The sequence below is a fragment of the Quercus lobata genome, chromosome 5 (genome assembly GCF_001633185.2).
Source record: "Quercus lobata isolate SW786 chromosome 5, ValleyOak3.0 Primary Assembly, whole genome shotgun sequence".
Lineage (NCBI taxonomy): Eukaryota > Viridiplantae > Streptophyta > Magnoliopsida > Fagales > Fagaceae > Quercus > Quercus lobata.
In genome coordinates this window covers 83,789,322-83,861,410 of record NC_044908.1, presented here as the reverse complement: position 1 = coordinate 83,861,410, position 72,089 = coordinate 83,789,322, and the positions used below count along the sequence as shown (strand labels likewise).

General features: G+C 34.5%; 4 protein-coding genes and 1 long non-coding RNA gene across 8 annotated transcripts; 3 read left to right on the top strand and 2 right to left on the bottom strand.

Moving 5' to 3' along the window:
- Positions 1-8,183: 8,183 nt before the first annotated feature.
- LOC115993156 lies at positions 8,184-12,948 on the top strand. The gene is made up of 4 exons (XR_004092788.1): positions 8,184-8,332; positions 10,188-10,249; positions 11,544-12,134; positions 12,466-12,948. It is a non-coding gene; the product is annotated as an uncharacterized LOC115993156 (long non-coding RNA).
- Positions 12,949-22,841: 9,893 nt separating this feature from the next.
- On the bottom strand, positions 22,842-24,291 carry LOC115988420 (B-box zinc finger protein 32-like). The gene has a single exon (XM_031111994.1). The coding sequence runs from the start codon at positions 23,977-23,979 to the stop codon at positions 23,143-23,145; it is 837 nt and encodes a 278-aa protein (XP_030967854.1). The 5' UTR covers positions 23,980-24,291; the 3' UTR covers positions 22,842-23,142.
- A 14,705-nt stretch (positions 24,292-38,996) lies between these two features.
- Positions 38,997-44,750, top strand: LOC115988536 (probable plastid-lipid-associated protein 10, chloroplastic). The gene is made up of 6 exons (XM_031112108.1): positions 38,997-40,438; positions 40,590-40,724; positions 41,074-41,169; positions 43,215-43,301; positions 43,592-43,629; positions 44,449-44,750. Exons 2-6 carry the CDS (start codon positions 40,611-40,613, stop codon positions 44,450-44,452), a joined length of 339 nt encoding a protein of 112 aa, XP_030967968.1. The 5' UTR covers positions 38,997-40,438; positions 40,590-40,610; the 3' UTR covers positions 44,453-44,750.
- A 950-nt stretch (positions 44,751-45,700) lies between these two features.
- LOC115988535 (cell division cycle 20.2, cofactor of APC complex-like) lies at positions 45,701-48,968 on the top strand. 2 transcript variants are annotated; one of them, XM_031112106.1, is made up of 6 exons: positions 45,701-45,858; positions 45,980-46,068; positions 46,664-46,939; positions 47,246-47,518; positions 47,620-48,198; positions 48,464-48,968. In XM_031112106.1, exons 2-6 carry the CDS (start codon positions 45,985-45,987, stop codon positions 48,602-48,604), a joined length of 1,353 nt encoding a protein of 450 aa, XP_030967966.1. In that variant the 5' UTR covers positions 45,701-45,858; positions 45,980-45,984; the 3' UTR covers positions 48,605-48,968. The 2 variants fall into 2 exon arrangements, with proteins under 2 accessions (XP_030967966.1, XP_030967965.1); XM_031112105.1 differs by having other exon boundaries at positions 45,701-46,068.
- A 15,529-nt stretch (positions 48,969-64,497) lies between these two features.
- LOC115992063 (KH domain-containing protein HEN4) lies at positions 64,498-71,334 on the bottom strand. 3 transcript variants are annotated; one of them, XM_031116105.1, is made up of 7 exons: positions 70,548-71,332; positions 68,194-68,625; positions 66,901-67,152; positions 65,683-66,075; positions 65,508-65,581; positions 64,938-65,049; positions 64,498-64,830 (listed from the first exon to the last, which is right to left on the bottom strand). In XM_031116105.1, the coding sequence occupies exons 1-7, from the start codon at positions 71,175-71,177 to the stop codon at positions 64,687-64,689; spliced, it is 2,037 nt and encodes a 678-aa protein (XP_030971965.1). In that variant the 5' UTR covers positions 71,178-71,332; the 3' UTR covers positions 64,498-64,686. The 3 variants fall into 3 exon arrangements, with proteins under 3 accessions (XP_030971965.1, XP_030971967.1, XP_030971966.1); XM_031116107.1 differs by lacking the exon at positions 70,548-71,332 and adding an exon at positions 68,809-69,121; XM_031116106.1 differs by lacking the exons at positions 64,498-64,830; positions 64,938-65,049 and adding an exon at positions 65,060-65,144 and having other exon boundaries at positions 70,548-71,334.
- Between the last annotated feature and the right edge of the window lie 755 nt (positions 71,335-72,089).

Here is a 72,089-nt window from a genome sequence, read left to right as displayed (position 1 = left end):
TTATTTTATTTTATTTTTTTTTTAATTTAAACATAACTGGATTAATGTTCCATCAACCTTGCTTCTTCACTTACCCAGTCAAAAACTATATGTCCTATGCTTTTTGTTAAATTTAGTCTAAATAATTGGCAACATAAAATTTCAAAAAAAAGGATGTAACTTCTGTCATTGGCAATACATTTAGTAGTGCAATATTGGTTTAAAATTGATATAATAACTAGTTGTTAATATACCATATCTCCTAAAATGCCTCCAATAAACATAGCTTTAAGTCTCAATATAAAGGTATAAAATTAGGTCATACAGTATCTTAGAATAATATTATTACACAACTCAAAGCAACGTAATTTAAAACAAGATATATATATATATATATATATATATATATATATATATATATAAACTTCCGTATAGCAAGTCTAGCTCTTGCACCAATCTTGAGATCACAACGTTTGAATCTAAAGCCACAGTACGCTGAAATTGTAAAACACTACTCGGTAAATGAAGTGGATAAAGCTAAACATGGAAGATATGTTATTTTTTTTTTTTTTGGAGAAACCCCTACAAAGTGGGGGAAGTGTTTCTAGTAAAACTAATATGATTTATTGTAAAAATATTATGGACATAACATTATTAATTATATCTAAATATATGTGTACGTAGGACCACTAGACATGCTTATCAAATGGACAACGTTGTCAATAATCTAGAATCAAGGAGAATTGTCACTCAAGAATTCAACTTTTAGAATAATATTGAATTTTTAATATAATAATAGTCAGACCTCTTGTGTACATTTTCTTTATTTTTTAATATAATTTCTATCTTTTTCTCAAAAAAAAAAAAGAATAATAGAATTTTTTTTTTTTTAATTTCCTAGCAAGGTGAATTGTATGATACTAAGGGGATTTTTGGAAGTATATATTCAGTGCATACAATTCGCATACTCATGCCAAAAAAAAAAAAATAATAATAATAATTCTTACTTACTAATCAAGTCCTACATATTTTGAAAGCCAACAATAAACTTCTATACTTTGTAGTCATATATAAAATTGTTAATATTTTTATTAATCTAATAATAGATTTGCACGTGTGAAACATGAGACTAGGTAAAGCCCCAAATTAAAGGGTATTATCATACGTATTTTACAATATTATTACACATGTCTTCTTCCCCTTTTTCATAATTTTGGCTTCATATACTTGCTCAACAAGCAAATTAACTTTGGGTTAGTTTATTGTTAATCTAAAATTAGTTAAATATTTTCTAATATACAAACTTAATAATGCTAAGGACATAGGCAATTAGAGTACTGGTATTGGGGTGTAAAAAATCTCTCAATTACTATTTTAGCAACCAACAAACTAAGATCCACCCACAGCCGGGGTGGGTCTCTATTTATTTTTACCATTTGTGAATAATAAATGAGAACCAATTATTCATAAGGAACTAAAACATATAAATATATAAATATATATATATATATTATTTTAATGAGGAGAGAGAGACAAAAAGATAGAGAGATAGAAGAGAAGAGAGAGAAATCAAATTTTTTATATTATCTGTTAGTATAATTTATATTTTTTTAATTAGTTGTATATAAAAATAAAAACTAAAATATTAAATAAGTTATAAATAAAATAAATTTTAAGGTGGTAAAATATACATTTTTTGACATCTCCGAATACTAGTGCTTACCTACTCAAATTCATAATATGCTTCATTCTCAAAAAAAAAAAAAAAAAAAAAAAAAAAAAAAAAAAAAAAATCATAATATGCTTGACTGTCGTCTCGTGAACCTGAATTTCTCTTTCAGCAAAAGCCCTTGGTTGTGCCATGTGTAAGTAACACATGTTGCAACGGTCTCACAAGAATGACCAAAAGGAGAGGACTTGCGTGAAGGCACGACTTGGACCGCCTTTGGTGCCATGTGTTACAAGTTCACCTTGTGCGTTGATCCACGTTGTTGGATTTGGATTGGAGAACAATCCGTACGTAGTTGCTGCCACTCACTATTATTTAATATTTACTACAAAGAATCAACCTTTTAGTTTGGTGGTAAAATGAGTGGCATTTACAATTACAACCAATAATAAGGCATGTGGCTTTAGAAGGTGTTGCCATATTAATGATATAATTCCATGCAAAGCATTACCACAACCTGCCAAAGTTACTCTTTCAGGCAAGCTAAATGCTAGCTGCGTCGTCAATATCATGTCAATCAGTCATCATAGGTGCCACATCAACAGCATTGCTAGCCTGCAACATGTTGCGTGTGTTTTATTAGCAACCCCAATCACACAATGCTTCCATGTGCCACCTCAGCTTCCAACTTTGGGTATCAATATACCACCCCAACATGTCACTCAATACAATCGAGACCGTCAAAATTCAAGCTTTCACCTTTAGTTCGAGGGAGGTGTTAAAACACATTATAACCCAAGTAGTTCGAGTTATTTGTAGGTTTATATACTTGTAGAACAAGTAAATTAACTTTAGCTTGATTAACAGTTAGCCTATGTAGTCTAGGGTTCTTTAGGTTATAAACCCTACATTAAGTTCATTGCAACACAAGAGTTTAATTGATAATATGTAACCTGATAATGGCTTTCTACCATGGACATAGGCCGTCAAACCAAATCACATAAACCTTTGTGTTTAATTGAAAATATGTAACCTGCTAATATCTTTCTACCATAGACATAAGTCGTCAAACCAAGCCACATAAACCTTTATGTTTAGTATCTATTTCATGCCTCCGCTTATCATTCAATCACCCACAACAACCTAAGAACTTTAACAAGAACAGAATAAGTTGGGTAGCAAATATAAAATAAAGCAGAAGAACAAAAGGCAAAAACAGAGAACATGCTCCTAAATAAGGATTAGGGAGGTTTAGAGTGAGACATTGATGGATGGATTAAGCATGTGCTATCTAGAATCTAATGAAATTCAACCTAAACTGTTGGAAAATATATCCACTAGATTTAACCGATACACCTTGTTCTTTAGGAAGTCTGTAAATATTTACTGCACATCTACCCGAACAAAGTTATTTAGTTCTAAATTCTAAACGACAATAGCAATATGTTTTAACAAGAAGCTTTTTCTTTTTAAGAAATCTCAAAAAGGAATCAATAAAATTCACTCTTCAAATTTGGCTCCGATTTCACAAAACCAGGTGAAAAATATGTTAGGCCCTAACCCAAGAGGCTAATTCGTAAACTTAACCTTATATTTGTTTGAGATGCAAGTAATCTAGCTGACTTGTATATATGAAATTGGCTTTCATAGACATATTATTGATGCATATGTGCTCTTGTAGAGAGAGAATAAGACTCTACTTACCAGATATAAAATTGCATATAATTAAACTGTGTCTTAAATACTTCAAGTCCGGCCATCTATAACACTCTAGTAAACAATCAGCGTCAAGAAAAATGCGAACAAATTTTACTTTTTTGCATTTCATAAAGCATTTTGAAGAGGTACAGTATAAAGGTATGTATTTTCTGCAATTCCTGAAATCCTCAATAACACACATATCATAACGAAAGTAGTAGTAGTGTAGTACTAAAAATGAGAATCATTTTTTTCAAATATTTTTTTGGATTTAGAAGAACAGAAGGTTCAAAATCTATGCATCGAAAAATTGTTGCAAAATCTTAAAATGAAAAAAATCATTACAATAAATTAATACCAATTATTTTTGCAATCTATTGGAATGAAAATTTCGAATTAATAGCTTATTGCAACAAAATTATCATTGCAATAATTTGATATTAATTCTTTTATAATCTATTGCAATGAAAAATATGAAACTACAACAAATATATCATTACAATAACCTAGTATTAATTATTTCATAATCTATCGTCATGACAAAATGAAGTAATTATCTATTACAAAGAATATATCATTGCAATAATTTAATCAACTTCTTTTGGGCAATAATTTAATCAACTTCTTTTGGTTAATTATTTGCAATCTATTGTAATAAGATTCATGAAGTAATAGCCTATACTTACAAGAGGAAACTGGCAATTCCGGAAAGTTTACAACATTGCCGGCCAGTGCATCAGCACGTTCTTGTGCTTTTGTCAACTCCTGCCTAGCTGCCTGGACGGCTCTCCAAACTTCCTTCATCTTCTGAAAATCCTTGTCATTTCCCTTCTCCACCATTTCTACTGTTGTTGTGGACTGTGTAGAGTCGAAAACGGTTGTGGGTCTGCGTGTGTTTTGGGATTTGGTTCTTTAGCTAGGTTTTGCTAGGGTTGTAACAAGGCTTTTTATTCTCAATTAAAACGGTGTCATTTTCTATGTTGTCTGTGTTGGGCTAGGCTTGAGAGTTGGGTTGGTTGGTAGGCTTTCTCTTTTCTTTTTCTTTTTGTGAGTTTTTCTCTCTTGGGCTAGACCTCTTTTTTTCTTTTTTCTTTTTTTGGATACATGAGTTTTTTTTTTTTTTTTGGGAGAATCATACATGGGTTAAATTGATGCTACAAATAGGACAACGTGACTGATTGATAAAATTTTAACTTATACCTTTTTTTAGGTTTAAAAATTTATTAAAATCTATAAAATTTAATTTTTGTGAAAATATGGAGTTTTACTTTAGCTGTTGGTGATAGTAACAATCATGGTGAAAGATTTCTCATTTTATTTTTTATTTTTTTATTTTTTTTTGGTTGAGAAATTTCTGATTTTAGTTTATAATAATAATAATAATAATAACTCAACCAAATAATTTCATATAAAATTAGTTTTATGGAGGATGAATTTTGAAGATTTAGATAGATTGATACTATTTGTATGGAAGAACATGAAATCAGAATTAATAATAAGAAGGGCGAATTCATTGCAAATTTTCAATTATCATCATAGTTAACTGACTATCAACCTGGTTAGCCTGTTAGCTCAACCCATTAACCTAAAATCTATTGTGTCTGGCGAGGGCTGATGGGCCAAACTTGAGAGATAAAAAAGTAATACTTAAAACTGCAAACCTAATCACGACTTACGGAAATACTTAAAGTGATTATAACAAATTATGCTTACTATACAATTTGCTAACTTTGATTAGCGAAAATTTCAGTGAAAATTTCACTAAACTTAACAAACACGGTGACCTTAACACATATCATTCTAATTAACATCAAATTTGTAGAAATATGTCACAAACCCATTATAAGTAGCATAATATTATGCAAGAATTACTCTTAAAATTCACAAAAAAATTAGTAAAATTATGGACCATGCAAAAATGGCCAAATATAAAGTTACCCACAAAAGAAAATGGTAAATTTGACATGTATGGGAAAATTATACAAGAGAAAGAGAGTGACCTGGGATGTGAAAGCACCGGTTTTGTCAATTATGTTTGGTTCTCTGTTTCTTCATCTCTTCGAGGGTCGAGAGCTTGTATAGGAATCGTGCTTTTGACCCTTGTCCTTGAGAAGTGAACTAGGTTCTTGAAGAAGAACTTGATTGTACTGGATTTTTCAGGGGTATATTTGTCTTTTCAAGTGTATAAGGTGTGGTATGCCGACTATTTCTTTTGTACAGGTGTCGATCTTTTATTGGTGAAGATGCTAAGTTGAGTTTGTAATACTGAAGTATAGTATTCTTTCTCTAACACGTGAGAGTCTCTGTCCTGAGAAAGATGAAAGAAAGAAATGGAGAGGTTGTGAAAATCAAAGAAAGAAACTGAGAAGTTGAAAAGAGAAAGAGAGTTGTTGGGTTGTGGGAGTGTGAGTGGGTGTGATTTGGACTATTAATGAAGAATCATTGAAACGGTACATGAATTGCATTATATATTGAAGCAATCACCTTGATATTCACTACAAGAAAAAAGACATAATACAAAAAGTATTATTGCAACAACAAAAAATAATAGATGTAATATATATACTATTACATCTCTAGGTTGTTTTTTTATTGTAATAGTAACTTAAATTTATTATATCAATATAAGATTATAGCAATAATTATTATGTTACATTAAAATGTGTTGTTGTAATTTGTTGTAACGAAAATCTAGTGTTGCATAAACCTATTACTTTTTTTTAGTAAAAAAATAACCTATTGCAACAAGATTTTCAAAGTAAATCGTTGCAATATATAAATCATTGCAATATATGGAATTTATTGCAACAAAAATCTAGTGTTGCATAAACCTATTGTCTCAGAGTTTATTAAAACAGCTTGCATTGACTTTTTTGTCGTTGCAATAACACCTATTACAACAACATTAATTGTTATTGCAACGACTTTTTTCATTGTATTAATTTTTTGTTGTTGTTGTTGTTGTTGTTATTGTCTAAAACACTTTCAGTCTTTCTTCCTTTTTCTTCTTTCTTTTGCATTCTAACTCGTACGTAGTAACAAAGGCTAGCACATCCGAATCCGATCATCATGTCTCTGAAGAAGATGATCCGAAAGTTGATGAATGAGCTCAAAGAAGCAGTTGAGGAGGTGAACTTTGCTCAATTGAAGCTAAAGAAGGCGGAGCACAATGCCAAGAGAGTGTTTGAGAAGCTTAAAGACATGAAGGTGCTTCCCATTTCTGACATGGAGGAGGCACAGTTCATCCTCTATCTTCAAACTGAGTTGGGCTTCGCCGAAAAAGGAAAGCTCAGCTCCAAGTTGTCAGTTGAGGCAAGAGGCGAGCTAGTTTGGTTTGCGGCACTCCACCAACTTCCTTTAGTTACAAACTGATCGAGATAGGTAAGGGAGTAGGTAGGGGGCTTGGGATCACTAGACTTGGGTTTACTATGGTTTAAGATTGTAAAAGGTGATCAATTCATGTAACTTTCGTCTTTACAGATTTACTATTTTCTGGAAGGGCTAATATTGTGTGATAGGCACTTTAGATTGCATGAATGAGTTCTTATCTTTTTTTTCTTTTTCTTTTTTTTATCACATTAATGAAGAGTTTATTGGTACTCCATCTTTTTTTTACCTTGAATTGGGATCTTGAAATTAACTAACCTCCATGACAAGTCCCAAGAGTAAGTAGTGAGTCAATGTCTTGTTTGTCAACATAGGTGAGTAGCATGGTTGTGGTAGTTTCACCTTTTCACTTATGTCTTAATTTGAACTTCATAATACAAATTTTATAGTACAATTTTGAGACAGGCATTGATTTAATGTTTTGTTAATTTGTGTGAATGTCATATGAGAGGAAAATTTGTTGTTGACTCGCATCTCCCTTGGTATTTGCCTTTGGAAAAAAAAATCAGTTCTTGCTAATTAGCTTCCGAGGTTTTGGACGTCTATTGCAACGAAAATCTAGTGTTGCATAAACTTATTACTTTTTTTTAATAAAAAAATAAACTATTGCAACGAGATTTTCAAAGTAAATCGTTGCAATATATGGAATTTATTGCAACGAAAATCTAGTGTTGCATAAACCTATTGCCTCGGAGTTTATTACAATGGCTTGCATCGATTTTTTTTTTTTTCATTGCAATAACACCTATTACAACGACATTAATTGTTATTGCAACAACTTTTTTCGTTGTATTAAGTCTTTTTTCTTGTAGTGATTGTCTAAAACACTTTCAGTCTTTCTTCCTTTTTCTTCTTTCTTTTGCATTCTAACTCGTACATAGTAACAAAGGCTAGCACATCCGGATCCGATTGTCATATCTTTGAAGAACATGATCTGGAAGTTGATGAACGAGCTCGGAGAAGCAATTGAGGAGGTGAACTTTGTAACACCCCGACCGAACTTTATAGTTAACCTATGTGTTCAAGTGGTTAATTATTATTTGAATCACTTACTTTCTAAAATTGATATAAGAGTATTTAATAAACATATTATTTTATAATGCCATTGAGTAAGAATTGTAAAGATTATAAATAATTGAATGACTAATTATACTATGAATATATACTAAGTATGTACAAAATTATATTAAGTGGTTAAGTTGTTAGATATATAGTTGTTGGTGTTTAATTAAGTATAAAGGTAAGGACATATGTGCATAGTTGTTTTATTATTTGGGGCTTTCTAGAATATAGAACTATGGGAGGGTGAAAAGTATAAATGCTAAAAATTGTAATGGTGAGTCATACCCTCTTCTTTCCTTAGTAAGACATGTGTCCCACCAAAACTTTATTCCTTATCTTTTCTTGACTACACCAAAAGGTTCAACTCTAATTCTCTTTTCCCATTCCTTTTTCTTTGTTCTTATTTCCTTCCTCTTCCCTTGTTCCCACACGGCAGTACCTTACTTCTCACCGACAGCCCTCCCTCTCTCGTTGAAACCATATATCTTTCTCTAAGAAGGAATCAAACTCTTACTAAAATTTCAGCTTCAGTTGTGGGTAAGTATATATGTTTATTTTCTGTTATGGGTATTTTAATGGTGGTATGGTTTGCTTTAGTTTCATTTCTATGTTCTCTAATATGATTGTTAGAAACTGAAATTTGTGGTTTGTAAAATTAGGAAATCATGGATTCGTAAGTCTATATATATATATATATATATATATATATATAGTTTTAAGAAGCTTTGAAACTGTGTTGGTGATTTGTTGAAGGTAGATTATGATTTTTATTAATTAATGATTGAATATGATTAAGAAAGTAAGATAAAGTTAGGGTGAGTACTTTTGATGTTACTGCTGAGATTTTTGTTGTATTTAATTTTGCTATAAATGGTTAAATGACTGTATATAAATGTTTTCTAACATGTCTTATGAGTGTATAAAAATCCCCATATGAAAATACTATCGTTTGATAATTGTTTGTGAATTTACAAGAAAATGTTGCAAAGTTGTCACTGTGATTGATTCTGTGTTTACGCATGCTAAATTATGTATTAAATTGTATATAGTGAATTAGGATAGTAGAAGTAGTTCTTATGAATTCTAAGACATATATGGTACAAATGAAGTGGTCTCACAGCTGTTGGATCAATATAAAAATAATGGTTTAATTTCTAAGTTGCATGAAATTCTGTCAGGATAGATTTGAGCATGTTGTTTTGTATGATTTTTAATAAATTGTGGCTTTATGCTTTGACTCTGAAATTGATATGGTATTTACTAGACATCAAAGAGGAATGACTCTGTATAATTTCATGAATATTTGATGTGTTTAGATAGCCCATTTGTATTTTACAAATAAGGCATATGCTGTTGAAATGAGCAGTAAACAATAAATGATAACTTTGACTTTGAGGATTTAATTCTAAAGTTAGGCTGAATGTTTTGAGCTATTATTTAATATGCTTATCTTTTGGTTTGTCTGGATCATAGATAGATTTTGTATAACTTGGTTCAAGGTTTTGTACTCAAAGGAGGGGTTCTAAACCATTCGACGGTTGTATTTATGAAGCTGTTTTATTCAACATGATGTATGTTGCCTTATGAGTGTAATATGGTTACATGCAAGGTTGTTAGAATCGGGATCCTACGTAAGATCGTGGGAGATAGGTGGGATCATGGATCGTAAGATCTTACATTATTTAAGGAAAAAACAAAAAATACACATTGGTATGTTAAATAATCACATAAATTATACATTCATTGATATAATTACCATACATCACTACATCCATTTGTAAGCATCATTTAAAGAGGTAAAAAACCTCAAAATGTGACACTTTATTGGGATATTTATTATTTGGGTCCAATTGACACTCTCTCTATATTGGAGTGGAAAAACTTGGTCTATTGAGATTTTATTTTTCATTTGGGTCAAACTGGGCCTTCTGTTAAGTTAAAGAAGATTATAAGAAACCAAGGTTGTTTAGGATCGTCAAAATCGTACGATTCTACTGATCTTGAACAATCGCTAAAATCCTTGAAGGATCCGGATCGTTTTAAGTAAATGGAATCGTAAAATCGTAGGATCGTAAGATCCAGACTAAGATTTTGACAACCATGGTTACATGACCATGCTTAAAGGATTTTATGTTTATGCATGCATTATTACCCTAAGCTCAAAGCATCTTTTGAAATGAAATTGGCTCTTCTAGAGATATAATATTAATATGAGAAGGATGGTATATCTTTAGGTTGGTACATCATTTGTTGATATGTGCATAATATGTTTGTGGGAACCTCATTGAGGTGGGATTAGGATTTCTTTGATTCTAAGAGATAGGCTTTGAGATTAATGTGTAAGTTTATGTTAAAGAATAATGGATAGTAATAAGCTTTGATTTTGGTTTAGGTGTTACCAGTCGCCAAGTCTAAGCTCCTTCGACTGTAGGCTTTTGATTCCTCTTCTTTCAGGTAAGGAATAAGTTATATAAGCATTTGGTAAGTCATGAGGTTATTTTAAAGTATATTATGTATTAAAAAATTTTTTATTAGAAATATGACGTATAATCATGTTTCAGACAAAGATATGTTTGTGAGTTCTCGAAACTTTATGTATATGATTTAAGTATATTGATGCTGTTACTAATTCCATGAACATGATGTTTAAAGAAAATAATGGAAATACTTTTATTATGAAATGTTATGCAAATTATGAATTTCAGTATGATGTATAAGTATGAAATGTTTTCGGGTTATGTCTTCTGGTGATCTAAACTCTGCCAGTAGGGGTTAATTACTGGCTTTCCATGGAAAATATTATCTGATTGGCCATTAAAAGTGGGACTGGCTTTGCTATACCCGCCCTTGTTGGTTACGGCCAACTTGTGGAGGATGCCAACCTACCCACATGGTTGAAGATATGTATTACAGTGTGATCCCGAGAATACCCGGCATTGTGGGGGAATACTGGATGCCTAGCACAGTGATGCTAGAAGCCTCCCAAATAAGTACAAACTTATCAGATATGGACTAACAAATATGTTATGAACAGCTATATTATGTTATTGATCATGAGAGAATGATTTTGTTTAAATGCATTATAAAAAGTTGAAAGCTCTCATGAAAAGAATAAGTTTCTGATGGAAAGAAAAGTTGTTCTTTAAAGATAAAAGTTCTGAAATTCTGTTGTGCTTTAAAGATAAAGAATTTGATGAAAAGGTTTTAGTGTTCTGTAAAGATAAAGTTTCTGATGAAAGTACAAGTTTATATTAAAAAGTTATTAGATATCTGTTCTTTATGAAACGTTAGGTTTTATGATTATGAATGTTATAATATTTTACAAGAAGAAGTTTATGAAGAAAAGTTTTGTTATTCTTTAAGATGTTTCTAGTTTAAGACAAGGTTACCAATTATCTAATTTAAGTTAAAATGATTATTTTGTAATGAAAATATATATGTGTGTGTGTGTGTGTGTGTGTGATTTTAAATAATCAATATTATATTTGGTGACTTTGTAAGAAATGAAAGAAGTTCAATCTGAAAGGTTTTGGTAATATTATTCCGATAAGAAAAATGAGAACAATTATTTACCTATGAAAAGCATATAAGTTATTATTATGAATAGTATAAAATACTATGCATGAAAAAATGTTCTCCAATCTGAATATTCATAGAATGAAATGATTTGATTTACATACATTCTTATTAAATTCTTATATATCTTATTCTTACTGAGCTATGTAGCTCACCCTTTCCACTCTTTCAGTCAACAGGTTTTATTTTGGAGTAGAGGGAGCCTTAGTCGAGTTTTGAAAGGAGCTGGTTTTAGTTTTAAAAGTATAGATCCCAAATTAGCATTTTGATGTTTAGCTTTGTAGTATTGTGTATTTTAGGATCTAATGAAAGTTGTGTGCTTTAAAGTATTAAGAGATGTATTATGTGAAATTTAGAATTTGAGTGACTGGTGGATTATGTTATTCTTTGAGTACAGTTTAGATGCTCTGAATGTCAAGTGAAAAAATTATATCATTTAAGTTAAGAAACAAGAATAAAAAGAAAGAGGGAAGCTTTTGTAAAATTTTAGTTGATTCTTATTAATACCAGGTTTAGGCTTGATATTAACATGCCGGTCATGGTCACAAATCCGGGTATCGGGTTCGAGATGTGACAAACTTTGCTCAGTTGAAGCTGAAGAAGGCGGAACACAATGCCAAGAGAGTGTTTGAGAAGCTCAAAGACATGAAGGTGCTTCCCATTTCTAACATGGAGGAGGCACAGTTCATCCTCTATCTTCAGACTGAGTTGGGCTTTGCCAGAAAAGGAAAGCTCAGCTTCGAGTTGTCAGTTGAGGCAAGAGGTGAGCTAGTAATAATAATAGGTGAAACTGAGAGAAATTCAAATTAGAATTCCAAATTAGAGTTCCAATTTTGCCCAATGTTTCTTAAATTATTTATTCTTAAAGAGTTTTATTTCTTAATTTTAGAATAAAATGTGGGACCACATCATAAATATTTATTCAAGTGAGTTATTAAGTACAAAAACCAAAGAGTTTAGAATAAATGAATCATAAAAAAAAAAAAAAAAAAAAGTGCTTCACAATAATTTAAAAAAACAAAAACAAAAACATGGACAATTTACATTTTATACCTAATAATATCCTTACAAATTTTTTTAAAGAGTTAATGTAGGGTGTCCGAGGATCGAGGAGGGACGAATAAGAGGTAATACTCATAATTTTGCCCGAAGAGCCTATTCAGCTTGAGGACTCCATCGGTCCGAGAATGGAAGGAAAGGAGAGGTACTATTGTATGAGTGTCCTCTCAGAAGGAAGCATTACGGGGAAGGGCCAAATTAGTGGGAAGAAGTTTCCTGCAAAAGTTTACCTACTACCTCCACATTGAATGCATATCAACAACCTTATCAACTGCATTAATAAGGAAATGACACTTGAACTGTAGATTTATTGCTAGGCAACCCCTTCTACCACCTTCAACAGAACTTTGATGGGACAAATGTCATAAAGGAAGCTCTGAAGTATACAGGTGGAGGGCTATGATGCAAAGGAGAGGAGTATATAAGGGAGGGGAACCTCCCAGTTAAAGGGATCTGGACTATTCTTTGAAAAGCATAATTAAGGAGATAAGAACTTAAACAGTGGAGAGAGACCTGAAAGTAGACTTGTATAAATTCTTGTATAAGAACTTATCCTCGGATTGACCCGAGGAAAACATTAATCTTAAACACTCTTTGAATCATTCTTCTTTGTTCGTATTTGTGTCTTTGGACTCAAGGCTAACTTAATTTATTTACACCAAAATCATTTTCCCATTCTTTATACAAATTCTATTGTTTTGGGCTTAATTTAAAGGACAAGGCCTCGCTATTCTCAATGGGCTTGGGCCATCAATTTTCTAGCACCTACAATTAACAAAATATAAAAATGACTATCAATAATATTTAAATTATATATATATATATATATATAGGAATTATATTATGCATCTTATTGTATATCTTTTAGTGTATCCATGCATATGCATGTGGGTACAAACTAGTTTTAGTAAAGAAAAAGTCTTCCAACTTATAAGGGTTCAATAAGCATTCATAATTAACACCGTGCAGTGCCAACTCAATGATATAAGTTATTGATGCGGTCATCTAAGGCCCCAAGTAAAAAAAAAGGCCTCCAAATTTTAACTAATAGTATTAATTAAGCCAAAATATTAACCAATAAATAAAATAATATTTTTTATCAAATGAAAAACAAACAAAAAAGAAAAAGAAATGCTACATTCACAATATTTTTCACAATACTTTTACAATAAATCCTAAATAGCAAGTTGTTACAAGTTGTTATTGATAGCAAAAAAATAATTTTAGTAGTAAGTTCAAATAGAAAGCAAGAAACAACTTAATATCTAAAATTTGTTGTGAAAAATATTGTGAATGTAGCACTTCTCCAAAAAAAAAAAAAAAAAGAAAGAAAGAAAGAAAGCAATACACACAAAAATTCACAACAAATGTAAAAAGTTTTGTCAAATTTTTTGTGTTTATAAATTTTCTATAAAAAAAAAAAAATCTACATGATTCATGTTAATTAATAGTAATTTTGCATATAAAACAAGATAATTAATTTTCGTCTTAGGCCCCCAAATGCATCAAGTCGCCCTACCACCGCGCACCCTTAGTGTGATGGTCACTCTACAAGTATAAAGTTCTTGTGGAGTAGAGGGGGGGAGAAAAGCCGAGGTTCAAGTCTCCAAAAGAAAGTTGCACACACATATACACTTAGATTATACTAAAGTATAATTTCTATCTTGTATAAAAATAAAAATAATAGCATTCGCAATTAAGAGCTGCATGAATTAAGAGAAATGACATTATGAAATGTTAGAGTAGAATTTATATTTGCAACCCGCAATTAACCTTATCGAGAGGCCAAAAGGGTAATTTCATACCCCTAAGGTAGCATCATATTTCTAACTGTTGGATCCTCAATCACTTCTCATAAAACATATCTCGATGTCATAACAATCAAAACGACTAGTCACGTAACTCAATCAAAACATTGGATCGAAAGATGTCGAAGAATCAAGTTTCAATGGTAAAGATTCACCCACATTATGGAGCCTAATCATATGTAATTATGAACAATTGATTTTTATTGGTCCCATTTAGGATCGATTTAAAGTCAATGATATGTCATGGTCCTATTGGTTCAAGGCTAACATTAAAGGGGAGGTTGCAAAGATAAATAAACCTATTGTACAACCATGTATTTATAAAATAAGCAAATCAACTCTAAGATTAGTCTAGGATTACCCAAATTTTTTTTCTGTTTAATCCACATATTAGATTCATTATAATGTACAAAAAAACCATATAACAAAGATATAGTGGTTGAGGGCTCTTTGTTGTAGGCATAGGCCATAGAACCAAATCATGTTGTTTTCGCTTTTCTCTTCTCCTTCAATCACTCAATAACTTCAACACTACTCATTCCAAATTGTACCATGTCAACACTTCTGGTATTGCATAATAAAGAAGTATGTTTTTCTCTTCTGATAATTCGATAGTTGGGGAGGGGAAATTTAAATTTGAAAATCTCCATTAGAAACACCAAGAAATGCAAATTGATCTACGAGGCTCTTGGCATAATGAAGAGTTTTAAGTCACAAATTTCCTAAGATTTTGTTTGATTTGGATGATTTTAGTTGGGGGGTGGAAAATGGGGAGAAGAAATAAGAGAGAAATGATTTTGGAGTGTGTTGGGTTCAAGGGGTGATTTTGGAAGGGGAGAGTTTTTTTTTTTTTTTTTTTTTTTTCCTAGGCCCACTTTTTTGGTAGGTTTAGTTTTCTCCCTAAATTGAGGAGAAAGTGTATTTAGATGAGAAACTACCCATCTGGCTTCACCCCCCCCCCCCTCTCTCTCTCTCTCTCTCTCTCTCTGACAATGGTTTTTAAACATTTAGTTTTTCCCCCCTATTATTATTATTATTATTATTATTTTATGTAATAAGGCCATGAGAGTAAATTTATAGGATAAAATATAATTTTGGCCTAAACTTTACCAAAAAAAAAAATTCCTTCTAACTATTGAAAAAGTTTGTCTTTCATCCTTAAACTATTGAAAATATTTCACTTTTTGTCCATAAACTTTATAATATATCTTTTTTCATATCAATTTTTGTCTCTAAACTATTGGGGAAAAAAATCTATTTACAAAGTTTAATTAAGGATGAAGAAATAACTTTTTAAAGTTTAGGGACAAAAAACAAACTTTTGGAAAAGTTTAGGAAGCATAATAGTATTTTACCCAAATCTATACAAATTCAATTTTCTATCCTCACATTTTTCTTATCAACCAAACAAAAGAACTTTCCTTCCCCACCCCAACTAAACACACATGAAGAAAAACTTAAATCTTTTTTATCCCTCCTGCCCTTTTTCAATCTCCACTATTTTCTATTCCTTCTTTTTCATCCCCCAACCAAACGAAGCCTAAGTTATATATATATATATATATATATATATATATATAGTGGCATAACTGAATGGTGTTTGTAACATTTTTTATTCCAAATTTTACCACTTCAATACTTCTGTTACTTCATAATAAAGAATGAGCTTTTTTTCTTTTGATAAGTTGATAGTTAGGAGAGGGTGATTTGAACTTGAATGTCTCCATTAGAAACAAAAAGAAGTGCAAATTGATCTACAAATTTCTTAGCATAAAGAAGAGGTTTAGGTCACAAATTCCGTAAGTATTAGTTATGTGACACAGTGACATAACTGAATGATTTTTGTAACATTTTTTGTCACTATTATCTATATTAATTAAAGAGCAGAAATAGTTTCTTTGATCAGCCTTTCACATATTTCTTCCCCTTTTGGAGTGGACAATACAAGAGGGCAATTTCAGCTGTACAAGTAAAGAAAATAACAATGGATTATTCTGAAAATCTATATTTCATTTTGTTATGAAAGATAAGACTAGCTCCACTAATTTTGAAGTTGAATATTTTATGTCGTCGGTAGTAAGCAAAACTTTCTTGTCTTTGTTTGAAAATAATATTCCAACCAACCAAAGTTGTGACTGAGGATCAATATTATAAAATCAGTCTCTCAGAACCACTTATCTTAAAAGAGTACAATTATAGAATAGAGTCATTAAGTGGTATTAAAAATATGACTACAATCAATCAATCAATCATGATTATTGATTAAATATAAATACTTCAAAAACTTATGGTTGAGAATGTGCATTGAGCCCAAACACCTAAAATCTCAATGTAGTACATTCCTATCATAAATATTTTTTAAGAGAAACTTATGGTTTAAGATTTAAATGAGACCATAAACCTAGTCACAAAGAATATTATGAATTAAAAAAAAAAAAAAAATTCTACAATCACACTCTGCCTCCATTGGATTCTTTGTAACAACTCTAAACTGCAATTACAGCTAGCTGGTTTTCCTCACCCACCAATACTTACCAAAGCTCTCACATTTATCAATTCAGTATCAGCCTTAGTTATGACTTAGATAATGGAAATTTTCATTCAACTTTGTCTATTCAATAATTCAATCAAAACAAAGAAAGAAAACCTTGTTTATTGAGTATCATGTGCCAAGGTCGATCATTATTTAAATTCCTGGCAAATATACTATGGCAGTGGGACAAAACTTTACATGTGTGCCTCAGGCATGAATTTAAACTCTAAGTGGACCACAAAAGTTAATTAAATTGAATTTGGTAGGTGTGTGTGCACAGAGTAGAGCTTAAAATCAAGCTTGCATATTAAATTTGGCCAAAACCATAGAGGAACACAAAATAACACAAAAATCGGTGGTATTATTGAATGTGTGACAAGTTTTAATATGAGCCATATAAAAAAAATTAAAGCATAAATAGGTTACCTATATTCTTTATTCTTCTTCTATTTTTCCCTGGCTGGGCTATCAATTAACCCCCAATTTAGGTATGAAAACTTTTTGTATTACCATTTTTTTTATGGTTCTCTAGTGGTAGCAATTACCAACCACATGGGTTGCCCAACAAAATTACTCTCAAATTTTTTTTTTTTAAAGACTAAGAAAGAAATTGGCTTTGTCAACAACTGCTTATTCTTAGGATACAAGCTAAATAGACAGCCACTGAACTCAAATTATCTTCTTTATCATTTCATGTATTACTGTGTACCAAAGAACCTTATGCTCATGACATTTTTCAAAAAGTTATATTCATACCCACCACAATTTCAAGATTTCTAGTACCTTTTTATGTGTCACTACTCACTAGCGGTTGTTATGTATCTAGCTTCAAAAAGGAAGACTGTGTTGTTTCAGCCTAGTCATTGTCACCATCCTTGAGGTATAATATAAACATGACAACCACAATTTTGAGTCATATCCATTACAATTTATAATCTTCAATATTTGTTTTAAAACATTTATCATGCATTGGCTCTGTCTTTCACTCTTTCTAAGTAGGTCCTATTTTTTTTTTTAATGGTTCTAAGTAGGACTTGAGAGATATGTTTAATGTGGTCCACTTAAGGTTTTTATTATCATAATTATTTTATTTTATTTTATTTATTTAATATTATAGTTGTTGACAAATAAATATAAATACCCATAGAAACACTTATCTAGTGAAGACTCATTTGAAAATAACTAGCTAGAACAATCATAACTATGAGGTATGTATGCCTCTTTTCTTTTCTTTTTTTTTTTTCTTTTTTTTTTTTTTAACTTCTCTCAAATCCTACATATGAGACCCCATTTCGAAAATCATGGATTTCTTTACATGAGTAATAATAATTCATCATTAAGGAAATTTAGACTAAATAGCATTTCTTCACCATAAGCATAAAATGGAGGGTGAAATACTACAATACCAATAACTAAGTCCCTGTCTCAAATTGATTGGGGTCAATTATGGATCCTCAACAAATTACTCAGAGTTGGTCATATGTATTATCCATCATTCTATTCTATCCGAAATCGTATTCTCAATTACTTCTTTACTTGACATATTCTTTTTTACTATTTCAACTAATGTTAATTTTTGTTTTTCTCTACCTTTTTTTGTTCCTTCAACTTGAATCATATATTCACTTTTTCTCACTGATACATTAATCACTCTCCTCTAAACATGATCATCTTAAGTGACTCCCTCTCATCATTTCATTAATAGGAACCACCCTTATCTTTAAGCAAATTTCCTCTTTAAGAATACTATCTTTTCTTGTATTTTAACCGCTCAACTTTTAGTACTATAAAGCATGTTATAAAAATTTTCCCTAGCTCTTAAGGTGGTTTCTCATTCTTTAGCAGGTGTTTGTGTACAGAGCTCAGTCATCAGATCAAGTGGATCATCACCATGGAAACGTCTATTTGTTTGTTTGTTTGTTTGTTTGTTTTTTTTTTTTTTTTTTTTTTGGGAAGGGTACTTACGAAAATGTTATTGCTTAGAATTCAAAGCCAAATTTAATTTCTCCATTTTCTCCCTCTTCAATGCTAAAATGATTAATTAAGATTTTAGTCTCTAATCTAGTGTAGTTGAAAATTATTGAAGTGGATGTGTGTTAAATCGAAGATGCCCAGGTGAATAAAAAGAATTGTCTGCTACTAGTATTCTTATAATGAACGTTCAGATTTGAAACATTATACAATTGAGAATTGACTCGGCATTCAAAATGTCAATGTCACAAAACTTATTTAAAAAAAAAAAAAAAAACTTTTCCAATAATGCAATGGCTCGAGAGGGATGTAAATATTTATATGTATCTAATCTCTCACATATAGGGTTCACTAATTGTGAGACACGTATATGAGATATCTTTTTCTCAAGAGGGACATAATTAAGAACATAGATTCAAAGAAATTGATCTATGACTATGAACGAGTTGTGATAAAACTATATTATACCAAAGACAAAATAGTTATTCTCAACCAAAAAAAAAAAAAGAAAAGAAAAGAAAATTGAGTTTTGGAAAATCAGTTATCATAAATGATAGCGGTATCTTGGTTTTAAAATGCAGACCAATTCTCTGGTCATCTTGGCTTTACAATAACTCTATGGTCACTGATTCTCAAAAAAAAAAACTCTATGGTCACCAACTCACCAATGCATTTTAAATATAGCCTTCCAAGTAGTTGTGTCCATTTAAAGCACCGTAGCTAAAAAATTACCCAACATTTAAAATATATATATATATATATATATATTTCTTATTTGTTTAAGGAAAGAAGGGAAAAACAAAACAAAACAAAAATTACATTGCAACATTAATATAATTCTCAGTTGAGCCTAATCAGTAATCACAAGTCACTACCTCTTGCTAAATATATTTTTCTAAAAGGAAATATTCTATGTACCACAAATTGTTGATTTCAAAAATCACCGGTCATGCTTTATGGCGTCTACTCCTAATGATAATAGTTTTTTATCATCAAACCAAAATATCAATTAGTTTTTGGCAAGGGCAAAGACCGCCCCCCCCCCCCCCCAAACACCAAGAATTTCTGGACGAATTTCAAAGACCACCAATTAACATCAAATTCTAACCCATAATTTCAGTTAACTATGCAAATGATACAAATTTGATGGTTTGATGCCAAAATTAATTCCCCCTAACAAAGAGAAGAGTATACAATATACAAAGAGCTGCTTAACAGCTTTCGAGACACCTACAGAATTAGAATTGGCTACCACAGTGTTTTGGTACAAAGAGTTGCTTAATATGCTTTTGTCAAATACGTAAAGTTCAAGTAATTGAGATTTTACATTCTATTGATCTAATGTCATGTATGTTTGTGAGAGATAGTGCCTTATGAGGTGGCTTGTTATTCTTTGGCGGCACATGCAAGAACTTGTTGTGTTGTCATGAGATGTGCCACACACTTGTACCTTTATCAACAATGTTTTACTAAATATCATACTAGAGAAAAAAAGATACACAGAGATAATATTAAATTGGACACATTGACACTTACTATTTTTTTTTATGGGAGATACACAGCACTTAATCTTTTACTCCAATTAAAATTCAATTTTCATCACACTTTTTAAGTTTAAATAAAAATCATCTACTAAATTGAGTTTAATATATTTCATGGCTCCAACTCTATCCATAGTTTCAAATTATGTCTTATTTTTTCATGACACAAAATCTCTAATGCTTACATCTTTCCACTATTCTTTTTTTCCCCCTCAATCTCTTTGACTCTTTCATTGTTTCAAATTCTATGTTTTGGTAACGAACTTTAAGGCTTTTTAGCAATGAATTGTTAAAAATTAATTAAAAAAAATTGAATGGGAGATCCATAGATGAATGATTGTGCTTCCAAAGTTCCCTATAATTTTGCCCCCCGAATTAAAATCTTGACTCTGTCACTGATTTTTGGTGTAAGCAAAAATTGAACATCAAATCTCATATTTAACTTTTAAAATTTTTACCAATTGAACTAATTGGAACCTACTTATATATATATATATATATATTTGAAACTAGTCATAATTCTCATAAATTGACATTCATATCCAATAAATTAGTGGCACAAAATATTTTACAATTTTTTTTCAGCGTTATTAACATGACATTTTTTTTTTTTTTTTCATTTATGCATATAAAAACGATGTCAAATAGATGAACTCATTGATGTTACTTTAATCACAATCTGTTAATTTAATAAATTATAAATAAATAAAAAATGGTATCACTAACATCATTGATCCATACACGCCTATTGAGTAATTTGGCAAAACAATAATAAAATCGTACAGCAACCCATTAAGCTTTTCAACTTTTTATCTCCTTATAAGAATAATCTTTCTTTAATTATAACGTGAAAGTGAAATCTTCCAAGCAGAAGATTTGTGTGGTCTCCAATTAAAGATCATGGGTCCTAGTGGAGTTTAAATAAGTGCTGCCTTTTTTGCAATGAGAAAACAAAGACAACAACAATATGAATATGACAAGTATGACAACAAATTAAGGAAGCATAGTTTAATTAAAACTTAAAAGATCTTAGGTTATACTAATTAAAAATTTGATTACTACTTTTCGGTCACGTTCCTTTCTCTTCCTTGGAATATCTATGGTATAACCTATCCAATTCCACGTATGCTAGGCCCCACTACACGATTTATTTCTGCATTTCAATTTGTGGATTCAGACTTTGGAATTGTGATTCGGTGATTCAAATTCAAAGTCCAACCAATGGTTCAATAACACTTTGCGTAGTGGTATTCAAATCCAACTAAATTTTAATTATGACAAGACATAAAAATGATGAACTAAGTAATATCGCTAAACTTGAAAATTCTTCGCATAAAAATAGTCTAAATTTGATTCATCAATTTTAGGAAACAATGTGAATGAATAGTCACCACTTTGTCCATTGAATAAGTTCGAAAATATTAGAGTTTGTTACTTTGTTTGCTTCCTTCTTCAAAATCTAGTTATTAGATATTTTCAGGTATTTTGTATGACAAGTAAAAAGTTTCAAGCAAACCACAAAAATTGATGTCTTAACACCAATGACTAGACCACTGAAACCAACAATTAGAGTAGTGACTCCAATGACCGGATTGCCGACAATTACCATTGAAGCAGTATCTTTGGTAACCAGATTGCCAATACTAGTCAACAAAACAGCATCTTCAATTACTGGACCTTTGGCACTAGTTGCAGTGTAGCATCTCTAGCCACCAGACTGTCGACACTAATCACCAGTGCAGCATTTGCATCTTCAACCATCGAATTACATGTGAGGCGTCTCCTTCCACCAAATCGCTAGCACCAGTCGCTAAAATGAAGTCTCTGAATATCAGATCGTCATTACCGGTCGCAAGAGTAAAGTCTATGGCTACCGAATCAACGACACGAGTCATCAGAGCAATGTTTTTAACCACTGAACCAATGACCTAGAAACCAGATGGGGGAGGAAAAGCCATTGTGTGTTTTTAGAAAGTGTTTTACCAACTTTTTAAAAATAAATTATTTTACAAATTTTTATAAAGGGTTTTACGGTAAACATAAAATATATTACAAGTTTGACCATGTTTTACTTGTAAACAGAAACTTGAAAATGAAAAAATATTTTCCCAAAAATATTTTACTTCAAAACAAATGAAGGATTAATTCATAAAAACGTTACACAATCCAAAACTCATTACCAAACATGCTCTTAAAAACTATTTTAAGATAATTATTTTTTTAAACAACCCATTATTAAAAAAAAAAAAAAAACTTTCCTAAACTCGGTTTCTACTTTCAATTTAGATAATAAATAAACAAGAATTTTTAACACAATTTCATAACAATTCTTATATGACAAATTGTTATTAGTTTGTTACGAGTGGGAAAGAAATGTAATTTTAATAAAATGAACAAATTAGAAACATTAATAGCTTACCATCTTAGATATATCGTGAAATTATTATAAAAATATTGTATACATAGCATTTCTCTAAATAATAAAACCATTAAAATTATAAATTTTTTCGTTTAGTTTTCTTAAACCACAACCACATAAACCCTTTTTTTCGTTTTTCAAAAGCAAAAAATTGAAGTTAAATAATTCAAACTTTCTTGCTAAACAATTAAAGTCACTCCATTATTGCTGAACAAGTTTGAGGTCTAGAATTTTAATCTACAATAATCAAACTTACAAACTCAAACCAATCCAACGGTCAGATTCCCTGCACGAAACGTTCATGATCTTTTTTTAAAATAAACTTACAAAAATTAATTTTGATTCTTTCTAGGACTAAAGCTAATATATTTTATTTTATATATAAATCCTTAAATTTCACCACACGCACGTGTGCATGAACTCACACGTGCGAGAAGAACTCAAACCGAGCACTCAGCCCAACCTTCCTCATCCCCTGAAGTGTTGTCACGTGCGAGCTTGTCCTTCCTGACTCTGAGCGCACGTGCGAGCTTAACCTCTGTGGCCAGGATCAGCTTAGCTGGCACTCCAGAAACTTCCTCTAAACCTCTCAGATTGTGACACGTGGACACCGATCTGTCCCCGCAAAATCTCAAGCCTAGCCAAAACGACGCCGCCACGGAGACTCGGAAGGGTAAAACCGTCAATTTGCTCAAACAAAATTCTAATGCTTTGGTTGCTAACGGAATTACCAAATGACCATTCACCCCATGCTTCCTGCACCAATTTACGAAAATACCCTCCGCCTTCTTGTCCACCACCCTCCTCCTCTTCTTCACGGAAATTTTCGCCGGAAACACCGAATCGTCGCCGCCGCCGGAGATCTCCGTGACGGAGCTCGAAACGCTGCGTTTCGCGGCCTTCTTTTTCTTCTTCTTCTTCTTCTTCTTCTTCTCCTCACTCCGATCTTCAAGCTCGACTCTCTTCGGACCAGTGGCGCACGACTCGGAGCTCGAAACGCAATCCGAAGAAGAAGAATCGTAATCGGAACCGACCTCGTCCTCCGGCGAGCAAGCCAGGCAGTAATACCGCCGGAGACGATAGTTCCCGGCGCCGGAGATCCGATGATCGGAGAAAGCCTCGCATTTAAAGCAGAGCGCCTGGCGAACGTGGCGAGCGACGAGGAAATTGGCCTGGTGAACCTTAACGTCGCAGCGAAAGCATAGAAACGCAGAGTCCGAAGCACAGTACAGCGAAGCCTCTTCGCTGCAAAGCTCACAAGCCCTAACCTTCTTCATCTTTTACAGAGTAAACGGAATAAGAAGGAATATTCCGGCGGAAAACGGTTAAGTTGGCTGTTGGCGTGAAGCAGTGGTAGTAGTAGTAGTAGTAGTAGTAGTAGAAGTCGTTTGAGCAAGGAAGAGAAATGGAAATGAGAAGAGAGTGTGTGTATATTTATATATACAAGGGGTTGAGAGATCTGTGAGGATTTTGTGGATGAATGGTATTTTTATTAGTAACACGAACACGTTAAGATACGTAATATTTATATGGGTTGGTTAAGTTGTATTGTAAGGAATTGAATGGTTTTTGTGTTTTTAGTTTTTTTTGTGGGTTTATAAATTATATGGCTGATATGTGATAAGAAACTTTGAATTTGAATGGAATGGAATGGATGACGAAAGTAATGGGAATTGATTTTTGGGTGTGGCTTGTGTTTGGTGACAGTTGCTATTAGACCCGTTGGATTACGGACACATGTTTATCCTTGATCACATGTTCATATTTTGACGTATCTAGTGGCACTGTGACCAGACACAAGTCCTTTCCTTAATTTTCATATATTTATTATGGATTTAAATTATTATTATTATTTTTTTTTTTTCTGATAAGTTGTTGTTTATTGTTTGTTTGTCTTCTTTGGTTTTTGCTTTGCTTTCCAGGACTTGTCACTTGTCATGCACCTTCCCTTGTCCACACAAACCTCGTTTCCCTCGAACTTCTCAAGACCCCTCATCTTATCAATTTTGCTGATTTGTCCTTATTGTTTTATGTAATTATGTGTAGCTCTACATAGTTCTTATTGTATTGCATTACTTGTTAGGCTATATCATATAAAGTTTAGTTATCAAGGAACACTTAAGTGGTAGATTTAATGGATTTGAAAGTGTTCAAAAATTCTGAGCTCTCAAGTTTTATTCACCAAACAGACTCAGTTTTTGGTCTTTCCAAACTGTTTTATGGGTAGAAAAAGAAAAAAGAAAAAAAAAATTGGTCTAAGACTGAAACACAATTTAAAAAAAAAAAAAAAATTTAAAAAGTGACCAATGGTTTATACTAGATAATAATATTAAGAAATTGTATTACATGTCTTTTTGTGGATTAGATGCTTTCTTCTAGTAATGATATGCTTTCTAACATGAAGAAAGGTTATTACAAATTTTATAACAATAAATATTGGTCATTTACAAATTCACCTAAAAAAATGATATAATTGAAAATGGACTTGGCATTTACAAGTAATCTAATTTATAAATAAATATATACTTTCACATTTTTAAATATATATATTACCTATGTTATCCCAAATGCATCAACTTATGCTAATCTAAAATCATCATGGAATTTACGTATTTTTCATTTGGTTCAGATTATAAATGGACAATTTCATATAAACATATTTATAATTTGGTCTATTAAGCATGTTTAAGCTCAAACCACAAAAATTTAACTTGTATCCTATACTACGCATAGAATGCATGTTAGATGTGTCATTCAAAAATTAAATATGTGACAACTTCAGCTATCCCACATGCACAAAATGTACATGTTGTCTTTAATGATATTCTTAACTGTGACTCCAAATCAAATCTCATTCAAGATTTCAAAATTTAACAAAATTTCAAACTAAGTCCTAATTTGTAAACTTCAAACCATCTTATTAAGATAGTGTAAGAAATGTTTTAGAAATAAAATGATTAACTTAATCATGTTTTTACACAAATCATGTTAGCTTAATGACACTAAAGTTGCATTTAGGATAAGCTTATATTTAGAGGCTTCTTTTACTATTTAGTTTATTTTTACTTCTATTCATGGGTTTCATTACACTTGTTGGTATTATTTACAGATCTTGTTGTACTATTCAGTTAAATTTTAGCTTTATTTACAATATTTTTAACAAAAAATTTTCAATTTCAACTAAATAAAATTTTCTCAAACAGAACCTAAATCTACCTAATATCGTATCCAAACACACATTTTCTCTAATTCTTCTATTCTTATTAATCTAAACTACCCCAACTAGCTTGACTTTGCCAATCCTAGATTTTAGGGGCATATGTAAAATGAAAATTTGATGAATGGGGTTGAGAGACTTATTTACAAGAACGAGTGGATGATATTTGTTAAAGGAAAAAAATGAACAAAAAGTTTTCAATTTTAACTAAATAAAATTTTTTCAAACAGAACCTAAATATAAGGAAACACACATTTTCTCTAATTCTTCTATTCTTATTAATCTAAACTACCTCAACTAGCTTGACTTTGCCAATTCTAGATTTTAGGGGCACATGTAAAATGAAAATTTGATGAATGGGGTTGAGAGACTTATTTACAAAAACGAGTGGGTGATATTTGTTAAAGGAAAAAAAAAAAAAATTGAACATGTTGACATCTTCAAAATAGAGTAGGACAAAGAAAAATAGAATAATAATATATGTGTGGTCAGTCTTGCAAAATATCTGGCTCTACTACTACTACTACCAACCGCAAGTCCCACAATTCTCGACCATGAGTTGGAGTGACTCTTAGAAGACCGACACGTGGAAGAATTTGAAGACGTCCTCATCATTTGAATCGCGTCTCATGTCCCGACACATAAGCACTCTCTGCCTGTGGGGGATTTTTTGGATTCTTTTTTGCTTTCCCTATTTTGCCCTTCAGCGCCCTACCAATATGATAGGGATGGTTTTTTTTCCCCCCCTAATATTTAAGTTTTTTTTTATTAGTTAAAAGAATGTTTCTTTTTTGCTCAAAAGGGAAAAAAAAAAAAAAAAAAAAGTTTCCCTTACACTACATACAAGATGTATTGTAAATACATAGATTTCATGTTCTTTTCACCATACTATTGATTTATGAGGGTTTTCAAAAAGGTTTCATGAATAACAAGTAAAATAGTCTAGTTAACTATTTGGGACACAATTTCCTTATGTAAGGAACAAAAAACAAAATAAAAAACATTAAATCAATCACATAATACTTTGTAACAAGATGCTTCCATGTCTTTTTATGCATAAAATCTACATGAATGAATTTGACATGATGTTTTATAAATAACAAGATGTCACTTGGGATTCCTTTCTCTCTCTCATTTATCTCCAAAACTAATTAATGTTTCTAATCAATAATGTTTACTTTTGAAGTTTATTTATTTATAAATAATGGAAATAAGGATAAATTAAAAACAATGAACTCACAAAATTTAATATCCCAAAAATTATCATAATTAATTTTTTCCTTTTTGATTAAATACTTATATTGACAATTAAATTATAGTAAATGATCATGAAGTTTTGACAAGCTATCTCATTTTCATAAAACTAGATTTCAAGTAATAAAAGGACAAAGTTCTCCTCCAAAATGGTTTGTATAAATCTTCTCCGACATATTATGTGGGGTCTCATAAAATCATAAACATGTATTACATTGCATGACTGCTTAAAAACACACGTGTCGCTTTTTTGAGATAAAAGATAGAGATATTATTGATATAATTGTATACAAGTAAGTAAAGACCCTGGGATCATTTAGGGGAGAGACAAATAAATAAAGTGCAACATGCTACAACGTACAAGTCTAACAAATAAAGTGCAAGATAAGTTCTAGTGCAGAGGCCAAAAGAACCAACAGTAACACATGCTACACTTCAAGACAGATGTAGTACCCGATACACCAATTGCATAAATCTGGATGTTTATCAAGAGTTCCTTTGTGCAGCCATAAGGTTCTGGTATTCATGCAAGAATCAAATAGCCCCATCTAGAATGGGATTTGGGGTGGGCTTGAACTCTCTCAAAATAAACCTTATTACGTGCATTCCAAATCCTCCAGGATACCACTGCCCACTTCTCTAGTTCAAGTGTAGATAATCTTTGTACTAGCATTTGAAACAAGAAGAAAAAAAATCAGTGGCTTCATTCGGGCATTTTTGGATATTTCTCGGACATAAAGCCCACACATTTCTTGCAAAGGTGCACTCCCACAGCGAGTGTCCTACAGATTCAGGTTGCTAGCAACACAGCTCACAGCTAGCATCCACCTTCACCCATCTCCAGTGTAGACTTTCCCTGGAAGGCAGAATATTGAAGCAAGCTCGCAGTTAAAATTCCTAACCTTTGGGGGCACATTCAGCTTCCAGATTTTATTACAATGAGTCTGATCCCTGCTAGCTGTGGAATGTTCAATCCGAGTTTGTTCCTTTAACCTGATGGCCACTTGATATGCAGACTTGATTAATAAAGTTTGGGAGTTGTTTTCTTTCCAAGTCAGTACATCTCGATTTTGATTACTTTGCAAAGGGATAGACAAAACATGACTACACATGTCGCTTTAAATGCACATAGTTGGTTAGAGGAGTTTTATTCCACCCTAACACATATGGCTCATGTTACACTTGCATTCATATGCTCATATTAAAAATTATAATGAAAAGGGAGGAAAAAAATGAAGCAATGTTAAATAATAATAATAATAATAATTGACACCTCTCCATGTATAAAATGTTTAAAAGTTTAAAAGAGAAAATGTTCAAACTACGGGATTAGTAACATGTTGTAATTATCTCTTAAAAAATAATAATAAAAATAATAATACAATTGGATTTATGCAATTATGTTGAAAGCAAAGTTTCATAGTACTATTATACTATATATGGATAAAGTTTTTTTTTTTTTTGGGAAAGGATGGATAAAGTTAAAACAAAAACAAAATGAATAATGAAATTCATCGAACATGGTGGGCGGGCACACACGAGAAACGAGATTATCCTAGTAAAGGCGATTTCAGTAATTTCAACTTTTACAAAACCAAAGAAAAAAAAAAAAGAAGGGGGCTGTGGCATGGCAGTTGGAATGGGACTAGCGTAAAAGTTACCATCATAGTGTGGGACCCAACAACACAAAAACTGATGGCGAGGCAAAATCTCCACCGACTTTTACAACTCCAAAGCTTTCATTATGAGCCACGCAAACGAATCAACCACATAACAAGAAGGAAGAAAAAGAATCCAGCCCAACGCATGAGCGACACGTGTCCGGGATAAGAGCTGGCGGCTGATTAGAGGCCACGCGTGCAGAACTAGCGGTGGTTGTTCACAAGATTAGTGTGATGAGAAATTGAGAATGATTTTTTTGGTGGGACCATCTCTTGGGATCATCATCATTCATCAACATTATCAATCATGGCTCTCTCTCTCTCTCTCTCTCACTCACTAAAATAAAGGACTAGAAAATATTTTGAGTACAGGCAATGGGAGCCACAAGGTCTTTTTAATGGTAATGATTCATTGCATACAGCTCATACATAAATGTGAGTGTGACAAATTTTTCTCTGAATTAGGGCCAAGAAAATATTCATTCATGTATTTTTTTTAACATATGGTTTATTTATCAGTAACGTGTCTTTTCTAATAATGTAATTGGAGGTAGATTTTAGTTAGTTTAGTTACTAAAGTTTTTGATGGTTGAATAAGAGATTTGAGTTTTAATTCTTGCCTACACCAAAAACCAATTGATGTCTTCGTCTGATAATATAGAACTATTATTAGAAGTCGACGTCATAGATTAAAACTCTCTAAACAAAAATAATGTAATAGGGAGATAAGTTCAAATTAAACCTGGTGTAACTCTTATAAAGTTACACATTTTTTATATCGTAAAATTTTAAAAGATCTAACGGTTGAAAAAACATCATTAAATGTTATATATATATATATATATATCTTAGAGCATATATTAATAAACAATTTTAAGAAACTTTTTATGAAAAAAAAAAAAAGTTACCAACTTTTTTTTACAGTTTTTTCAATTCCTTATAAAATGTTTTTAAAAATAGATGATGAATGTGTGTCTAAGAGCATACATTAATCGGATCCATATATGAAATACGTCTTACAACTTTAACAAAAGCTTACAAATTGATGTAATAACCATTCATCGTTGAATATTTAAATTGCCTCTTTTAATCGGTGACATATCAATTTACAAGACTAATATAGTAAAATTTGTAATACATAACAACATAAAACTTACAAATTAATGTAACAACCACTTATAATTAAATATTTAAATTACTTCATTTGATTGGTGATACATCAGTAAATAACATTAATATAGTAAAATTTTTACTGCACATAACACTGCTTTTTATAAATGAATAAGTGAATATGGATGACACCACTAAATAAGAAATATCTTCAAATCAATCTGACGGACTTCGTCCTATTTGAAACTACTTGCATAAAACTATGTTCTGTGGAAATTATTTGTTTATGTTTGTGGTGGAAAATTTATTAGGTCCATTAAACGGATTTCTGCCGCCTAAGAGATGGACCCCATGGATAAGTACTACCATTTATCTGTCCTTCTGTGGGGTGTAGAAGTGTCACCTATGTCCAAAGAAACATAATTATATCTTGTTTTAACAACTGTGAAACTACGACTAGAAAATTTGTGAAGGATAAGCAATGGGAGCCACATGATCTAAATGGCAATGATAGGTAGTATGTTACAGACAGCTCAAACACAAACTAAGATTTTCTTTAACAAAATATTAAATTTTCTTTTTATAATTTAAATTCCTTTTTTTTTATAAAAAAATTCATAAAACAATAAGCATCCATCGTTTTATATGTATATATATATATATATATATATATATATTTATATATATATAAAAGTTTTAACATCTTTATGGTATGAACTAACCAAAAGATATGATTGCGTCCTCAAAATTGATGTAACTTGCCCATAAGACCATGCCGAGGGACTCCACCGTTTCTTATTCTAAGAATTGCATAAATGTTATTTGTCACAAATATATATTGTAACCTACAATATCTCCAAAATTTAGTGATGTTAACTTTTGGGTTCGGATTAGGATAATAATAATTGATTTATTATTATATGAGAAAAAAATTGATTTGAAATATGGTATTCTTATTCAAAATTTATTTGTTTTTGAAACAAATAAAACAAAGTTCAATAAAATGGAAAAAAAAAAATCTAATAACACACAATCAAGGAATTTAAAAAAAATAAAATGAATGATATTTGTATATTTATTTTATCTAAACAATATTTGCATTTTTGAGTAGGTATGAAACATGCCTATCTATATTAGTTATTATATCATGTCATTTTCAAATTTGTAAACACATATAGTATGATTAAATCATTAGTATTGTTTTTCTATCTTGTCTATAAAATAGAATACTAAATAATACAAACTTTTACAAGCAAAATTATTGAAATATGGGAGAAAACTAATAACAAGTCATTAATATTTGTGTTAGTATCAAATTGAAAATTGCTTTTTTTAATTTTCAAACATTGAAAAATGTGGGGTCCAATAATTTGTGGCCCTGGCCCATTTTTACATTGGGGCCCAAGGCCCGAACCGAGGAAGGTTATAGCCGAGAATAGGTAATAAAAGTCCAAACAGTCTTGAGACTCAGTCGAGGATGATTCTGTCCTCGGCATATCCGAGGTCTCATTGGAAGGAAGGGCAAAAACAGTATAGGAACAGCTTGGAAAAAATCTAAAATATCTAGGTCAATAGAGAAGGGTATGCTGGAAAGTATAACGACCAGGGAAAGCTGCCATTACTGCCATTCAATACTCTGCACCTGGCAGAGCCATACTCTCCAGCTTTTACAACCACCCCCAACCATTCTGGATATGGGCTGATGGGACAAGTATCAGTCTTGGAAAAGTCGATCCTATACGTGGACGAAGAATAAGGAACATAGGCTAGTATAAAAGGAAAAGTAAGTAAACTAGAGTGGGGGCTGGGAAAAATGGCCAAAAAACCAGAGCCTCCCAGCCCGCCTCCAGGAGAAAGACTCCTATGGCGATCACGATTTAATTATGTACGAACACCACGGAAAACCACCGTCTTGTGACCGAGGCCTAACCTTTCAAACCCACGCTCTATAAATGATATTGTTTGGGTCTTTTTACGTGCGAATCCAACATTATTATGGGTCGTCACAAATTGTGTCCTTACAATTGGCGCCGTCTGTGGGAAAGGCTTGTGTTTTGGCACAGGTAGTGGGTTGAGACAATCCCTCACATCATTTCCAACAGCCGGATGTAGTGTTCTAGCATAAAGTTCCACTAGGGGTTACGTTTCTTCACTAGGGGCTACGTTTCTTCACTACGGGCTGCGCTTCGTAGCGTCAGCAGCACGGATGGTTCTAGGGGCTTGGCCGAATTGGTAATTCCCCTTAAACCAAAGTCCCACGCCATAGTCGAGGGGGTAATTCCCCCAACTACTTATCAAAATCAAGTTTTGGACAGAACCAAGATATTGCATGGTCCTCGGACTCAAACCTATGGGGAAACCAACTACTTATCAAAATTAAGTTTTGGACAGAACCAAGGTATTGCATGGTCCTCGGACTCAAACCTATGGGGAAACCAACTACTTATAAAAATCAAGTTTTGGACAGAACCAAGGTATTGCATGGTCCTCGGACTCAAACCTATGGGGAAACCAACTACTTATCAAAATCAAGTTTTGGACAGAACCAAGGTATTGCATGGTCTTCGGACTCAAACCTATGGAGAAACCAACTACTTATCAAAATTAAGTTTTGGACAGAACCAAGGTATTGCATGGTCCTCGGACTCAAACCTATGGGGAAACCAACTACTTATAAAAATCAAGTTTTGGACAGAATCAAGGTATTGCATGGTCCTCGGACTTAAACCTATGGGGAAACCAACTACTTATAAAAATCAAGTTTTGGACAGAACCAAGGTATTGCATGGTCCTCGGACTCAAACCTATGGAGAAACCAACTACTTATCAAAATCAAGTTTTGGACAGAACCAAGGTATTGCATGGTCCTCGGACTCAAACCTATAGGGAAACCAACTACTTATCAAAATCAAGTTTTGGACAGAATCAAGGTATTGCATGGTCCTCGGACTTAAACCTATGGAGAAACCAACTACTTATCAAAATCAAGTTTTGGACAGAACCAAGGTATTGTATGGTCCTCGGACTTAAACCTATGGGGAAACCAACTACTTATCAAAATCAAGTTTTGGACAGAATTAAGGTATTGCATGGTCCTTGGACTTAAACCTATGGGGAAACCAACTACTTATCAAAATCAAGTTTTGGACAGAACCAAGGTATTGCATGGTCCTCGAACTCAAACCTATGGGACTCAAACCTATGGGGAAACCAACTACTTATCAAAATCAAGTTTTGGACAGAATCAAGGTATTGCATGGTCCTCGGACTCAAACCTATGGGGAAACCAATGACTTATAAATATCAAGTTTTGGACAGAACCAAGTTATTGCATGGTCCTCGGACTCAAACCTATGGAAAGGTCAGCTACTTAATAAGAATTCTAAGTTGCTCAATCCTCGAATCAAATACCAGAAGAGGTTAAAGCTATGAAAGTTATTAGGAAGATGGTGAAACGCCTTATTACTCAGCAACCTGTAGGGGCTGTTCATTTTTGGGTTATATGTCCTCGGATGATTACCTCCTACACCACACCGAGCATTCAACTGTCATCTCGGCTATTTTGGAGTAAGTATTGTTTTCTCAGGTCGGCAATATTGTGCCAAACAACTCTATTAAGTTCATAATAATATCTTTTCCTTAGCAAGAGTTTCGACTCTAAGTGTCATTTGTTCAAGTTGGCATTATTGTGCCAAACAGCTCTCGTGAGTTCATGATAACGTCTTTTTTCTTGGTAAGAGATTTCGGCCCTAAGTATTGTTTACTCAGGTCGGCGTTATTATGCCAGACAGCCCTAATAAGCTCATCATAATATCTGTTCCTTTTCTTCTTAACAAGGATTTCAGCCCTAAGTATCATTTGTTCGATTCAGTATTATTAAGTCGAATAGTTTTAATAAGCACAGAGCAAGATGTTTTTATTAACTAGGATTTTGGCCTTAAGCATCGTTCAGAGTATAGAAGTAAAAAAGAAGTTGCAAAGTAGTGCGTCTGTTTACGACATAATCATTTCAAAAAAAAAAAAAAAGAATATACGAAATAAAGCAATGATGACTTTTATTAATATAAAGGGGTATTACAGTGTACAAAGAAGGGCTTAAACAAGCCTATATAGAAAACGAGTTACAAAAACAATAAAAAACACAACAAACGAATAGCCATAAATCTTTTTAAGCTCTGCTCCCAAGTCTTTCCAAATTCTGCCCCATTAGCATCCATATTGAGAGGAGGACCTTCCTTGGTGGGAAAGGAGAAGAAGAGGAAGAAGGAAAAGTACCAGGATGGATCTGGTGGTGGAAAGAAGAAGAAAGAGAGGCAAAAGGAGGCACCAGTGAAGGAAGAGAGGAAGAAGTAGGGATACTTTGTCCCTGCGTCAGTCCTGACTCCTAACACGCTGGTGCCATGTTAGCTATGCTCATAAGAGAGCGGCTGGTACTGATAATGGGTGACCCCAGCTCAGCCGCGCCAAAAGATTGACGCGACGAGCTCCTGCTTCGGATTTTGGCTGAAAGGAGGGTAAGAAGTAGCTTGAGTCTTTGCCATCCCTGCCTTGACCGAGCCAGTTTGAGCTTCACAAGAACGTAGCATTTCTGGGAAGGGTATGGTCTCTTCATTCTTGCTCCTATCATGGACGAATCACAATTCAAAGTGTAAGCGAGCGGATAAGGGAAACTCTGGGGGAGGCTAAGAGTTTTCAGACTTTAAAAGGATTGAAAGGTCTCTGTGTAAGAGAGGTAACCTCCTGCTTTCCATCTTATATGAAGGGCAAAACGGGAGGCATTTAATCTGTCCAAATTTCCAAGAAAATCTGTAAACAAGAATATACCCATTCCACTTCCCCACTCCGTCAATAACCGTCGAATTTAAATGGTCTCGTAAAGGGAAATCATTAAAGGCGTGTTTCGAATAATGAAGCGGCAGGAACGCGTCATAAATGAATTCAAAGGAATATCTCGTAGTCCGGTATGTTTCCTGGATAGGTGAAGAGACACCCACATTGATGAAGGGTAGATCTAAGCAGATCGCAATAAAGGCGTGGCATTACCAAAACCCTCCTCTCCAACCAAGAGGTCGGACAGCAGGATTTTGAGGGGCTATTGTGGGGTCCAATAATTTGTGGCCCTGGCCCATTTTTACATTGGGGCCCAAGGCCTGAGCCGAGGAAGGTTATAGTCGAGGATAGGTAATAAAAGTCCAAATAGTCTTGAGACTCAGCCGATAATGATTCTGTCCTCGGCATATCTGAGGTCTCACTGGAAGGAATGGCAAAAACGGTATAGGAACAGTTTGGAAAAAATCTAAAATATTTAGGTCAATAGAGAAGGGTACGCTGGAAAGTATAACGACCAGGGAAAGCTGCCCTTACTGCCATTCAATACTCTGCACCTGACAGAGCCATACTCTCCAGATTTTACAACCACCCCCAACCACTCTGGATATGGGCTGATGGGACAAGTATCAGTCTTGGAAAAGTCGATCCTACACGTGGACGAAAGATAAGGAACATAGGCTAGTATAAAAGGAAAAGTAAGCAAACCAGAGCGGGGGCTGGGAAAAATGGCCAAAAAACCAGAGCCTCCCAGCCCGTCTCTAGGAGAAAGACTCCTATGGCGATCACGATTTAATTATGTACGAATACCACGGAAAACCACCGTCTTGTGACCGAGGCTTAGCCTTTCAAACCCACGCTCTATAAATGATATTGTTTGGGTCTTTTTACGTGCGAATCCAACATTATTATGGGTCGTCACAAATTGTGTCCTTACAAAAACAATTGCCCATGGTGCAAACTTGGAGTACATTTGGATTGGGCTGATTTCCAACGTGTCTGCGTCTGCTTTTTTTTTTTTTTTTTTTTTTTTTTTTTTTTTTTTTCATGCGTTTTTGAGACTTGCGGCTACTGTTCATGCACTGTTCAATGAACAATAGCCGCAAAGTTTGACTTTTCTAACTTTTTTCAGCCAATCAGTGCACATCGTGTACTATTCACGAACCCACAAATTTCACTTTTCAGCAATTTTTTCATTAAAAACGAGTCCCACGGTACTATTTACACATTTAAAAATTATTTTGTTACAGTGTTTTTCAGTTTTCAGTTTTAATTTTCAGTTTTCAGCTGTATCCAAACGGACCCTTGATCTTAATGCCTAGATGAACCGATATTACACACACAATTGTGAAATATGTAAAATTATGCCTTCAAATCCCAAAAATTATCGGTGGAAAAAAAAATTCATACACACCTATATTATCATTTTATATAAAGTCGCCCAAAATTAAATTTCATATGTAGTCACCCAAAATTAAATTACAAGTTAAAAAAAAAAAAAAGAAAAAAAAAAGAAAAAGAAAAAAGGCTTAAATTCGCCATGTTCTTAGTCTTGGAATAAAAGTTTGACATGTCTTTCTTCTTGAGTCCAAGAGTCAACCTAAGTGGATGACCTAAATCAGACTTAAAATACTTGTAATGGCATTTATTTAATTAAGAAAATGCGATTATTTTTGCACACGTCAGTCAAGGTGAGTGTTCCAACAATATTGGTTTGAATGGTATTAACCTTGTGGTTCTTGTGACTAGAGTTGTATATAAAGTTGATGTCAGACTTGGCAAAGCTTGCCAAATAAAAAGCCAATTCAACTGGTGCGACCATAGATCAGGAACTTGTAGGGCATGTTGGTTGCTGACACATCGTTTGAAGGTGTGAGATTTCTATTTGATTGGATATATATTTCTGAACACCAAATTTGGGAAAATAGATGAAATATTTGTAGTTGCATACACTATACACTAAGATATATTGTTTGGACAAATTTCAATGTTAAACTTTATTTGTGGGTTCCAATTAGCTCAACTGGTAAAGTCTCTGATGGTTGCATAAGAGATCTGGGGTTTAATCCCCGCCTACACCAAAAACTGATTGGTGTCTTGGTCTGATAATAAAGAGGTATTATCAAGAGTGGATGCCATACATTGAAACTCTCTAAAAAAAAATGTTAAACTTTATTTATTTATTTATTCTGGAAAGTGGAATTTAGCTTTACTTTAGAGTTTATAAAGAAATGAAATTAAGGAATCTTCTAATATAAAAAGAAAATAAATATTAATTTTATTGGATAGAAAGAAAATAAACATCAATTTTATAGCCAACTCAAAAAATTACCAGTGAGAACTTGAAACTACAACTTTATCATTCTTTGAGGAATTTGACGGCAGAAATGACACATGGTTGCAATGATTAGCCAACTCAAAATTAGATTATTTTGCTAATTAATTAATTAATTTTTTTTTTTGGGTAAATGGACTTTGTACAACATTTTCTATTGCATTGTAAATCATACATGAAGGGAAAGTTTTGTAACTTAACATTTATTTGGATTTCCCCTTCTTTCAATAAACATGGTAAACTAATTATATATATATATATATATATATATTTTTTTTATTATTATTATTATTATTATAGAGAATTTCAACCTAAATAATAAGTGTAGGGTCATATTTTGCAGCGCAAATCCAAGATGTATAGGATCTTGGACCTGTGAGCCCGGTACAATAAATTTGTAGAGAGTGGGTCGAAGAGCTAGGTTTTAGTGCATGGGTAACAGTTAATATGGTGTTCATGACAGTCAAGCAAAGATGAACTGAGTTTATCAAGGAAGGTTGGTCCCCGGCACAATCCGATGAGCTTTTTCTAGTATACGTTGAGTGGTAGGGGTTCCAGAGTCCCCCGCATTGCCTCCCTTCACCCCCCCCCTCCTTATATTAGTTTCCTTCCTCCCGATTTAAATTCATAGTGTTGATATTTGTCCCATCAGCCCCTCCCCAAAGTTGTTGGGAGTGGTTGTAAAGGCAGAAAAGCATGGCTTTGTCAAGTACAGAGTACTGAATGCAATAATGGCAGCTTTCCCTTAGATATTTCTATTATTTCCGTTGTCCTTTTCTGTCTTAGTACTTTTTCTATTCCATGGAATAACCCGAAGTGCCACTCTTAGTAATAGGTCGTTCCCTCTGTCCTCGGCCACACCTGGCCGAGGAGGGGTTCTCCCTTAGACTGGGCCCTTGGCCCGACATGTATATTAGTGTGGGTTCCCCTGTCTGTTACCCCCACAATAAGAGTTAGAATGCTTGATATTGGTGTCAAATGCAGTAATTTTTTAGTGTATTAAATATATATCAAGTCATACTCATACCAATAACACCTTTTTTTTTTTTTTTTTAACCTTTTTTTTTGGCTTTAGCATTTGCAAATGAACATAGTTATGTACTTTTCTAAAGATAATGAAAAGTTGGCCCAACAAATTATTTGTCGGTGTTAAAAAGTGGATACTTTTGTGAAGTCGTGATGAATTCACTTGAAAAATGTCGTCACCACATTTTAAGATTAGACAACTTTTTTTTAGAAGAAAGCTTAGACAACTTTATTGGTTAATATTAGAAATTATGAAGAAGTTTGGACCCTACCCCTCCCCACAGCCGCAAGCCACACCTTAATGCACTCAACAAAAGCATTATTATATTTTATTATTGACAAACACAAACTACTTTGGGATTCAGTCATTTGGGTCTATTTGTTGAAGCCTAAGAGGCAAGATCAATGAACTTGAAATATGTGCCATAAATTCAAATGTTTCAAGTTTCATTCACCATATAATAGATTTAAGAGGTTTTCAAGATATCATGCGCAAGATGTTGAATGATTTGGTCAAATACTAGAATACCACCTTTTTTAATTTTTATTTATTTATTAATGTTAAAAGTAAGCCTAGGTTTGCCTTTGGATTGGGTTGGGCTTGAGTCCTGAAAGAGAGAGAGCTACTCCAACCTTGGGTTTGAGCCTAATCCCAGACAACCCCTTAGGAGTTTGGAGTTTGGACTCTTAGAAGACGTGGTCGTGGGCCGCCCAAGCACAGTAACACCCTACAAAGTCGGTGTCAAAATGAGGCCCATAAGCCCATTTCATTCAAACTAAAATATCAACGGCTATTTAAGGACACCACAGTAGCCGTTAAACCCTCTAAACTACTTCTTCTCTCTCTCTAGCCAAACGCTCAAAGATCAGATACAAGAAGCCTCCTCAACAATCTACTCTCTCTGTCTCTGTCTCTGTCTCTTTCATAATTTTGCTATATAGTAATAGTATAAAAAATCTTAGTATTATGATTTTTGTGAATTTTATAGTTTTGAATCCCACACTGGGCTTAAAGCCTATCTAATTGGGATGTCAATGAGCTTATTTGCATTCAATTGAATTTTTTCTGAGTTTGTTGAGGTTCTTAAATAACCTGGTTAATCTGCAACTATATCAAAACGAGCTATCTGGCCAGGTACCGGCTGAGTTCGGCAAGTTCACGAAGCTTTGTGACCCTTTCTCTGTATAGAAACAGCTTCACTGGTCCGCTGCCTCATAACCTTGGCTCGTGGGCTAAAACTAATGTCATCGACGTCTCTGAGAATTTTTTTACCGGTCCAATTCCACCAGATATGTGCAAGCAAGGTACTTTGTGGGGGCTTGCAATGTTGCAAAACAATCTTACCGGTGAAATTCCAGCAAGCTATGCCAATTGTTCCACTTTACGTATTTTTGTAGTTAATCAGAACTTCCTTTCAGGTAACATTCCTATTACATCCGAACATAGACTCGATTGATATCTCATTCAATGATATCCAAGGCCCAATTACATCCGATATCAAAAACGCCAAGTCTCTTGTAAACTTATTTGCAGGACACAATCGCTTATCTGGGGAATTACCCACAGAGATTTCAGAAGTCACATCTCTAAAGTCAATTCAACTGAATGATAATAGACTGACTGGGGAGATCCCATATATGATTTGCAATGTTAAGTTTTCTTGAAATTTTGGATATCGCTAATGACAGTTTGGAAGGCAAGATTCCACAATGTATAGGTAACTTTAGTTATTATCTTAGGGTGATGAATTTGGGAATGAATAATTTCCAGGGCACCATAACTGATGCATTTGCAAAGGGTAATCAGTTGAGAACTATTGTCTTCAATGACAATAATTTAAAAGGGCTATTACCAAAATCTTTTATCAACTGTACAAATCTGGAAGTTCTCGACCTCGGAAACAACATGATTAATGATTTATTTCTTCATTGGTTTGAAGCTCTTATCAATCTGCAGGTTCTTCTCTTGAAATCCAACAAATTCCATGGACCTATAGGAAATCATAACACTAGTGGGGTGTTTTTCTTTAAGCTAAGAATTCTTGACTTGTCTCACAATGAGTTTACAGGTCTTTTACCGAGAAATTATTAAATGGGTTGAATGTTTAGAGTGGAAAAGTATATTTTCCCATGTATTTTTTTCATATTTAGTCATTGTTTTGCATAATTATTGACTTTGTTTGGTCTTTTAGGCATCTGAATTTGTGGTAGAGAACAAAAAGCATGATTTATTGAGAGCTATCCAAGAGACAAAACGAGGACTTGTTGCAACTGCTGACCAACGCTCTTCCATTGAGGAGGCTCTTGTATGGTTTTACTCCAGTATATTTGTTTGCTTCATGCTTGTACTTATTGATTCCATATTCTACATGGGATGTTCACTTGATTAAAAGGAGGAAGAGGTATGTAAAAGTGAATTTGTTCAAATATAACTAATGAAATATTTATAATTGGCAGGTTAGTGTGGAGGGTTATAACATGGGTTTGCCAATTGATCTTGTAAAGTTGGATGGGACATGGCACCTGCAGTATACTTCTGCCCCTGATGTTCTCATTCTTTTCGAAGCTGCAGCTAGACTTCCTTTCTTTCAGGTTTTTTTTTTTTTTTTTTTTTTAAAATATAACTTATAAGCAATTTCTGAACATTTCATTGCTCTTTTAGTTATGAAATGTTTATTTCCAGAAATAATTATACACGAAGAGGCTTGAACGTTGAAAATAACTTGCCTGAGGACAGTTTTTATGGATCATTATCTGCCTGAAGATGCCTTTTTTTTTTTTTTTTTTAGCATCTCATGTCTAAAATTTATGTACGCTGGCTTATTCTATGTCTAGGTGTATGTGAAATGTCCATCACTAGATTTGTTATTTCGTTTATCTCTTTGTTTTCCCCCTAAAACGTTGTTCTCTGCAATTGGTTTCTGCATGAATGTGGAGCAAGGCTGGGCAAATTTTTCAAAAATTTGAGTGCCGAGATCAATCAAATGGGGGTTTCATCCGTAATGTTGTTCGATGGAGTATTCCAACCTTAATAGAGGTAAACATCTGCCTTCCTTTCCTCCCACTACCTTATTTGGAAGCTATTCTACTTAAGTTGAAAACATAGATCTTGAAATCGTGCATTGCATTGAGTCTGGATTTTCTGTATAATTCTAATTCACTTTCTCATTATTCTCTATGTTTTGTTTTCTTTTGAGTTACACAATATCAATATTATTACAGTTGTTTATGTTCATTGATAGGTTCCTCAGTATGCTAGATCAGTACTGAATATTGTAGAGCAACTGTAATATCAGCTTGTCATTTGCCATTTCCAGCAATTTATATGAGATTTCACATATGGGGATGCTTCAGCTAGTGCATATGATAAAAAGGCCTTCAGCTAGTTGTTTGAGTAAATGGGGAAGGGGAAAAAAGAAAAGAAAAAGGCCACCTCATACACATGAACAAATACATAAGATATATATATAGATACACACCCGCATGAAGAAAGACACATCCTTAAATTTATTTCTTGTAGCATATACAAAGGATTAGCGTATTAAGGATTCTCCATATTCTTATTGATGTCGTTTGTTCCTGAGTTTTCTTGTCAATCTTGAGTTTACAGAAGTAGAGTATCTCCTTGCTTCCCTTATACCTGTCTTCTAAATTCCTATAAGCTAATTTTAATGTACTTACTAAATTCCAACATTTTATTGTGATGGTTGACTTAAGTTAATTATGGGTAACTTGTTGTTTCAAGTGGTGAGTATTTAGTTAATTTAAGAAACAGGGTTTATTGGAGATGCTTCATGTACATGCAAACTTTAGGGGACTATTGAAGATTATCTACTTTCTTTATATTGTTTATGGAGTTGTGGGAATGAGAGAACGTTCATATTTCATGAAAAACAAATCCTTCAGTTTCTTTGGAGTGACTTCAAGGTTATTTGCTATGCAGGAACAATCTGCTTGTATCTGCAAAATTTGACATTGTTTCCGTGTGTAATGTCTACCTTCAATTTGAAGAGGCTAGTTTTCCTGCCCTATATGAAACATGATATCCAAAATCGTTGAGCTGTATCAGCTGCAACTGTTCCCACTTCCCTGCAATTTACCTTTACTGTTTTGGAAGTATTATCAACAGAACTTGATAGATTAAATGTGTCATATCTATGCATTTTTCCTTTGGTTTAGTATCATCCTATTTGAGTTTTCAATTTGATTAATTTATTCATTTAGTATATGTAAATTCACCTAATTAAATATATGCAAATGAGGGGAGAAAATAGAATAATATTGAAATTTTTTTAGGGTAAATGAAAATAAGATAGAAAAAAAAAAATTGACTACTGGTTTTATTCCATTCTTTTTCTCATTTTTGCAAATTTTGATCAATTTAGCTCCATCATAGCTGGAAGTGATTCTCATCTCCATCAGTCCTCTTCAGATTTTCTTTTATTTCTTTTAGAGCATCATTCATTTGAGCCAATACATCTGTAGGAATAAACATCATACAGTTAATCATTTTGCATGATAGATGAACTTGTCTATTTATGCTCCAACTCCCAGCAAAAAAAGATCAAATTTTCGTTGTGAGGTTGCAGATAAGGAAAAATTTGTTGTGTTTAGATCTGTAATACCATATTTCTGTAGCCATAAAATTAGCTAAACAAATGATCTGTCTTTGAGTTTGGATTGATTTGGAGACAGACCTGTTATCAGCAAGCATTTTGATCAAATAGACAGGTGAAAACAAATTTATGCCTCTTGCCAGACTTAACCCCTCTTCATTTCCAGATCTCAGTATAGATTATAGGCTGGGAACAAAGTATTTGAGCTTCATGTGTTAGCAGTGGGCCAATATTAATGTCTAGTTAGTCAAGAAGATGATGGAGATCTTAAGATCGCTCTAGCATCACCTAAGATTGACAAAAAGATAGTATCTATTTGTTTATTATAGCAAGAAAAAGGCAGAACACTTCTTTCTTTTGGTGAGTGCTTATTGTGACATTTTGGTATTTCTTTACTTGCTATGAGAAACTACATGAAGCATAATTTTTGTGAATTTAGCTAAATCCTGATATTTGTTTTTGGCAGATAACTATTCAAAATATAAATGTCAGTGAACAGCTGCAAGCTCTAATAGCTCCAGCAATACTGCCACGATCATTTTTAAGCCTACAGGTAACTTGACTACATAAGTTGTTTCAGGATGCAATCCTTGATTGCCAACTTTGCATGCAACCTCATGCATCTAGACAGCTTTGTTATCTGTGAACCTTGGCCAATAATAGGCTAGCTTAACAGTTTAACATCACTATTTAGAGAGTGTGGTTAATGTTATATCTTAGCCACACTCTTGGCTTTTATCAATGAATCTGCAGATATAAGTCATTATCTAAGCTTGTTTGCTACTGAGACAGCAGTTAGATTGTTATATTTCCTTTTGAGAGTATATTCATGGTTGTGTGCAGATCTTGCAGTTTATCCGTGCTTCAGAGCTGAGATCTCTGTAAGTAACCCAGGAACGTATGTGATGTTTATCATATTTATGATATCAGTTATGAACTTATGATGCTTGGTGGTGGAGGAGTATTTGTGTTTACTAGAGTTCAACCTCTTGAATGATAAGGGCTAAGTTATTCAACTTACCATTTAGTGCTGTTCAGCATTTCTACTCAAGAAAAGCATTGGTTTTGGAGGAAATAGAAATATGAGGACTACAACGATGAGGTTTTTATTGAGTCCGACTTATTATACATTTTTCTAAGACTGGTGGTTTTTACAACTGGCCACATATTTTTATACCCTCGCCACTTCCAGAATGCAAGAAAAACAAAAGAAATATGGAGGCCTTGTTTCTGGGTTTACTCATTATTCCTTAATTAAAACTATGTAATTTGATGGCCTTGAAACTTGAAACTATTAGTAGCTTATGAGTGTTTATACAGAAACCAAATTACTAACAAATAGAAACTGTCATAGTCAAAGTGAAATCATATTGTTCTTCAAATTCGGTTCAAATCCTACTTACTCCCAAGTAACTTACTGTTGACTTGACTTGTGAATATAATAAACATAATGTCAGTAGTGGAACCAGGTGAAAGTGTTGTTGCTTCAATTATAATAAAGCATGTTAACAGTTATGAAAAATGCTGTGTTCCTAACATTAATCTTAGAGAATAGTCAAGTGTAGTGCTCTTATGGACTGAGGTGCAATAGAGGATTGTGACTATAATGAGTTCTGTTCTTTATATCTTAAAGCATTGGCGTGGCTGCAACAATAGGTGTTTTATGACATGAGTAATAATTTATAATAGCTGTATTGCAGATAAATCATGTGCTGAGTCTACAATGATGATAATTGATAGCGTTTGAGAAGTTCCTGCAACCATTTTGGAGTGACAACTGAAGTAAAACCCTTTGGTACTACTAAAGGTCCAAAACTATATGAAGGGAACGTTTTGTAACTTAACATTTATTTTTAATTCCCCTTCTTTCAATAAACATGGTAAACTAATTAGAGTTTTTTTTTTTTTGGTAAATGGACTTAGTCCAACATTTTCTATTGCATTGTAAAACATACATGAAGGGAACGTTTTGTAACTTAACATTTATTTTTAATTCCCCTTCTATCAATAATCATGGTAAACTAACTAGAGTTTTTTTTTTTTTTTTAAAGAATTTCAACATAAATTATTAGAGTTAGAATGCTTGGTATTAGTGTCAAATGCAGTAATTTTTTTAGTGTATTGAAATAGATTTCAAGTCATACTCATACCAATAACACCTTTGTTTCTTTTCTTTTTTTAACCTTTTTTTTTTGGCTTTAGTATTTGCAAATGAACATGGTTATGTACTTTCCCAAAAATAATGAAAAGTAGGCCCAACAAATTATTTGTCGGCGTTAGGTGGATACTTTTGTGAAGTTGTGATGAATTCACTTGAAAATTTTCATCACCATATTTTAAAATTAGGCAACTTTTTTTTAGAAGAAAGTTTAGACAACTTTATTGGCTAATATTAGAAATTATGAAGAAGTTTGGACCCTACCCCCTCCCCACAAGCCACACCTTAATGCACTCAACAAAAGCATTATTATATTTTATTATTGACAAACACAAACTACATCGAGATTCAGTTATTCAGGTTTATTTGTTGAAGTCTGAGAGGTAGGATTAATGAACTTAAAAGATGTGCCATAAATTCAAATGTCTTAAGTTTCATTCACCACATAATAGATATATGAGATTTCCAAAGTATCATGCACAAGAAGTTGAATGATTTAGTCAAAATCTAGAATACCACTTTTTTTTTTTTTTTTAATGTTTAAAAGTAAGCCTAAGTTTGCCTATGGATTGGGTTGGGCTTGAGTTGTGAAAGTGAGAGAGCTACTCCAACCTTGGGTTTGAGCCAAATCCCAAACAACCCCTAGGAAGTTTGGAGTTTGGACTCTGAGAAGACGTGGTCGTGGGCTGCCCAAGCACAGTAACAGCCTACAACGTCGGTGTCAAAATGAGGCCCATAAGCCCATTTCATTCAAACTAAAATATCAACGGCTATTTAAGGATACCACAGTAGCCGTTAAACCCTCTAAATTCCAAAATCATCAACTACTTCTTCTTCTTCTTCTTCTCTCTCTCTCTCTCTCTCTGACTTGCTCTGCCTCTCTCTCTCTGTAGCCAGACGCTCAAAGATCAGATACAATAAGCCCCCTCAACAATTTACTCTCTCTGTCTCTGTCTGTGTTCCTTATTGTTTTTTCCTTTTCATATTTTTGCTATATAGTATAAAAAATCTGAGTGAATTTTGAAGGGTTGGTTTCTTGTTTTTCTTTGCTATCTCCAACGTTATGGATGAAGGATCCATGGGTTCATCTCACAAAAGAAGGGCTCTGTGGCTGGGCCCTCTTCAAGAACAAGTCCCCAAGAGAAAGTCTAATCGAGAAAATGTAAGAATCTTTAAATTCTTATATATATATGTTCCTCTTGTTAAAATTTGATATTTTGTAGATTTTTTTTTTTTTTTTTAATGAAAATTTTGTTTTCTATGATAACCATATGGTGGCCATGTTTTCTCTTTTGAAATTTGGGTTTTGTTATGTGAATCTTTATGTCATGCACCCTTGTCTGATTGCCAAGAAAATTGAGGAAGAGAAAACAAGAGAAACCAAATTCTGGGTTTTGTTTCTTTCTTTAAAAGAAATTGGAAAATTAACTCAAATTACACAAGGGTGTCCTAGACAGTGAAAATTCTGATTATTTCCTCCCAAATTTTCTAAGTAACCAAACAGGCAAACAGAAATTCGGTGTTGCCGTATCTTTAGTTTCTGAATCTAAGGTTTGTTGGTTTCTTGTCAAGTCATCACTATAAACCTAAATTTGTAGGACAATTTAGTTACCTAGTCATATTATGATCAAAATAGGGTTAGTCTAGGTTTCCTATTAAAAAAAAAATGCTTTGATGTATAGTATTGAACTATGAATATCAATTCAATTTTGCTCTCCTTTTACATCTCTGATAATAAATTTGTGTTATACTGACAGTTGGATAGGTTCATTCCAAATCGTGCTGCAATGGACTTTGATTATGCACACTACATGCTCACAGATGGGAGGAAAGGCAAAGAGAACCTGGCTGTGATCTCTCCATCCAGAGAGGCATACCAGAAGAAACTTGCGGAGGCCTTTAACATGAACCGGACACGGATCTTGGTCTTCAAGAACAAGCCCTCCACACCAATTGACCCAATCCCACAGGAATTTCTTTCACCATCTTCTCCACAGACCAAACCTGTCAAGCACAGGAGACACATTCCTCAGGTATAATTGCATATATAAAAAAAAACTAATCATATTTGAATTTGAATTGATCTGCTAATCAAATAGTGTTTGAAAGAATAGGGAATCTGGATTCAGATGTGAAACATATTTTAAGGCCCTTTGAATCTTAGTTTAGATGTTGTAATTTGGTTTAGATGTAAATGCGAATTTAAGTTTGCAGAAGCCATATAATCTGTATTTTTGTTTGATTGTTTCTTTGTGTCTTTGTCTTAGTGCTTCTGATCTTTTTTCTGTGTGTTTTGTAAATTTATTTTGTGTACTAATTGTTCCAATCTGGTTTCACAGAGTAGTGAGAGGACATTGGATGCTCCTGATATTTTGGATGATTTCTACTTGAATTTATTAGACTGGGGTAGAAGCAATGTCCTTGCCATTGCTCTCAGAAGCACGGTATACCTCTGGGATGCCTCAAATGGCTCTACCTCAGAACTTGTCACGATCGATGATGATGATGGCGGCCCTGTTACAAGTGTTAGTTGGGCTCCTGATGGCCGGCACATTGCCATTGGCTTAAACAATTCCCATGTCCAAATATGGGATTATACTGTTAACAGACAGGTTCCTAAGTCAGAACTATATCTATCATAAAAAAATTTCTATTTGTTCTTTTGTTTTTCTTTGATTCATGTTGAAGATTTACTGTGATTTTGTTAATGCAGTTAAGAACATTGAGTGGCGGTCACAGACAAAGAGTAGGTTCACTGGCTTGGAACAATCACATCCTTACAACTGGAGGAATGGATGGTAAAGTTATCAACAATGATGTGAGGGTGAGATCCCACATTGTTGAAACCTATAGGGGACACCATCTTGAGGTCTGTGGACTAAAATGGTCTGCCTCATTTCAATTGGCTAGTGGAGGGAATGATAATCTTCTCTATATATGGGACAAAACCATGGCCTCTTCCAGTGCACCAAGACAGTGGCTTCACAGACTTGAGGGCCACACAGCTGCAGTCAAGGCCCTTGCTTGGTGTCCATTTCAGGGTAATTTGCTAGCCTCAGGTGGAGGTGGTGGTGATCAGTGCATTAAGTTCTGGAATGCCCACACAGGCGCATGCTTGAACTCTATTAACACCGACTCACAGGTCTGTTCTTTGTTGTGGAACAAGAATGAGCGCGAATTGCTTAGCTCTCATGGTTTTACACAGAATCAGCTTACCCTATGGAAATACCCCTCAATGGTGAAGATGGCTGAGCTCACTGGTCATACTTCTAGAGTCCTTTTTATGACACAGGTACTAATTTGGAGTTGATCAAATTATGATTATTATCTAAGTTTTATTCTTGCCAAACTTAATTAGTTTATTAAGGATCCATAGCTGACCTTGATTATCTTTGGTTGTATTTAAGTTTTATCTTTTAGAACATTTCAATAAATCATGCTCTAGTGTAATAAATTTAATTGTTTAAATTATTAGTTTCATCTTTTAATTGGTTTTAAATGAGCATAATTGGCAGAGATCATTTCTTACTGTTTGAACTTTGTTATTATATGTTCAGAGCCCTGATGGATGCACAGTGGCATCTGCAGCAGCAGACGAGACTCTAAGATTTTGGAATGTGTTTGGGACTCCAGAAGTGGCTAAACCTGCACCAAAGGCAAAATTAGAACCGTTTGCTCATGTGAGCCGCATCCGTTGAACATCATAAGAGAGAGCAGTCAAGGATTTTAGGTTGAATTGACCATTGGAGAATGAAGTTTCTTTGATGAGTATGAAGCTCAGCACAATGAATACTTGTTTGGTACAGAACTTAGTTTACATATTTACTAATTTCACATAGTCATTCTTTGAACTGTATATACTGTCCAGACGAAAATATGATGAATTTGTAAACGCAGAAAGTTTTAATGTGATGTACAAACTTCTTACTGTAAATGGGATGGTCTTTGTTATTCCCAGAGTTGCTTAGTGGAGCATTATTTCTTTGCCCATGGTTAGAACTTAGAACCACTTATGACAAACCTGGAGTATATGTGCCTCATCATGGTTCTTTCTGTAGTTTCTTTAGGTGTTTGTTTCTTCTTTTTGTTCTCTCTCTCGCGCACATTTACAGAAATATGTATGGATTATGGATTAAGGTTTTCTAGAGTTTTTAAGAAAACTTCAACATGTTCCTAAAATCCTATCCATCTATTTTGACATAAGTGGATTGAATTTTACAACATTATCAATATTTAAAAAAACATTGACTCTAACCATTTTGGAATCTATTTTATTTTATTTTATTTTTTTTTTTTGGTTTAAAAGGAACTATTATTATTATTAAACAACTAAGCCAAAATGGCTAAGTTAGAGGCAACAAGCCTACATACACTTTCCCCATTAGTATCAAAATACACAAAGTTTGCTATTACATCAGATGGGGGAATATCCCAAACAACAAAAGTATCTTGCATCGCTCCTCCTAGCTTAGCCATAGCATCCGCCACTCTATTCGCTTCCCTGAATGCGTGCTGCACCCTGAAGTGCTGAAGCTTGCCCAGCAGCAACCTACAGTCAGCCAGCAAGGAAGAGTAAAATGCATTAGAGGGAGAGTTGGACTGCATTAGCTCAACTACCACCTTGGCATCTAATTCAATCACAAGCTTCTGCACTCCCATCCGGACAGCCAGCAATAAACCATCCCTTAGAGCCCAAAATTCTGCTGTAATGCTAGTTGTGAAGCCAATAGACCAAGCAAAGCCTTTCACCCATCTACCCTCTCTATCTCTAATCACTCCCCCACCTCCTGCCCTTCCCGGATTCCCAAATGCAGCCCCATCAGTATTTAATTTAAACCATCCTAAGGGAGGTCTTTCCCACCTTACGTTACAAATCACCATATTCTTCTGGCACCTAGTCTTACCCACACAGTAATAATATTCCAAGGCCTGATTTTTACTAACATTATGTAAGTTTTCATTAACTATGCTATTATTGAACACCACAGAATTTCTATGTTTCCACAAGTTCCAAATAGCAAAGGAAAACACATAAGACCACGGCACAGAAGAGAAATGCAATATCTTACTTTGGCAATTAACTTTTAGCCATTCAAGCCAATCCAAACCAGCAAAGGAACTAACCATATCATGGGGGACTCTAAGTTTAAACCAGAAATTTTTAGCCACCACACACTCTTTCAATAAATGACTAATTGTTTCCGGAAAATTTTTACACAAAGGGCAGCAACTCTCCCTTGTTATTCCCCTCATAGCCAAAACCAACCTAACAGGAAGACTTTCATGCATACACAGCCAAAGAAAATGAATAACTCTTGGCAACATATCTATCTTCCATATCCACTTCCCTTGGAAATTAGTCTCCTCTTGTTGAGAACCATTCAGCCAAGCATAGGCTGAATTAGTAGAAAAATCTCCATCCTTCGTATGCTTCCACATGATCACTTCTTCTCCTCTTCCAACCAATTGCCTTGGAATGGCTATAATCCTTTCTTTAATAAAAACCGGCAACTCAAAGGAAATAGCATCCCACTTCCACCCCTGCCCCGAATCCAGAAAAAGCTCAGACAACTTCATCTCCATCTCTCTTGAAGTCAACGACCCTTCTATCATTTCTCTCAATGAGCATCCCCTTATCCAACTATCCTCCCAAATCTTAATTATTTCTCCATTCCCCACCCCCCAGCAAATACCCTCCACAAAGGTCTGAAATCCAGCTTTAATTGCTCTCCAATTAGGAGAACAAGGCAATTTATCCGGATCTCTAGCTCTCCTCCTATCCGTTGAACAATACTTCTTCAAAATAACCTTTGCCCATAGACTATCTTTTTCCTGATTCAGCCCCCAATTTAGCTTAGCTAATAAAGCCAAGTTCTTGAATTTCGCGGCTTGAATTCCAAGCCCTCCCTCTTCCTTTGGCCTAATTATCTTACTCCACCCTACCAAATGAAGTCTCCTCTTTTCACTCGTTGAACCCCATAAGAAATCCCTATTGATTTTATCCAACTTATCACAAAGGTGAGCAGGAAGGGGAGCGGTCTGCATAACATAATTCAGAATAGTAGACATAGCTGAATTCACTAACACTGATTTGCCTGCAAAGGAAAGGAATCTAGTCTTCCAACCAGCCAGCTTGCTCATAACTCTCTCCACTATAAAGTTCATTCTATTCCTTGAAACCCCTTTATGTTTGATTGGGAAACCGAGATAATTCCCAAGATTCACCGTGGCTTGAATACCCAACCTTGAGCAGACTCTGCTCTTAATTTCAGCTTGCACATTAGGGGAAAAATAGATTCTTGACTTCTCCATACTAACTTTTTGACCCGACTCCTCACAAAATTCATCCAATACTTCCGAAATAGCTTCACAACCATCCTCATCAACTTTAGCAAAAAGAAGTAAATCATCCGCAAAAAAGAGGTGGGAGATACCAATATTTTCTCTCGAGGCTTTCAAAGGCTTCCACACTCCCTCCAAACATTTCTTCTCAATTAAATGGCCTAAGTACTCCATACACAAAATGAAGAGATACGGCGACAAAGGATCTCCTTGTCGAAGCCCTCTTGAAGGATTAAAGGCTTCCAACTTTCCTCCATTAAACAAAATAGATACCTTTGTGGAAGTGACACAACTCATTATCACCTTAATCAAATTATGAGGGAAGTGGAAAGCAAGAAGAGCTTTATGTATAAAACACCACTCCATTCTATCATATGCTTTCTCCAAATCAACTTTAATGGCCATATACCCCTCCTTGCCTTTTTTATTATCCAAAGCATAGAATAACTCTTGAGCGACTAAAATGTTATCTACTCCTTTCCTTCCCTGCACAAAAGCTGTTTGGATAGGGGATACGAGCTTACTAAGAAAAGGTTTTATTCTCCCCACTAGAATCTTAGAAACTATTTTATAAACCGAGTTGCAAAGGCTAATCGGTCTATAATTATTTAGGGACTCAGGACATTTACATTTCGGAATTAATGTCACAAGAGTCTCATTAAGCTGGTCCGGAACAATACCACCCCTAAAAATCTTTTTCACCTCCTCACAAACTGAATTCCCCACCTCATGCCAAAAATGCTGATAAAAGCCAGCATGAATCCCATCTGGTCCTAGCGCTTTAAACGGCTTCAAAGCCCACAAACCACTCCTCACATCTTCATCCACCACTTCCCTTCCCATCCAACTCCTATCTACTTCAGAAAGAAAACTACCGGAGAACTCAGAAACAGCAGAGCTTCTATAGGACAACTCAAAACCTGTGGCATAAAGCTTCATAAGCCCCTTTAAAATATGTTCCTTCACCGCCTCTTCCTCAACTATCCATTCTCCCATACCATCCTTCAAACACCTAATTTTATTCCTATGCCTCCTCACTACCGTATTCATATGAAAGTAAGATGTGTTCCGGTCTCCAAATGCAGCAGCATTAATCCTAGACTTTAGGGCCCAAAACTCCTCTTCTTGAAGCAAAATCGAGGAATATTCTTCAATAAGTTGGTCTTCTAGCCTCAAAAGAAATTCAGTAGGATTATTAGCCAAAGCCTTTTGTGTACCATTCAACCTGGCTAGCACCCTTTTTTTCTTCGCAAAAATATTACGAAAAACCTCAAAATTCCATTTCTTCGCCTTCCTAGTAAAATTAGTAGTGGCCACTTCTAGATTAGCACCTTCCGGCCAAGCTTCTCTAACTATCCTAAAGAAATCCGGATGATGTAACCACATAGTCTGGAAGCGGAAAGGCCGCTCCAAACCATTAGTATTAGGTTTCCATAATTCTATCAAGACAGGATGATGATCCGAGAATGTTCTAGGGAGATGAGTTACTACCGCCTCAGGGTACAAAATTCTCCATATTGGATTGGCAAAACATCTATCCAATCTTTCCAAAATCAAGTCTGAAATTTGCCTTTTATTAGTCCAGGTAAATTTAGGTCCAGCAAACCCAAGGTCTACAAAATTACACGAATCCAGACAGTCTTTAAATTCGAGTGCCCTGTTTAAATTAATTTGGTTCCCCCCAAATTTATCCTCCCCACCTAGAATTTCATTAAAATCCCCAATCATTAACCAAGGAAGATTATGCAATTGCCCAACCTTATCTAAATTAGACCACAGGATTCTCCTCTCAGCTAAACGAGGACTAGCATATATCGCTGTAAATAACCAAGAAAGGTTTGATGCACATACCTTTACCGTTGCATGTATTTCCTGTTATGTAGCAGATAACAGATTAACTTCTGCATCTTCTCTTCTCCACAACATCCATAATCCACCCGCATACCCAATTGTTTCCGTGGTGATGAAGCCATCAAATGGAAGAGCTTCAATTATCTTCTCAGCTCTGCTACCCCCCACTCTAGTCTCTGTTATGACCATTATCGACGGCCTATGATTCACAGCCATTTCAAATACTCTCCTCTTAAAATCCGGATTTAATGCACCTCTGCAATTCCACATTAAAATGTTCATCTTCACAAATTGACCTATCGGAATCTCGACACGACTAGGATTCATCATTGCGGCTTCCACCATACTCCATCCCAGTCTCCTCAACAATTCCTTCGAGTGCTTCCACTTTGGTTTCCATATCAACATGTGCTTCAATATTCCCATCACCTCTTCCTTGCAACTGATCAACACATTGCCCTCTTCCACCAGGATGAGAATTTGAATTAACTTCAACATTGGATGATTCCCCATTAATGCCGTAGCCATGCCCCTCTGGTCCACTAATTTCCTTTCCTGAATCACCCATTCGGATTCGTCGAAGTGTGGCATCACCGATGGCCTTCTCTGCTTGCTCAAGGCTTCGGACTCCTCCCAAGAAATTAACGGCACGTCCGTTATGAAGTTCTACCATGGGTTGACTGTGAAACCCCAAGCTGGATGATCCAGCACTAATGTCCCTGTTCTGCGACTCTCCGGAGTAATTGGGAATATTTCCTTCCACGCCGGACCCCACTCCCCTTCGCACCATTCCAAGTTTTTCGTCGGAGACGCCCTTATTTGGTGAATAACTTCTTCTGGAACCACCACAAGCTTGCTCTGCTGCCAGATCGCCCAACCGCTCCTTCTTGGATTGCAAGGCGAACTGGTTCGACCCAAACGGAACCCCTCCATTCTCTTTTAATTGCAGATTTTTTGAAGCCTCAACTCCCTGAGAAGACGCTGAAGAGGATGGGTATTGCCTCTTCAAAGACTTCTTTCCCTTTCCTCCGTTGCTTCTGATATTTCTATTACCTGTTCCCGATAACCCAGCTGAAGCTTCCCATCACTTCTAATCACCCTCTCTCCCTGCTTCGGACAAGACGCACTGAACCTCATCTCCAGATTTTCCAAATCTTCATTCGGTGCCATCTCATGGTCAAGAACGTTTCTCACAGTACCAACTTGCTTAGACAGAGTGGACTGAGTGGACAACACTTTATCTTTACATGGAATGGCTGAATTACCCTCTAATATTATACCCTTTTGGACATTCATGCCCCTAGAAGAACCAGCATCTTTAACGTCATTACCAATGGACGATCTAGGCCGTCCATTTCTAACCAAATTCTTTTTTCTTGAAACCAACATCCATGGTCCAAAGTTAGGATCTGACTTAGTCTCCTCACCAACTTGGTTCGTACTTTTCTCAGCTCCACTATCCTCAGACTTATCTTCCTCCTGAGACCTGTTCGGACTCTTCTTTTCAGCTCGCCCATTTTTTTCTTTTTCCTTAATCTGATACCAGCAATTCTCCTTCTTGTGTCCAAGCCTCCCACAGCAAAAACAAAGAGAAGAAATACCTTCGTATTTAACCGGTTGCACCAATCTACCTAACCTGATGGAATTTATTAGAGGCTTGTCCAGATCAATTTGTATACAGAGCCTTGCATAGCTACCTCTTGATCCAGTGGCCGTGTATGAATCAATGCGAAGCACTGGGCCAATAGCACTGCCAATATCCTTCAAAACTTCCATGTCATAGAATTCAATAGGTAATTCAGGAAATCTCACCCAAACAGCAACAGATTTTAGATAATCATCTGAGGCTCTGAAGTAAGGTTCCCAAGGCTTGATGGCCAAGAAGTGCTCACCAATAAACCAAGGACCTCCACAAAGCACTTTATCATAATCATCTGGACAATAAAACTTTATCAGGAAGTAGTCCTTTCCAAGATTAACACAGTCCATCCTAGTTGCAGGTTTCCATAATGCATTCAGCTTGAATGTGAGATAACTGAATCCCACAGTTCTACCAAATACTTTCACTATTAAAGCCTTTGACCATGGGGCCCTTATACGCGCCTTAGTCTCCTTAGTCAGCTTCACTTCTACCATTCCTTCAATGAGTGGTTCCACTTCTGTATCTGATTCCTCTCCATCATCCCATACATTATCCAACTTGAAAGCTTGCTCATAGGCTCCAGGAATGTCACCCACAAGCCTATCCTTATAACTGGTAGCATTCCTAGGTGGATTAATCTGATTATCTACACTGCTTTCTTTGAATTTCTTTACACTTCTTCCCAGTGCATCTTCTTCCTCACTTGATCTTGGTGGTTCATTGCAATACTCAGCTTCCATATTCTCTCTCCTTAAATGTACATGAATATCATATCTTAGTTCTATTTTAAATTATTGATGCCGTGAATTCATCTTAAAATAAATAATAGGATTTTAGCAACTCTATGATAGAGTTATTCTAAGAAATCTAGAGGATCCTGAAATACATAGATTTTTCCTTCTTATATTTTTTCCTCTTGCCTTTGAAGAAGACACTTTTCCATTGATAAACAATAAATCAAAGTCAAGATTAACTCAAAAATAAATTTTTTAAAAAAAAAAAACAAACAATTGCAAGAGACCATCTCATAACAAAAATAAATAAATAATAGTTTCCAAATTTTAAAAACTACTTCAACAAGACAACCTTTTTAGATTCCCTAAAAGATCAAAATGGAAAAGAAACAAAAGTCCAAGATTTTAATTTCGAAATACCTTTTTTCTAATTTTTTTTTTCACAAAAGTAGCATGTACTCATTCTAATTGATGGTAAACATTCAAGGGTGTAAGGTATGTCTAGTTGCACTTGACCCATGAAAATAATGACACTGTTTAGTTCACACAATGTGTTACACATAAAAACTGAAATCATGTGTTACACGATTTCAGTTTATAGAACTTAGAAGATACGAATAAAGCTGTAAATAACGGCTTTTGAAACAATGGAGCCCTTTTAGACTGTCATTGACACCAGACCATTCTATGTTGAGTTCAACAGTACACTGTACACACTGTTAATATATCTGTCATGGTCGTCTCAAAATAATTACTATATATATGTCAAGGCCTTCGCTTCATATAAATCAGTAAACACATCTTCAGCGGTGTCATTATCAGTTATAACACAAACCCCATGGGTAGCTTTAATCTTACTGTTGTATTTCTGCTTCTGATAATCAAACTCAGTTAATGCAGTGACAATCATACTAGTGTCAAATGCATTCAGACTGAAAGAGAAGCACTGCTCAGCGGCAGCAACCTCACTCATGAATATGATTGGCGTTCTTATTATGGGCTTGGTGAAGATTGCTGCCAATGGGCTGGCGTAGAGTGCAACAACAATGAACAGATAAGTTCTTTGGATTGGCCCTCAGGTCTCTCTTCTTTGAAGTACCTGAATTTGAGTGGCGTGGATCTCAGTGGAGTCGGAGCAAATTGGCTGCATGCAGTTAATAGGCTTCCTTCCCTTACGGAGTTACATTTAGATCACTGTAAGCTTGAAAGTCTTCCAACTTCCCTTCCATTAGTTAATTTAACCTCTCTTTTTGTCCTTGATTTATCATTCAACCAATTCAACACTTCCATACCTCAATGGCTGGTAAATCTTACCAGCCTCACAACACTTGATCTCCGCTTTAATTATTTCCAAGATACCATTCCATTTGATTTTGTGAACCTAAGAAATCTTAGGTACCTTTATTTGAGTGGAAATCGATACCTCACAGGTCAATTGCCAAGCTTTTCGGGAAACCTTTGTAAATTGAAGACTTTAGATCTTTCACAGATTAATTTTTGTGGCACTATTGATGGTTTTTTAGGTAATGCCTCGGCTTGCCTGCTGAACAAAAGCCTAGAGTCCCTAGATTTGAGCTTTAACAATTTGTTAGGAAAAATTCCTGATTCATTGGGCAGACTTGGAAGCTTAAGATACCTCAATCTTGAATATAACTCTTTTTGGGGTTCAATTCCAGCTTCTATTGGCAGCTTGTCTTCCTTGCAGGATTTGGACCTCTCTATCAATGAGATGAATGGAACCATTCCTGAAAGTTTTGGACAGCTCTCAAAGCTAGTCAATTTGTTTCTCCAAGAGAATTTTTGGGAAGGTGTTATAACAGAAGTCCAATTGATGAATCTCACAAGACTATAAAATGTTATACTAAAAGCCAATACAAACCATTCCCTAGTTTTCAATGTGACATATGATTGGGTTCCCCCTTTCAAGCTCAAAAATCTTGAACTAGAAAGCTGTCTTTGTGGCCCCAAATTTCCAGTATGGCTTCAAGTTCAAAGTGAACTTACACATCTCACCCTTAAAAACGTTGGAATCATAGACACTATACCTGAGGAATGGTTCTTTATGATATCTTCTCAAATCATTCACTTTGATCTATCCCAAAATCAGATTATGGGGAAGTTGCCACATCAATTAGTACTTCCAAATGTAAATTTTATTGATCTCAGTTATAATTGTTTCAAGGGTCCTATCCCACTTTGGTTTACTAATGTGACCGAGTTGTATCTGAAAAGCAATTCATTTTCAGGCTCTATCCCATCAAATATTGATGATTTAATGCCAAGGTTGTGCTGTTTAGATCTTTCAGAGAACAACCTCAATGGTACAATTCCCTTGTCCATATGGAAAATAAATGATCTTGGAGGACTTTACCTTTGGAGCAATAAGCTTTCAGGGGGGCTCCCCCATCATTGGAATGAGTCACAACTATTGTAGGTTATGGATATTTCATACAACAATCTATTTGGAAATATTCCAAGCTCAATGGGTTTCTTGAGTTCTCTTCATGTACTAGTGTTGAGCAACAATAATCTTCATGGTGAAATTCCTTCTTCCTTGCAAAATTGTTCTCTTGTGAGCGTTGATCAAGTGGGAATCATCTCTCAGGAATTCTTCCATCATAGATAGGATCAAAAGTTAAAATACTATGCTTACGGTCAAATCAATTTAGTGGAATCATCCCTCAACAATGGTGCAATCTTCCATCTCTTCACATCCTAGATCTTGCACAAAACAATCTTTTGGGGAGAATTCCAACTTGTTTGGGCAATTTTACCACTTTGATTCATGGCAATGGCATCATCTGGCCCTCTTTTTATGTCAATTATGTTGAGAAAGCCATCATAGTGACAATAGCGCTCTCCAATTTGTTACCAACATTGATCTTTCAGGGAATAATTTGATAGGAAGAATTCCTGATGAAATAACAAAGCCTTGCAGCACTGGATACACTAAACTTGTCAAGGAATCATCTCACTGGAAATGTTCCCAAGAATATAGGAAACATGCGATTCCTGGAAACACTTGATCTCTCGAAGAATAGTCTTTCCGGACCTATTCTTAGAAGCATGTCTTCTTTCACTTCCTTGGTACACTTGCACTTGTCATTTAACAAATTAGCTGGAAGAATCCCATTTGGTTATCAACTCCAAACGCTAAATGATGCATCCATATACAAGGGCAACCCTCGATTGTGTGGGTCTCCTCTTCCGACCAAGTGTCCAGGAGATGAAACGTTTGATGGGCCAACTTTTTCTGATGGTAGTGGTAGTGCTGAAGACAAACAAGATGGAGATGGTATTGAAAGGCTATGGTTTAATGTAAGCATTGGACTCGGTTTTGTTGTAGGTTTTTGGAGTGTTTGTGGCACCTTACTAGTGAAGAAGTCATGAAGGCATTGGTATTTCAATTTCTATGATGACATCAAAAATAGGATAGCATTAATAATTGCATTGAAAATGGTTCATTTGACAAGAAAATTTGGGATGGAAAAGAATTGAAGTTTTGAGGGGCAATGCGCATGCAAAATTCTATTGTGTAAGTAGAATTGTGTAGGCCAATGTGAGCTTATTTTGCAAAATCTGTTGGGCTTGTTCTCCTAAAGTGTGTTGTATCTCTATCTTATAACTTTTGTGTCATCTAAATATTTGAAATAAAATTTCTTCCTTTTAGGTTCATGCGCATGAGGATAAATCATATTTTATTACTTGCATATATTGTGTTGTGATCTTTTTATTTATTTATTTCATATAGGGATGGCAATGAGGTGGGGTGGGGTCGCCCCTTGGGGCCCTACGAAGCCCTACCCCACCCCGTAAAACCCTAATTTTTTGTTAATTTGCCCTACAATTAGTACTTTTTTTTTTAATGAAACTTATTTCATTAATAAAAATATACTTAAAATTACAACTAAATTTATCTCATCAAATCAAATCAATTTTTAGAAAAAAAAAATTTGAATAATATATCCGTGTTTAACAAGACAATCACAAAAAAATAATAATAATAATAATAATCTCATAGTATAACACATAACAAAATAAAGGCAAAGAACCACATTAGGTAGAATAAAATAAGCTAATATTGATATGTTTGTTTAAATAGTAGGGTTTTAGGGTATGAAAAATTTACAATTATAACCCTTAGCAACGCGGAGTGGGGCGGGGATGGGAAGGGATGAGGTGGGGTGGGTCTAAAAAGTCTAAACCCATCCCGTCCCGACTTGTGGTGCGGGGCTAAAATCTTGCCCCATCCCCACCCCACCAACTTTGCGGGGCGGGAAAAACCCCCGTGGGGCGAAGCAGGGAGGGGCGGGTTAATTGGCGGGGCGGGGCAAAATTGCCATCCCCAAATGGCATGTCTCCATCAAAGTTTAAAATTACACCAATTCATGTGAATGTGGAAATTTAGAAATTTTCTTAGTTACCTCTAATAATGCATTGCTTGCTTTTAGCAAGGAAATGCATACAATAAATAAAGGCCTACTAAATCCACATTCATGTGCTAAATGCTAATTCAAGTTTTGTGTTTTCCTTCAAGTTTTTCATGCGCATTATTTCTCCTATTTGCAAGTATTCTATTGTGATGTGCAAACTATGTTGGATCAAAATATGAATGTGGATCGGTGTTCTTCAACGATCACCTCAATGTGGAAATATAAGGCATGCAATGACCGACCCATATTATTTATGACGTTTTTTGCAAGTTGAAGGAAAAAAAAATGTATATTTCTCCAAGTTTCAATTTGCAAACAGGGTCACTTTCATGCGTCATCTATTGAAGAAAGTCCTTTTGTTAAGACAAAATTGTCGATCACTTCAAAATTGCCTATCACTAAATAAAACAATTTTTTTCCCTTTTTTTTTTTTTAATTAATAGAGTGGGATGGGACATTGGGACTACATATGATGCATAGGAAGGTTGGGGCCTCGTGACGCAGCTAAATGAATTAAGGACGTGATTTGCCAAGATACAAATAAGGAAATAACTAAAAAAGAAATCAATCAATTATGGTGTGATTTGCTACTTCCCAGCTTCTAGGCCTGGACTTCCGCTGAAAATAGTCATTATCGTTGATTTGGGTCTTCTACAAACTTCTAGATAATTGCTGGTAATAGAATATATATCTTCTGTAGGACTTATGCATGATTGGCAAATTAACCTTAAATAAGGAAGCTGTGGATTCACAAAGTTAGTTACATGTTCTCTGAATTCTCAAAATCACGCTTAATCTTTACCTAACATTATTTTAAACTAATAAATAAATAAGGGTATAAAAGTCATTTAAAAAATTCTTTGTAAAATTAAAAATACAGAATTCACCTCATTTTCCTAAAATTTAGCATACCTATTTAAAATTTAAAATACTCAACTTCTACACAAATACAAAGTACAAACGTCCACCACCACATACACATTCTAATCCTTACATTTTCTTTTATTTTTTAAAAAAGAAAACTTTTAAAATTGTTTAGAAATCTCTCTTACTCAGTTACTCCTTCACTAAACTTTAAAAGTCTTAAGTTTTAACTTATCTAAAATTTTAAGACTTAAGACTTTTAACTGTTCAAACACAACTGCCAATATTTCCTTAAAAAAAAAAAAAAAAAAAAAAATATTGCTTACACCTATACGTCTACCCACATTTTAATCTCACTTAAAGTTACAAGTTAAAATTATTTATTTTTTGATACACTTGCTAGATTGGGTTAGTTCAATTTTAACACCAAAATCAATGGCATGAAACAAACTTTTTAGAGGGGTTTTCTAATTTTAAAACATTTTTGTTGAGATTCAATCATCCTTGTTCATGAATTATTACTTGAGACTTGAAAATGCAATTTGAGTACGCTAAACGGCATGTCTCCATCAAAGTTTTAAAAAGTACACCAATTCATGTGAATGTGGAAATTTAGTTATTTTAGTAGATACCTTCAATAATGCATTGGTTGCTTTCAACAAGGCAATGCAAACGATATAGCTCCAATCAATCCATATCATGTCAATGTGGAAATAGGGTCCTAACATAAAATTCATGTGTCAAATGCTAAGTCTAGTCTTGCGTTTTCCTTTTAAGTCTTTCACGTGCATTCGTTCTCTAGTATGCAACTATCTTTACTTCATAGAGTTAATGTTTCAACATCTATTGCAAAAAAATAAAGGTCTAATCAAAATATGAATGTGCCTGAATCGGTGTTCTTCAACAATCACCTAATGTAGAAAATTAAAGCATTGACTGACTTAGACTCAAATTGTTTAGGTAGTTGTTAGCAAGTTGAAGGAAATAACAAGGATGTAGGCCTACTCAGTCTCTGTCATTGCAGAAATTAGATTCACTAATTCGAAAGTATATTTCTTTACAATTCAATTTTCAAACAAGATCACTTTCAAGTTCTTGGATTATTGACTGGTATCTTCTAATAATAGCTCCAAACTCTTATTGGCACTAGGGGAATGGATTGAGAATTCATAGTGTGACCCTATGGTATCATCTATCAATTCGTAGTTGCTGGGTCCAGGCCTCTTTGTTCAGTCTTTTCTTACTTTTATATATAAATTTCTATCTTCTTTTTCAAAAGAAATAATAAAATAATAATGTTATTAATTAAATATTGTGAAAGGCCAAAACAAGTGCAATTTTAATGAGAGTTAACAGATAGTTTAATGGAATACTAACTAAGGTCTTAATTGAATACTTTTAAAACTTAGAGAATTGAATTGAACAAAAGCAGATTTAGAGTACTGAAATGAATTATGGTGAAACATAGGGGGTGGGTTTTGTATTTTAGCCTAAATTATAATGACTCTTTCTCCTAATCAATGCAGTTTTTTTTTTTTTTTAATAGACAAACATCTAAAACCAATTGAGGACTGTAGGGATGGCAATAGGGCAGGGCGGGTCCGAAGGATGGGGTCTTCGCCCCCGCCTCGCCTTGCATGACGGAGAAAATTTTCTTGCCCCATCTCCAACCCTTGGGGCCCCGTGAAGCCTCGCCCCACCCCGTAAAATTCTATTTTTTGTTAATTTGCTCTACAACTAGTACAATTTTTTTAATGAAACATATTTCATTAATAAAAATATACTTGAAATTACAACTAAATTTATCCCATCAAATCAAATCAATTTTTAGAAAAAATTGAATAATATATCCAAGTGTTTAACAAGACAATCATTAAAAAAAAAAAAAAAAAAAAAATCTCATAGTATAACATATGACAAAATAAAGGTAAAGAACCACATTGGGTAGAATAAAATAAGCTAATATTAATATGTTTGTTTAAATAGTAGGGTTTTAGGGTATGAAAATTTTATAATTATAACCCTTAGCAATGCGAGAGGGGGTGGGGATGGGACGGGGTGGGTCTAAAAAGTCTAAACCCATCCCCGCCCCATCACCTTTGCGGGTCGGGGAAAATCCACACGGGGCGAAGCAAGGAGGGGCAGGTTAAGTAGGGCAGGGAAAAATTGTCATCTCTAATTCCATATCAAGCTTTACAATGGGAAGGAGAAAAGAAAAGTATTCTTCAAGTCATTCGCTGGCCTCTCATTCTCTTTTGCAACAGTAGCAAGAGCTAAAACAACTTTGTTCCATCTATGTGGAACACTAACAAATGAAATAAAATTTAGAACTTTCACAAATGAACTTTAGTGTCTTCTGAATCCATGCAATCTCCAGAGGGAATTATTGCTTTTCCGAGTTAAGTAACACAACTAGTTCAGCCCAGAGTGCTCTCCACTATAAATTTAGAATACCCCATAACTTGACAAAAGAGTAGAGCTTTTATTACTGCAGAAGCAACTGTCCACAAAAAGATCCTGGCCCTTATGCATTCATAGTCCCAGATCCACATACGCCACATACTTGAACTGGAAAATCGCAACATTAAGCTTAAGCACAGAATCTGAAGGTGGCAGTGTCCATTTGACCAAGGAGGATCCAGGGAACCTTATATTTTTAATGCAAACATCCATATACTCCATTGTGTAGATTGAAGCAGGAGACCAGAGGCTCCCAGCATTTGTTTTTTTATTTATTATTATTATAATTTATGGGAGGGTATCCAGTTCTTTTATTTCAAAATGAATTATCTTTTATTTCAAAATGAATTAATAGGATTATAAGAACTCCATGATAGAGCTACCCTAAGAACACTATAGGACCTAATCCTACACATAGATATACACACACAATCGGATGTAAACTGAAGACATCTATTTGGTTTGAAAATATCAAGACCTGTTTAACTGATACCTCTATAACAAGTAACAACAATGAAGTGGGTAATGACAGCTCATGGAAAAGCATATCATGAAGAAAGCACAGGAAGAGGTCAGAGAAGTGGTGAGAATGAAATCAAAGGTGGTTGTAAACAATGTCAATCAAATTTGCTGGTTGCATGCACCTGTGCCTTTCCTTGATTTTTAGAGAAACATCCGTGCTGGTTACATGCAGCTGCTAAAACTTGCTGGTTATGACATTCCATTTAAAACAATAGTGTATGTCATCGCATGGGACATTCATCTGTGCAATTGGTTGCATTATGTTCTTGCACAGAAGATTAGTGCAAATTCTACTTCATTCAATGTCTGACCTAAAGTGTGGGTACTTACGTTGCATTATACTGGACTTCACATCTCCTTGTTTTCCAATATACCAATAACCTTATAAATACTTAACAAGATCTCTTGTTTGCCCCCCCACACTCTAATAATTATCTTTTATGGGTCAGATATATCCATTATTCCTCTCATAGTGTGTAGACCTCACAATCATATGAAATCCACGCGCTGTGAGATAGATTATGCATATACATGATACATCTCATGTTGCTTTCATTTTAGTTTATATCGCAAACTTGCTTTCAAGAGAGCATGGTCACCGCCCTGTGAATACATTAGGAATGGATTGTAAAGGAAACTCTGTGAATACAGCTTAGCTAATTTTTGCTCAATATCTATTTCAAAGAAAAGCATCTACTTATCTCCGGCAAAACCACTAATTGGCACTGTAATACTAGGCTAAATTAAATATAGAATTTCTATACATGAGATCTTTATTTCATTCACCAAGAAAGAGGAACCAACAGACAATAGGCATAGAACAAAATCAACTACAAAATTTACACTTGATGCAAAAAAAGGAAAAGAGAGAGAAGGAATATTCACACTTCAAAACTTCATCAATATAGCTTGCCACTTAACAGAACGGATTGTCAAGGTGGTGTCTGCCCACAAAGTATAAAAGCTTGAATAAGGCACTGGGCAGCATGCGTTTGTTCTTTGGTCCCAGATACTATAACTACACCTTCCATAGCCCCAGGTTTTGGGTCATGAATCAACACCTTCGCACCCGAGATCTGAGATGAAATTTCCAGGGCCAACATTCGCGTCAAAATCAATATAGTACTATCATCATAAATTTGATGCAGAAAGATTGAAATTAATACACCATTCATAAACCCACCTGCTGGATCTGAGTCAGGTTACTGTTGTTCTCTCCATGAACATGGCCCAAAAATGTTTGAGGAATTGTGATCTCAACAGTCGTGCTGGTCAAAATTGGCACTTGACTTCCACTGCTCATAATAATATTGGCAGAAAAAGAAAAAATGCACTTCCAAATCAAATCATGAAGTTTCTTTTCTATACCATCTGCTTTTATGTTGTCTGCCTACATAAAACTACATATTACCATTTCCTATAAATCTAAACTGATCATATATCTTGTCAAGCTTATCCAAACATTAATGCCTCATGCCAAATGAAAAAGAAAGCAAAGATAAAACGCGGAACAGAATAGCAATCTTATCAATATTGTTTAAGTGAAGATCATATCCAAAAAGTTAACCAATACTCCTTTTACAATAATGCTGACTAAATCTATATATTGGATTTAATTTGATGGGTGGTATCTGGTATGACAAGAGGCTATCACCATGTCATGCCAGCTTAACTCTAATTTACAAACCTAAGTATTTAGTTGCGTAAGTATAAGAAGATGATGGAAAACAACAAGAGATCTAGGACAAGGTACCTTCGAAGAGGCCCACTTTTCGATGTCAAGCCCAAAACATCAGCTGTTCCCCAATTATTTCCACTGCTCACTGCCTGAAAGGAACAAGGAGTAACAGGGAAATTATAAAAATGGAAGTAGGTAAATTTGCCCCAAATGTTGAAGCTTCAAACTTTTGGAAAAACAAGCAACCGACCTGAGGATTCCAAGATCTTGGAGAAGAAGAGGGTCTGTCAAAAGTAGGACCATGTCCTGGTCTCTCACTTCCATAAGGATAGGGAACTCGGTCCATGTTAGATGGACCACTGCGATCCATACCATGTGAAAATGTAGGCTGGTGATCTAGGGGTTGGGATGGAATGGCAGAACGGTCAACTCCATGAGGATGTCCCACTGGAGAAGGATAGCTACCTGGGGAAGCTGGGTTATGTCTTGGCCTGAACAAAGGAGGAGGCATTTCTGGAAAAGGAGACATGTAGGGTGGTGCAGAAAAATTTGGAGGGGGCGGTTTCATTGGGAATATGGTTTCCCGAAGCCTGCCTGTTATGTGAAATAAAGCGTCCTGTACGGATTGCAAGTTTCCAATAACCTGCCAAAAAGCACAAAGCCTGTTTGGTCTTCAAGAATAATTAGAAATAAATGGGCAGAAAATATTTCTATTACCTGTTAAAAAAAATCCATATCACATTGTGAAATACAAAAATGGAAAATAGGCATATTTTAAATTGGAAAAAATAGTCCACTCTAATTGATCCATTTAGTTTAAGTCGAAGAGCCAATCACTTGAGCCAGCATGGTTATAGCATCATGGACAAGTTTAAAGGACATATGAGCCACAACAGCATCATTTGGAATACCTTAGAGAAGCGCATGGTACTTTGCTGAAAATTTATTCAAAGAATGGAGACTCCACTGCAACATGAAAAGTATCACCTCACATTCATAGGATTCTTGTTATTGATTCAGAAACAGAAAAAAGAAGTTGGGATCAGAATTAAAAGGACATCAAAAAGGAAATGAGAAGAGGAGGGCAAGGGCAGAGAGAGAAAGTCACCTGAGCATGAAGCTCAAGGTGTCTTGATGTATTTACTAGAATGTATTTTGGCATAAATTAAAGACAAGATTGTTTGATGACAAGTTGGAAAAGGATTTTGAGGAGAGAAAAAAAATACTTGTAGGTTCTTCTTACGGGGGGGAAATAGGGAAATACTGTGACAAATATGCAAAATGAGTAAGACAGAAAGTTCAACAAGAAAATTCTCCCATCAAAAAGCTTAACAGAGAATATATCTATCTATCTATCCTATAAAATACAGCAGTAACTCTTTTTCTTTTTCTTTTTTGTCAAAAGGGTTAATTCCCTTTTGACTTTCTTAACTTAAGCAATATATTCATGCCCAAAAGGGTTAATTACCTGCACAACTTCATCATTAGGGGAACCACACTTTGGAACTTGTTCCTTTGAAAAAATACGTATACTGGCACCAGTAGCTCTTCTCATTTCTGTTATAATGAAACCTCCTTTACCCAATAAACAACCTATCTGCTGTGAATGAACAAGAAGCCTAGCAACGACTGCAGCACCAGGTTCAAATCCAATCTCTGCAATTCTACAATGCACACGAATAACAGCTTCCTGGGCTGGGGAATGTTTCTGCTCGGAATTCTGCAGTAGGTCAAAACAATAGAATTTGAGAAAACAAAAGATCTTCTATCTCTAAAAATTCAAATAAGAACACTTCTAGATTATCAATCCATTAAAATGTTAATGATGAATAATCTAGAACAAAGTTTTCTTTAATAGGTAATTACACCACAGAAGGGATTAGCCCTGTGACCTCACCCTCCAACCCTGACCTACAAGGGGGTAGAGTCATAGAGATGCAATTTGGTCCAAGGACCATTAGCTTCTAGAAAAATAGTAGTACAACAGGTTATGGAATTTTCTCCTATTTGAAAGGTCCAAAAAAGGAAGTAATGGATGACTGTCATCATCTGGACTCTATACATAGGAGATCTCAAAGTGACCAGTTGGATTATGTTACCCATACCACTTAACATGATTCACAACCCTTGCACCAAATATATTGCTTTTTTATAGGTAACTAAATTCGTTAAAAGAAAAAGAAAGGAACCCCAATACACTAGCCGTGTACAGAAAAGAGCTGAAAAAAGAAAAGAAAAAAAATACAAATAGTACCGACAGCTTTATCATTTCATGATTGAACAAGAAAATACAAATTATTCTTTCAAATGCAGAGAAGCACAACAAATTTTAGTGTCAAAGACCATGAGATACTTTTGTCCAAGGTAGTGCTAGAAAAGGTTTATCTTTCTTGGGTCCTAATTCACTACACATGTTACACTGAAAGAGGTGAGATGGAAAACCCTTAATTTTTTGAGAAGATTCTCTCCATTTCATGGTCAATATATATATATATATATATATATATATATTTTTAAATATAACACTGTAAATAGTACCATGTCATTTAAAATATTCAATGACATGGCACCACATGCACCTTTTTTTAGATTTGTAAAATTTGATCTGGACCATTATACGGACTTGATTATCCTGGTCCATATTTTGCAAGAAAAATCTAAACCAATTTTTTTTTTTGAAAAAAAAAAAATCCGACATGTATTATGGATCTCCACACATTAATAAAATAATTATAATTCAAAGACGGTTTAGTTTTCATGCCTCTCGTGCTGATATCACAACAACCCGCTCATCTGAGTCAGACACAGAATCAGCAATCTTAATAGACGCACCAGTTTCACTTTGCAAAGCTCGTATTATACAGCCACCTTTCCCAATCAGACTACCAACTTTATCAAGTTGGCATAACAACTTAAATACCACCTCTTCTTCCATAGCCATTCTGTGACCAGCACCAATATTTTCAGGCCCCGGAACCGAAGAATAACCTCTCGAACGATAATCTGCAGCATGAAAGCTAGATGCATAACCCCGTTGAGGAATATCAACATATGGTGGCAGGGGAGTTCCATGTAGTGCCCCCAATGAAGGTTTAGTAGAACCAGAGTTGGCTGCATCGACCCTAGGGTTATCCTGAAGACAACTTGAAACGGACAGGAGTGCTTTCTTTACAGCTGAGAAGTTTCCTGTTATCTGCATATCATTAGAATATACCCTTAAGAAGTACTATACTGAATAAAATAGAAATTATCATTAATAAAAGAAAAGAACTAGAACAGTAAGTCAGGGAGCCATCAGCCAACAACCAGGACTAGGCTCCAGCAAAATAAGTATAAGTACAAGGAAAGCTTAGAATATAAAAGTATGAAGACCCACAGCAAGCATCTGGTACTCTTCCAGTCATGAGTAGGCTCTTTTGAGTATATCAGTAGGTTGATTCTGAATGCCTTTGAAGTGCAGCAAGTTTCGTGCATTCCAACTAGCCCATGCAATCATCCCCCAGGCGTCTAATATAATCCCTTAAACAGGGGTCAGGCAAAATCAGCTAGGTTGGTCACATGTCGGGTTGGATCAGGTTTCATAAATGCCATCCAGTTGATCTGATGTTGTCAGGTGAAGGAAAGGCCCAACTGATGTTAACCAACAAGCGGAAAAAACCATCCGAAGGTCATTCACGGGTGGGCAGTCAATAGGACTAGGTCAGGTAATTGGGTACATTAGATTTGCATTCCCATCAACAAAAACAAAGATCTACTACATTAGATTTCCACAAATCTATATCTACATTCATAAATCCACACAGAATCTTAGTTTCACAAAATAGCAAAACAATCTAACCAATCATTTTCCCCTATTTACGTCTTCATACCTCCCCTCTTTTGCTTCCTCCCCCCCACCCCCCAAAACCAAAAAATAAAGATATACCAACATGGCAACCCAAGGAGCAAGCTCAGTGTTGTTCGGTGTTCTTGGGTTTGACAAATTAATAATTGGAAATGAGAGAGATTTATATATATATATATATATATATGAAATGGATTTTATTGACTTTAAAAATCAGTCACCCAAGTATACAGGGTGTATCCAACTGGGGACCATACAATCAAGCATGCTAATTACAAAGATCTATCAAATGACAAATCGAAAGAAGAGAATAACTATGCACAATAAACATCCAATCCAACAAGGTTTAAAGAAAAATAATTTAAGATCAGGCAAAGTGTTAAGCTATTGAACAATGCATATTCGCAATTTAAATCTTAAAAAAAAAAAAAAAAAAAAACCATAAATGCAACTGATCCACCTATATTGAATTGAAACTAAAACCTCACCCTCCCTCCACCCTTACCGATAAAGAAGAGAAAATACAATTTGGTCCACAAACCATTGGCTTAATCAAGATGCAAAAAGTTTGTGATTGCATCCTCCCCACCCAAAAAACAAACTCCAATAAACATGCTAGTTCTATAAACTTATATCCTGTTGTAAATCGGAGCAACATCACTTTCACTTAGGTTGACACCACTTTCAATTGTTCTTGTGACAAAATTTTCACAATTGTTGAAGTGACAGGTTATTGATTGGTGTATAATAGAAGTGATACTAGTGGCGGTCCATGTGAAAGGGGTTTAATTTTGGCACTATTTTGAAGTTATTTGGGAATCTGGGCCTTAAAAAAAAAAAAAAAAACAAAATGATACTCCCAAATAACTTCAGAAGAGCATTTATTCAACTAGTTATTATCAAAATAATATATATATATATATATATATATATTTGCAAATTTTGGTCATGCGAAAGTGATGTTGCACTAATCAGAAGCTACCACCCTCAACAAGTTGTGAAATTTGTTGTATTTGTAGCATCATTGTTGCATCAAGTTTACTAGGCAACAATAATCACAATAACCCAATGTTCATGGTAGTAGTATCCCTAAACTCATTAAGAATAAATCCCATATATTTGTTTCAAAAGAAAAAAAAAAAAAAAAATAGTACTAAAAGTTAGCAATTCAATTTTCAATCAACTCAATTAAACTATAAGTATGCTAGTCTTATAAAATCAAAACCCAACATTGTACATTTCAATCAAAATTGAATTGAATAAGGACTTACTTGAATCAAGTCATGAGAATGGTGATGATCTCTAGGCAAAACCCTAACTTGGGCCCCACTCTCCTGCCTAATCTTCTCCACAATCTTCCCTCCTCTCCCTAACACACACCCCACCTGATTACTCCCCGCCAATAACCTACAACACACCGTCCTCCCCAACCCCATATCCTCGCCACCGCCGCCGCCGCCAGAATTCAAGTTCGGGTCCGGGTCGTTCTCTTTGTTGACTTCTTCATTTTCATCATTACCGACCTTGGCCTTCGCCATTGCCATTGTCTCGAAGACCTTCAGGAGCGTTTGCTGGGCCGGCGAGCAATCCTGGTCATGGTCGCCATTGTCGCTGCCGTCGTTGACGATGTCGTTTTGGATGTGGACGACGCAGTGGTCGGTGTCGTTGTTGTTTTCGGGGGAGATATGGAGGAGGGATTGGAGGGGGCGGAGGTGAGGGATGAGAGACGAAGGGCAGAGGAGACGGAAGACAACGCTTTGTTCTGTTGATGGTTGTTGTGAGAGGTGGCGCCGCTTTGGTGTGGTGGTGGGGTCCATCATGGTGGTGGTGGTGTTGGTGGGGTCCAATGGGCGCTTGGAGTTTGGGGTGAAGGATGATGAACAAGAAGAAGAAGAGTCCATTTTCAGTTGGGATAGACAGAGAGAGCCCAAAATGGGCTCTGTTTTGTTTTTTGTACTACTACAACTACAAAGTACAAAACATACACTTGATCGAGTGAAATCAGTTTGTACAGTTTGGTTTGAATATTGTGAGCCGTCCTCTTTGACGGATAATGTAAATATTCTCTAAGGGCTACACTTTACCCTGACCCTAGTATGGGGGTAGTCTCACTCTACTCTCACCTAAACTTATTTTAACAAATATATATATATATATATATATATATATTGTAATAAATACATTTGTGATTTTGTAAAATTGTGTACTTTTTTAAATAAATAAAAAACAGCCCTCCAAAGTGTCAAAAGTTTTAAATGCATCCAATCAGATTGAATAGATGTTGAGACTTGTTTCTTAAAAAAAAAAATAAATAAATAAATAAAAATGTTGAGACTTGAGAGTTGAGACTGAGAATTGAGGTCATTTCAAAGACTCAAACCAATTCTTCAAAAAAAATTTTTTTTTCCTTTTTTAGAACACTTCAGACACGCTAAAGTGGGTGTCCAAATTAAGCACATATTTGATATAGTAATACTTTCTGTTACCACTACATAAATGAATGTCACTTCTGAATTAAAATTTTTTCTTAAAAAAAAAAAAAAAAACTTGCATAACATACATGCATAGATAATTATGTGACCGCATGATCATGGTTTATATTGCATATCTGTATCATACTATGTATGAACAATAAGTACTTACTATACAATAATTTTTCATTCATTCAATATGTATCATATTTATACATTAAAATAGGGTTAAAATTACACATAATTTTGTTTCTATAATACTTTTAACACTTTTAGCTTTTTTTCTACAATCCTTTCAGCACAAAAATAATCAACTAGTTTTTAGCATTTTTCTACAATACT

What these genes read in the sequence shown, in the direction of transcription:
- LOC115988420 (XM_031111994.1), bottom strand. Translation starts at nt 23,979, where the DNA reads ATGAAGAAGGTTAGGGCTTGTGAGCTTTGCAGCGAAGAGGCTTCGCTG.
- LOC115992063 (XM_031116105.1), bottom strand. Translation starts at nt 71,177, where the DNA reads ATGGACTCTTCTTCTTCTTGTTCATCATCCTTCACCCCAAACTCCAAG. An exon ending in ATTCTCATGACTTGATTCAA is followed by an intron (nt 68,626 to 70,547) that starts GTAAGTCCTTAT and finishes AATGATATGCAG; the next exon opens with ATAACAGGAAACTTCTCAGC. An exon ending in AAAAGTGGGCCTCTTCGAAG is followed by an intron (nt 65,050 to 65,507) that starts GTACCTTGTCCT and finishes TATTATGAGCAG; the next exon opens with TGGAAGTCAAGTGCCAATTT.
- LOC115988535 (XM_031112105.1), top strand. Translation starts at nt 45,970, where the DNA reads ATGGATGAAGGATCCATGGGTTCATCTCACAAAAGAAGGGCTCTGTGG. An exon ending in GAAAGTCTAATCGAGAAAAT is followed by an intron (nt 46,069 to 46,663) that starts GTAAGAATCTTT and finishes TTATACTGACAG; the next exon opens with TTGGATAGGTTCATTCCAAA. An exon ending in GAGTCCTTTTTATGACACAG is followed by an intron (nt 48,199 to 48,463) that starts GTACTAATTTGG and finishes TTATATGTTCAG; the next exon opens with AGCCCTGATGGATGCACAGT.
- LOC115988536 (XM_031112108.1), top strand. Translation starts at nt 40,611, where the DNA reads ATGGGTTTGCCAATTGATCTTGTAAAGTTGGATGGGACATGGCACCTG. An exon ending in GTATTCCAACCTTAATAGAG is followed by an intron (nt 41,170 to 43,214) that starts GTAAACATCTGC and finishes TGTTTTTGGCAG; the next exon opens with ATAACTATTCAAAATATAAA. An exon ending in GATCATTTTTAAGCCTACAG is followed by an intron (nt 43,302 to 43,591) that starts GTAACTTGACTA and finishes GGTTGTGTGCAG; the next exon opens with ATCTTGCAGTTTATCCGTGC.